Here is a 72,089-nt window from a genome sequence, read left to right as displayed (position 1 = left end):
GTCTGGAATTGGCAACAACAAACAATTCAAACTGATCACAAAAAGAAATGGGTTTGTAGACCCTAGAATTATAAACAATCTGGGAGAAAAGTGTAAAATATATTTTTGAAAAATTAAAAAAAATCAGAAACAGTGGTGAGGAGAATACTAAAAGCTAGAATTTGAGGACAGAGGTTAGAAAAGAAAATAAGAGTGAATGGGAAAATTTTTTTGCAAGCAAAAATAATATCAGTGATACAACTCCTTGACAAATCAGAGCAAAGTAAAGAAAGATAAATCAATTTAATCCAACAAAAAATTATTAAATAACCTATGTTAAAGATAAACATGATTCTAGGATCTGGGATGCAAAGAAAAAAAAATAAGAGTGTTTCCATTTTAGATTCTAATAGGTTTAGGCAGTCATCATTAATAGTATCTTGAAATACAGCATCCCAGCTTTTTCTTTGGTTGTAGTTTTCAAATAAGATAATGACTTTCAGATTCTCTCCTCTTAACTATTTTCCAGGTTTGTTGTTTCCATTAGAAGATGCCTTATATTTTCTGTTCTTTATTCAGTCATTTGATTTAAATCTAATACATCTTGTATTATGGAGTTACTGGTTTCTGTTTCGCCTGCTCTAATTTTCAGGGTACTTCTTTCCTTTGCAAAGTTTCTCAATTTCTATTCTAAGTTATTCATTCTTCTTGCAAGTCTATCTTCTGTAGCTTTCTTTTCATTTGTAATCTCTTGCTTCATTTCTTCCATGTGCCACTTCCATAAAAAATAGATAGCACTCTGTTAACATAATGAGGACACATGTTGTTAAAAGCAGGAATGGAGGAAAAGTCCTTGCCTTAAAAAGTGCTAAGGATTTCTGCTTTAGAATTATAAAATTTAGATCTGGAAGGAACATTACAAATCATCCAATTATACCCTATGATTTTTGCCAATGAAGAAATCAAAAACAAAGGAGATTAAATAACTTACTAAAAATTACAGAGTCTGTGTTGTTCAGGATTTAACCCCTAGTCTTGTCACTCAGCCCACAAATTTAAGCTGTAGAAACTAATGGTGCTCCTATCAGATCCTTTAACCTTAAAAATATCTTCATGATAGTGCTAGTAGGATTGGCATACTATTGGAAGAGACACAAGGGTCTGAGGATAACTCAAATAGGTTTGGCGTTAGAGCTGTTCTCGCCTGAAAATTATGCCATTTTCTTTTGTGCATGTCTCTTCTTTTCCAGGAAAACTCTTTTCTTTTTTTTCCCTTGAATTGAATTTTATTGAAAAAAAAATTAACAACAATCTAAATTCTCTCCTTCCCATTCCCTCTTTACAATTAGGAACAAGAAACACAAAGACCTTTTAAGTACTCTACATAATCAAGCAAAACAATTTCTTACATTTTGGTCTTGTTCAAAATTTTTCTTTTTTTATTAAAAGCTTTTTATTTTTCAAAACATATGCAGGTATAATTCATTGACATTAATCCTTACAAAGCCTTATGTTCCAATTCCCCCCCTCCCTTCTCTGACCCCCTTCTCTAGATGGCAAGTAGTTCAATATTTGTTAAACATGATAGAAATATATGTTAAATCCAATATTTAAGGGTCAGGGGAGGAGCCTCGCATAGCATAAGAGGATAACCTTTTTTTTTTTTTTTTTTTTCTTCAAGCCAGTGACTTCATCATTTGGGGTTTCAAAATTGCATTTCAATGTTAGTTATCTCAGAGGTTTTAAGGATTAATTTCTTAGTATAGTATTCCATTTATATATCTTCATTTTTAATTAAGGGGAAACTACAGCTTTTCAATGTTTTCTGACATTTTTATTAATCTGTTTGTGTTCTCTTTCATGACACTTTCCCTGGATGTTAAGTTAGAACTTTTGGTGTTAATTGAGTGGCTGATGGCAAAATTAGATCTTTTCTGGTCCCACTTGTCCAATTCATATTGCTTCATCCATATATGAGTTGTCTCACTCACCTCCCAAGTTTGAAAATATACTTTTCTTTGGTCTCATTTCTTTTGTCAAATAACCAGGAGAATGTGGGAAATGAAATGAATATCCAAATATGGATTCCAGTTCCTTTTTCTTTTGATCTAGTGTTGTTCACTATGTCCTATATGTTTCCTGAATTCACAATAGTGAATCACTCCAAAGAAGTGTAAAAGAGGACAACAAAATGGTAAAAATATTCAAATTAAAAATGAGCCAAAATCTTTAATCCTTGATCAAGTTTTCAATAAGTCACCATAAAATCTCTCCAAACAGCTCAAATATGCCTGTATTATTTTCCCTAAAAAGCCTTGTAAATTTTGACTTTAATTAAGATGCTCCTTCACCACTTTTTTTTAACAATAAAAATATGATAAAAATGATAAAGAGATATTTATAGAGTGAATAAATATAAATTTTTTATATTTTAACATCTTTTTAAAAATCATTTAAAATGTAATTTTATAGTCAGACACAGACTTTGAGGCTGCTTCTTAAAAGATTGATGGGAAGAAGGGACAGAGAAGCCAATATATAATCCCATGGCCCCTTTGGAATATTGTGTCTCAACTATTTAGTTTTACATGTTTTTAGAAACTGCAAAATACATAGCACTTATTGATAGCCGTCTGATTTCTGATGTATTAAGTAAAATGTTGTTAGAAATATGTATTGTTTTCTCTCATGATTCTTCTTTGACTTAACTCTGCAGATATTTGCTTCTGTTCTACTTAAGGTTAACTATTAATACAGAAATATTATTTAAGTGCCCTTGACCTTCTTATCTTGATTCTTATCCTGGATTTTTGATCCTTTCCTGGAATTATGGCTTGTCTGCCCACCTAATGTCATTCCCTTCCCCCATCTGCCTTTGTTTCTCTTATAAGATTGTATACTTAGGTTATGCATTCTGTTTGCAACTCCTAGTTAGCTAAAAACCCTACATAAGTTTCCTGCCTAGGTTTATCTGCACTGAATGCTTTAGACATAAGTACCATTTGGTTGGCTAGCCTGAACTCTCCATATTAAAGATTAAAAACCAATCTCTGATCTTAAAGAAGGAAAGGTACCTGTTTGTGCAAGAATGTTTGTGGCAGCCCTCTTTGTAGTGGCCAGAAACTGGAAACTGAGTTGGATGTCCATCAATTGGAGAATGGCTGAATAAATTATGGTATATGAATGTTATGGAATATTATTGTTCAGTAAGAAATGACTAGTGGCATGATTTCAGAAAGGCATGGAGAGACTTACATGAACTGATGCTAAGTGAAATGAGCAGGACCAGGAGATCATTATATACTTCAACAACAATACTATATGATGATCAATTCTGATGGACCTGGCCATCTTCAGCAATGAGATGCACCAAATCAGTTCCAATGGAGCAGTAATGAATTGAATCAGCTACACCCAGTGAAAGAATTCTGGGAGATGACTGAGAACCATTACATAGAATTCCCAATCCCTATATATTTGTCCGCCTGCATTTTTGATTTCTTTCACAGGCTCATTGTACATTATTTCAGAGTCCGATTCTTTTTGTACAGCAAAATAACTGTTTGGATATGTATACTTATATTGTATTTAATTTATACTTTAACAATAACATGTATTGGTCAATCTGCCATCTGGGATAGAGGGTGGGGGGAAGGAGGGGAAAAATTGGAACAAAAGGTATGGCAATTGTCAATGCTGTAAAATTACCCATGCATATAACTTGTAAATAAAAAGCTATAATAATAAAAAAAAGAAAAAAAACAATCTCTGTCTCAGTTTCTCAGGTATTACAATAATAATTATTCTCTTTTAACATATGCTCCCTCAAAGCTGAAACTATTTTCTTTGTGTATCCAGTAACTGGGATATAATAGATGTTTCATTAAACATTCCTGTAGCAGTTATGGATCTTGTTCATGGATCAGAAGAACTTACTTTGGAAAGGAGAGAAGGAGAGACCCTTTGGGGACACTTTATGTACTGTGTGCTTTTGGATTCTAGTCTATTAAATATAGATTGCCCTTTTATGTTTCAACAATTCAACAAACATTTATCAAGGATCTGCTATTTGAAAAGCAATGTGCTAGATGCCTATAGATACTAAACAAAGTGCCCCCTAAGTCTCAAGGTAGTTTTAAGCTATTAAACCTATCAAAGCTTAGAAATACTCTAAGCTTTTCGGAGTTTAATGTGAATTGGTGGAATACACCATATGAATGAATGATAAGAGTTTATCAAATGTATGCCAAGCATTATGGTAAGTACCAAGGGAAAAAATACAAAAGCAAGATAATTCCTGCCCTCGAGGAGCTTACATTTTAATCAGGGAGACAATACTAATAGGAGCCTATTGATTAGAGAAAGAAGTTGTTGTCTGAGAAGTCACAAAGAAGGTAAGTGGAATCATATTAATTTTTCCCCTGTGAAGTCCTTCATTTAAAATTAACATTTAAATTTTTTATGCACTTGATGATATTTTATTTTTCCAATTATGGTAAAGATCGTTTTCAACATTTATTTTTATAAGATTTTGAGTTCCAATTTTTTTTCTCTCTCTCTCTCCCTTCCCCAAGACAGCAAGCAATCTGATATGGATTATACATATATATATATATACAATCATATTAAAAACATTATCAAATGTCAAATAAGAATCAGAGGAATCAGAAGAATAAGGGGAAAGCCACAAGCAAGAAAAAACAAAACAAAACAAAGAAGTGAAAATAGCATGCTTTGATTTGCATTCATATGGCATTTTCCATCACAAATCTATTGGTATTGTATTGAATAATTGGATTGCTGAGAAGAACTAAGTTTATCATAGTTGATCATCATACAATGTTGCTATTACTGTGTACAGTATTCTCTTAAACCATATTCTTTTTCAGAGGCAATGACGGAATGCTAGTGATGCTATAATTGTAGTTCTCATTGCAGGAGGTACAAAACAGTGGGATGGATGGCAATAGGCATGTAAGAACAGAGTCAAATTTAGGGGTGGATACAAGGTTCTAGCAGGATCAGAGCCCAGTGGATTAGCTTTTCCTAGACATGAACTCTAGTGATTATGTTGAGAGATGGAAGCAACAGCAGTATGGAAGGGAGATTTTGCTAAGTACAAAGTTGAGGCATATTTGGGCAAAGTCTTTTAAGACATATGAGAAAAGAGTGAACATTTTCATCAGAGGGATTTTGGTGGAACAAAGCAGAGTTTCTTCTTGGAGAATATAGACCTGAGGTAGTCATGGAAGAGAGACTACAGAAGTTTTCAGGTATGTGGGGCAGCAAAAGAAATGGAAATGGAATTGGATAAGGAACAGAATAAAGGATCAAAAATTTCTAATTTTGGTTGAATTATGACACTGTGAAGAGAAGGAGTACGAGACAAGTCAGGAAAGGTAGTTAGAGTAAAACTATGAATGACTTTGAATGCCATGTCAATAGTTTACATTTTATTTGAAAGGTATTGGAAATCACTGAAAGTTTTTATTTCAAAGTGATCATGTGCATTGAAGATTATTTTACATGACTGATAGACTAGGAAGATGCTAACTTCCTAATTGATCTTTTTATTTTCCTCCTGAAATCTCTCTAGACAGGAATACAAAAGAATCTGAACTGGGGTGGTTGCAATGGGAGTAATAAAAAAGGGAAAATACAAAATACATTCCCTAGTTATTTAGTCTGCTAGGATTTTGAATTTATCATAACCAAATCAGAATCTTTTCTTTTCCTGAAAAATCTCTCTGTTCCCTTAACATCTTTATTTATAACACCTAACACTGATATAGTAATACTTTAAGGGTTGCAAAGTATTTTATATGTGTTATCTCATTTATATCATTGGAATCACCATCTTCCCAGTTACTCAACAAAAAGTCCAGTCAATAAATATTTATTGAGTGCTTGCTCTGTTCCAATCACTGTGATAAGGACTGAGAATAGAAATATGAAAAAGATAAGTCCTTAACCTCAAGGAGCTTTGATTTAATAGAGAATGAAAAAAAAAGGAAGCTGAAAAGGCAGTTAGTTATAGAGGGAAAAGAGTAAAGGTACTCACAGGGGAATGATGGAAGAATTCCAAAAGAGTGCATCCAGATAGAGAGTAAAGAAAAGATTGTCCCAAATAGCCTCTTTTGATGAAGGTTTGGTAAAGAATTCTTTGTTCTCCTAGGGCAGAGGGTACTGAGAATACCAGAGGTGAATTTTGTAGAATAATGAAGTTTCTGGAGGTGGGAGAGAGGGAAAGGGGATCATGGGTTGGATGTCAAGAATGAGGAAAAAGGCAAGGATGCCTCTCCAGACTATACTGTTGGATCCCTTGATATTTTTATAATGAAACAGAAATTCACTCACTTTTCACATTGGGAGTATCCTCTCTGTGACCTCTTCCTTTCATTTTCTGGTTCCTATGCAAAGCTCTATTTTAAGAAAGATGTCCTGGTGAACCATATTTTCATTCCTCAACTTGGATTAAATATTTTCATTTCTATTCTCCCTAATCTTTTTGTCTTTCCTTGTTTTTGGGTTGTCATTTCCCATTAGAATGTAAACTCCTTGAGGACAGAGACCGTCTTTTTTCTGCTTGTATTCCCAGCACTTGGTATAGTTTCTAGCACAGTGCTTTAGAAATAATTGTTTACTTGATTCTATTTTTGGTAGGTTGGAAAATTCTATTTTTGGTAGGTTGGAATCAGTTCCATTACCATTAATGAGATAATGTAAGTAAAAGTAGTCCTTTAAGTACTATGAAAATATTAGCAATTATAAATAAATAAATTAAGGAGACAGGCATATTTTTCAGGGAGAAATAAGAAGTTCACATTTGGATCTGACAAATTGGAAGTCCTGGTTGAGGAGTGAGATAAAAAAATAAGTTGGGTATGGATATATAAATATGGAAGTCATCTTCTTAGAGGTGATAACTGAAGCATTGGGAATGATGAGATTAGAGAAAGAATATACCTAGCTTTAAAAAAAAACATTCTACTTTTATCCTTGATAGAAATATCATAGAGTTATCTATTTATAAAATGCACATTTGTGATAACCAAGAGGCTCATCAGTTCATTTATGGCCAACCATAATGGAGGAGGCTGATTCTCCCTTCAAAGAAGTTCCTTATCATTCAGAAAGATGCTCCAGTCTTCCCTGCTGCTTCTAAATAATATTTAGTGATTTTTTCAAATAGATAGGTTAGCTCCTCGGGATCATTATTTTGGCTTCAGAAAATTTTCTTGAAAATCCCATTACCTAGCATGCCAACAATAGCCAACATCTACTAGTCTAGCTTCATACTTTCTCATTAATCCTTCTTTTTCATTCCTATAATATAATCCTAGTTCAGGCCCTCATTTCGTCTTCCTTCGATCATTGCAATAGCTTCTTAATAAACTTTGTCACCTTTAATCTCTCCTTCCAATTCATCCTATATGCTGCTGTTAAATTAATTTTCCTGACATACAAAATAATATCAGAAATTTATTTGGGGGCTTTAAAGTTTAAAAAGATCTTTACAAATATTTTATAATTTGATTCTCACAACAATCTTGCTAGTAAAGATTGCCTATATTATGATGCTCATTTCTCAAATAAGGAAACTGAGGAACAGAGATATTTAGTGAACTATCCGCTATCATGTATCTAGTATCAGATATGTCATTTAAATTCATGATTCCTGACATCAAATACAGCACTCTTTCTGTCATAGATCATTGCCCTTTATTTCTGGTCATTTCAATTCACCACTCAAAGCCTTCAATGACTCTCTCTCCCAAACTCTTTATCTTGGCATTTAAAGTCCTAGACAATGTAATGTTAACTTACTTTTCTAAGCTAATTTTATATAGTTTCTTTTCACATAGTATATGCTTTAATTAAACTGGATAAATTGATCTCCCTCTCCCCTGCATACTCCAAACTTTTCCTTATTTCTGTCTTTGTTTATACTATTCCAAGAATATAATCCTACATCTTTGCCTGTACAAATTTAATAACTAATTTTAAGTCCCATTTTAAAAATATAAAAATGTTCACCTATTTTTGGGATAACACTTTTTTGGTGACTGCTCCAAGAATAATAAATCCAACTACTCAAATATTGTTAACTAGAAACCAAATATATATTTTTAAACTAAACATATTTTAAAAGAATTAATGCTTTGAAAAGTCAAGATAGAATTTTGTATTCATTTCCTCCCTAACTTTAGTATATACTGGTTATATTGTAATGCAGTTGTTCTGTGGTTACTGACAATAGCTATATTCCCCAATGAGACAATTAGGGATTTATACTTGAAAAATTGCTTGTTTCTTGAATAATTAGCTATTATAATGACTTGAAATTTCAGTTTTAGTTAGTGAAGGTTATATGCTTTCTGAAAAAAATGGTATCATCAGAAATATTATCAATGTCAAATTTCCTCATTAAATTTTTTTTAGATTTTCCAATTACACAAAATAAATTAAGGAAGAAAATAGTAATAATTAATAATAATAAAGATAGGTTTATGAGATATGGCATTTGTATAGCATTTAAAGGTTTAAAAATGTTCTACAAATACTATCTCATTTTATGCTCACCTCAACTTTGGCACTTAAGTGCTATTATTATTCTCATTTTATAAATGAGTTAGCTGAGGAAATTAAGTGATTTATCCAGGTTGAGCTTTCTGGTATCTGAGGCTGGATTCCAGTTTTAATATACTAACTACTATATCAATTAACTGGAATCCTTCCTAAACTAATCATTTCAGGAGAAAAAAAAATTAGGTTATTTTCTTCTTTTGTGCCACTGAAAGTAAAAGTGAATTTTGTGGATAACTCTCTTGGCTGTTCTCAATGTTTAGTGATAAACTAAACTCCTCCTCTTTGAATATGTATTAGAAATATATTTTAAATGACTTTAGATGACTTTGGCCTCTAAAGAAAAATATTTTCTTGTTGCTTAGGAAGGTTTTGAAACTAACAAATTCTATGAGAATGTAAACTCCTTGAGGTCAAGGATAACTTCATTTTTGTTATTGTGCCTTAGGTGCCAAGCACAAGACTTGGTCCATAGCAGGCACTTCTTAAATTCTTAAAATGCTTCTTAAATTGTCAAACTGAATGCAAATTCTTCTTGACAAAAATAATCTTTTTTCTTAAATTACATTTTTAATAGGTTAAATATATTTTTATCTAACCTATATTTGGGCTTAAAATGAAAATGAATCTAAAACTTTGTTTCATATGTATTTTTATCTCAACCAAAATAAAGAAAGAGGGTGGAAAAAATAGTCACCTCTTCTTGGAATGATAACCTTTTGGTAACTGCTTTAAGGTTGAGGAATTCAGTTATTTGATAGTTGCTAACTAGAAACTCACAAGAGACTCTTAAAGATTTAGCTTAAATTTATAAATTTAGAACTAAAGCATTTGCTGAATAGAAATTCCTTGAACCAATTGTTCATCTCAAATTTTGCCACAGATAATGATTTAATTTTTGCAGTGAAGTTCATTAAAAGGTAATATTGAGCTAACCAAACTTAAGAGGTCAGTGGATTCTACTCAGAAGATTAATATCTTTACACATGGAAGGAATTAGATGATCATTATTCAGGTTTAATCTTCTACCTTATACCTAGTTTCTTTTCTGACCAGCATTTATCCTGGATCAGTGGAACAAGTTGAAGGACAAATCCTTGCACAATTCTAAATCACACAATGATTTCCTTTGAGCCTGGTTTGTTTTTATTCTTAGTGTTCCAATTGCCTGACCTCTGTCATTTCATCTCTGCATCTTAGAGTGTTCCAAGGAAAAGAAAACTTTTCTTCACTTCTAATAAAGTATGGTATCATGGGAAAAAAAAGTAATGGATTTGAAATTAGATAATACATGTTCAAATTCTAGTTCAACATTTTATTTGCTGTGTCACAGGATAGTCCTTCAAGCTTTCCATACCTCAGATTCCTCATTTGTAAAAGAGCATTAAACTTCATGGTATCTAAAGTTCTTTTCAGTTTAAAATCTATGGTCCAATAATTAGAAAGAAATAGTCTGGGCCAAATATGGAGCTCAGCTATCTGAAGGGAAAATTGAGGAAACAATCCCAATAGCTGGAACCCCAAGCCCACTTTTGTCTCCGCAAAAATTGCCTACTGTGCTTTTTAATTTTAATTCCAGTGGTGTTTATTATTCTGTGGACCACTTTGCATAAGTTTAACACAGTGGGAAATTGGGATAGCAATCTATCCTATAGTAGCTCAGTCTATCAAATTATTCAAATAATTCTCCCAACTTTTTATTTCATATCAACAATTGAGATCTGGTCCATATCAAGTTCTCAACAGAAAAAAAGGAAAGAAATCCTAACTTACTAAAAACATAGAATTTGTATCACTCTTCCTAACATTTTGTTTGATGATCTGTGGGTCACCAGATTTTTCTTTTTTTTCTGAAGATGAGGAAGTTTGTAGAAGAGACTGTTCCAGGGGTATGCTTAAGCAAATGCTACAAATCAAGCTTTAATTTATTGTCTTGCTAATTGTTTAAATTTAAGAAAGTGGCGAATAAAATATTAAAAATACAGATTAAATTTTAACTTTTATCATCTTTTTGGAGAGTCAGGTATTAAGCCCTTATAAGCCCACCTCTATGCTGTTTTAATAAAAGTGAAGGAAATATAGTGGTTTTCCTAAAAATGTTTTTACATCTTGGAGTTTTTTCTCTTCTGCTTTGCAGAGATAGATTGACCTTTCCTGGCAGGAGAGTATTTTGTTTTGTTTTTAGGAAAAGAAGCTCTAGTACTGATTTGTTATCTCATCTCAGCTGGTTTGCCACTGATACCTCATTATTCTTTTATTCTTCCTTAACACATTCACTTGTATTTGCCCTTAGCAGTTATTCTATATTTTCATTTCTCTCCTTAAGCCTTCTGCACCATGCACTTCCCCAATCCAGTCATCTTGTACTTCTCTGAAAAAAAGGAGTATCCATCATTTGAATAATCTCTACTTATTTGATACCTCAAAATCCATTAACATCAATCCCCTTTTCTTTTCTTTTGTTCCACCTTCACTTATAATTCCAGGTCTTCCAGAATTTAAGTCCATCACGTCTGTGAGGCTAGACTGACTCTCTAATAATATTTCTATTACTTCAGAAGCATAGAAATAGCTATGCTTTGCTATGCAACCTTGTTTCTGCCTCCTTTAGTAGAATTTTCATTGTGGGTTAAAGTCTAGATATTTTCTGTGGGAATGTCTCTCAAGTTTCCACATAAATCAGTAAGAAAATGATTCATTATAGTAAAAGCTTTGTTATTGTCATGTATTGAGTTTGGGCATCTGTAGACTATGGGTCCCAAAGTGCTGGGCTGATAAATGCTAAAAACTTGAAAAAGTTTTTGTTGGCTAATATTCCTTTTCAATATGTAATAGCGATCATTTTCATCAGAAATGAAGGGACATTATTCAGTGACTAGGTTTATTTTTCTAGTTAATTGATTTGGAAGCTTAGAGAACAATTATGGTATATGGAGGAAAACACTGGCTTTGGAGTCTCAAAACCTAGGTTTAAGTGCCATTTTTGTCTTCTACACCCAGATTCATTCATTCATTTATTTAGATTTTTTTTGGGGGAGGTCTAGATTTTTTTGTCTCAATTGTTACCTAGCCTTAATCACTGAATGGGTTGGGCATTAGTCAAACTGAGATTTGTAAACCTTAGCTTAAAAAAAGCCAAGTTCTTCCATTTCATCCAGGGCCATCTCCAGTTGTCTGAATTTATATGTTGTCACTGGACTCAGATGGCTCTGCAGGGGAAAGTAAGGCAGGTGCCCTTGACTAGTCCTTCCTCACTTAAATCCAATTCATTTGCATAGCATGGAGGCACCTCCCTGATGTCCTGGTCCTCTTCAAGAACGAAAGGACAAACCACCATGTATAAACAGATATCTTCAGAACAAACAGATCATCACAGAGAGAATGCATGAAGTTAAAGAGGACTAGAAAATGTTTTCCTACAAAGTGGAACTTCATCTGATTCTTGAATCCCCCCTACAATATATCCAATAAATTATTGCCAGTTTTTGTTTAAAGACCTTTAGCCCCTCTCCCCTCTTTTAACCTTTATGTCCAGTATCAATTTTACCAGTAGAAACGTGAATAGGATACAAAAGTCAAAATGGCAAACTATTTACAATATTAATAGTTTGCCATTTTGACTTTTGTATCCTATTCACATTTCTGGTTTTCAGTTTAATAACGTACTTTTACTGAAACTGTCTGATTATCCTTAACTTATAGCATCAAACAAAACTAAGAATTTTAAAAAAGACATCATTATTATGTGATTTTCCTCTTCGGAGTATCCAAGAGAAAGAAAACATCTAAATATGTTACAAAAAGTTTATTTTTTTAAAAGTTATAGAAAATTACTAATTTCATATATTAAATGAAAAAATATTTCTTCAATAAACCTATTCTACTTTTAGATTATTTGAACTGTTAGATACTCCTAAAATCAGTCAGTAAGCATTTATTAATCATGTGTTAATCATTAATATTAATAATATTACTCGTAGCTAGGCACTATGCTAAGCCTCAGGAGAAAAGATACAAGTAAAAAGAGGTTTTTTTCTCCCAAGGCGTTTATAATGAGAGAAAAATCACAAATACATAAGGTACTAAAGGTATGGGAGGATGGGAGGGGAAAGAAATGCTTACCTGGGGACATGGTGGTCAAGTTTGGAGAATCAGTGATGAGTGGTCTGGGACTCTTGTCCAAAATGGAGGACTGGAAGAACTCTTCAATGAGAGAAGGAGCCTGAAAGAATAGTTAGGAAGTACATGGTATGGTAGCTAAATCTGGAGAATCAAGGATGACTAGTCTAGACCCTTTCTTAAATAAGAGGCACTGATAAGAACTCACCAAAATGTCTCTCGCAGCTTTTCTCTAAGGATAACTAGATTAATAAATCAAATGAATGATAAAGACTTTCACGTTATCCCCATGTAGGGATGGGAAAAGTAGCCAATAAGATAATGGTGTGTATGTGTCTACTAGTTAAATAACTGGATGCAAAGCATAGTCATTAATGAATTGATGACAACTTGGAGAGACAGCTGTAGTCAAGTGATCCAGAGATTTGTGCTTGGTCTACTTAAGATTTTTATCATTGACATTTTGATGAAGATATAAATAACACATTTACCTAATTTTAGATAACATAACCCAGGAGTGGATTACTAACACACTGAAAAACAGATTCAGGATAAAAAAAAAAATAACAGTGAATTCTGGTGGGCCAAAGATGATTCTTAACATCAATAAATATAAAGGTTCAAAAATCAATTCATGAAGCATAAGTTGTCAAATTTTATATAGACAAGAGATCTGAGAGATTTAGTGGTCTTCAAGTTCAAAATGAGTCAGTTATATAATATGATAATATAAAAATGTAGTATTATCTCTGATTGAATTAAAGAATTAAGGACACTGAAAAAAATAAAGAATATCTATAAAAGGGTCATAAGAACCATGGAGTATTAGATACCATGACACATTCGGATTGGTTGAAAGAATTAGGAATATGTAGTATAAAAAACTAATTACAGTAAATGATTATAGTGGTTTTTAATTATTTGAATGATTTGTTTTTTAAAGTAAGATTATTCTGTTTGGTCCCAGGGAATAATGGATAGGCATTTCAGTTCAATGTAAGGAAAACACTACTTAACAGTTAGAGTTATTAAAACAGCTAGATGGTACCAGTGGTTAGAGCACTGGCCCTAGAATCAGGAGAACCTGAGTTCAGATCCTGTCTTAGACATTTACATAGCTGTTCCTGAGCAAGTCACTTGTTTTCAATTGCCTCAAAAAATCAACAATCTCAAAACAATTTCAGTTATCCATCAATGAATTGCCTCTGGAGATATTTAGGATTCCTTTCACTAGAGATCTTCATGAGAAATCTGGATGACCAATAGGCTATGCAGAAGTGGATAACAATTGCTGTACCTGAGAAGATAAAATTTTCACAGGGATAAATATAAAAATAACAACCTCCTATAAGAAGGCTTTTATAGAAAGAAATCAACAAGAATGGAAGAGACATGGCTCAATGACAGTTTGATTGAGAAAGATATTGGGATATTATTGGATGTCAATATGAGTATGACTGCTGATTGCTATGATAGCAAAGGAAGTCAGTACAATTTTAAGCTTCTTAAAGAGAAATATTTTGTCAAGTAGTCCCACTGCACTGTTATCTTCAGGCCACATCTAGAATGTTATGTTTGGGTGCCACATTTTAGGAAGCGCATTGGCAAAATGGAGAACATCTAGGTTGGTGAAGGGATATATTGCCATATTTTCAATGACAGTATTAAACTTGAAGAAAAGAAAATGTTAGGGCATGCTAGCTGCCTTCAATTTACTGAAGGGTTGTCATGTAAAACAAGAATTAGATTTGTTCTTTTTGGTCTCTGATACAGAACTAGGAACAATGGGTGGCAGTTTCAAAGAGACACATTTAGAGCTGATACTAGGAAAAAACCGTAACTTCCTAACATTCATTCTAATGAGTTACCCATCACATAAGGTAATCAGACAAAATCCCATTACTTGTTGGTAGGTTTTCTGAAGCATTTTTTGTTCAGGTATAGATTTGCCTAGAAGACCTCTGAAATCTCTTTCATCTCTGAGACACTGTGTATGACTCCCTGAAATTCTCACTGATGAAAAGGATCTTGTATATTCTCTAGTTCAATCAAAAGTAAAAGTAGGAATGCTTTCTACACCATTGCCTACAAGATTAGCTTTTAGCCTTCCTTTGAGAGTCTATAATGACAGGACTCTCACTACTTCCCCAGGTGGTTCATTTCATTTTAAGAGAGTTCTAATTGGTCTTCAAACAGAGCTCAAAGTTTTCAATGTCATAGTTGATAAATAATAATTGAATCTTTTTATTCAAGTCAATGATAAAAATTCTAAGGTAAACATGTCCAAATACAGAGACCACAGCTTGCCAGTAGAAAACTCTCTTCAAATGAACATTTATTAATGATATTGTTTTTATATTAATATAATTATTTAACATTAATAAAAATGTCATAAGAAATAATGAAAGGGATAATTCTAAAGAATCCCAGGAAAATTTGTAGGTGAATTACAGCACTGGACCTGGAGTTAGGAAGACTCATCGTTTTGAGTTCAAATTTAGTCTCAGATGCTTTCTAAATGTGTGACCCTGAGCAATAATACTTTTCAAAATGCATGCAAAGTAAGGCTCAATTATGTAGATTATGTTTAAATATTTTCTTATCTGAGTATTATTGAAAACCCAGAAATGTTGACTTTTAAGTGAATGGTAAACCTGACATTTACCAGTGCTCTTTCTGATGGTCACTTCATAGATGGTCACTTCTTCAAGCTCAAGTGAGATAGAAAATAGGTTCACTCATCAGTATTAAAAACAGAGATAAGAGAACTTTCAGCTGAACAATTTTCTAAATTCCTCCCTTTATGTGTGCCCTTGCTTCAATTTATCAAATACCAAGTCTGAAAGGATTTGGAAGCATCCTGGAAAACATAGTGAAAATGGACCTAGTAGATGAAAGTAGATTTAGACCTAGAATTGGGTCAGAAGGGACCTTTTGAAGTCAAGTCCAATCCTTTCCTGAAATAGGAATTGTGCTTAGCACATTTGATAACACTCTAACATCTGAAAAATCATGTCAGATGTTGTGCAAACTAAAAATGCAGCCTGAGACAAACACTTAATTCTCACTTACTGGATATAAGGTCATATTTAATCAAGGAAACTATAGCTTTGTCAGCATCTTAGTAATTTTCATTTCTTGTTATCACATTAAAGGTGTCTTTAGGCACTGACCCAGTGGGAACACACACACATATTCATTCTCTCTCTCTCTCTCTTTCTCTCTCTCTTTCTCTCTCTTTCTCTCTCTCCCGCCCCCCTCCCCTTTCCCTCTCCCTTCCCTTTTCTCCCTTCCTCCCTCCTCCTTTTCCTCTCTTTGTTAGTGTTGAGATGCAGCTTCTTATGGTAACAGGTCATACAAAAGACTCCATTGCTCCTTACAATACTCTGGTCCATTAGAATACTATTATCATTTTTTGTAGCTTTAATTCTTGTGGAGAGGGAAAGAGGTGCAGTTTCTAACTAGGAGATTTTACTTTAGCTATGTTTTGTAGTTTACAATCAATTTGATATGTTACTCTCTGCCTCTGGGTCCTTCCATTTGGAAATATAGACAGTCATCAGCTATAAAAATTCTCATCTTTTATCCCAGACTGTTCCCATAGTTTGAGGACTTAGGGAGATTTTCACAAAGCAATCAAACAGACCAGTACAGCTTTAAGCAACAGGCTTTCAGTACAATGCATTTTAACTCACATGAGGGAAGAAATTGGAATGCCTAAGAAATGGGGGCTAAGGATTGATTTTCAGAAATTCAGACAAGATGATCCTTAGAATATAGAAGGAAGAGGAAGGGAAGAGAGATGATAAACAAGGATCCTGTTAGTCAACCACAGGTTATTAAACATTTGTTGTACTTTTATTTTATTACATTCAACACATGCCAAAGAGTTTGATATTATCCTGTGACTAGTCAACCTAGAAGATGTCCTCCTGACAGTAACTATCAGAAAGAAAGTTAAAACACTTGATCACTGGCAAGTAAAAAGTAAGTTAACACATATAAAGTGTTTTAAAACCCTTATATAAATGCTAGTTATTAAGAAAGCAAATAAGACAGACAAATTCTTTGGATGATAATGAAGGCTAGGAATAGCCTTCTGGTTCTTTCATTCCTTTTGATCCTTTTGGTTATATGCAATCACTTCTTGCCATTTCAGAAATAACAACCTCATGTAAGAAGGCTTTTATAGAAAGAAATCATCAAATATATTCAGCACAAGAAGTGGATTTCCCATCAGAATACTGAGAAACATCTGGGTATTGAGAATTTGGTTTTCCACAGTGACAAGCTTCCTCGTAATTGAAGGGAAATAGTCAAAAGAAAATAGCATTTAAAGATAACGAAGAGAAGTTCTCACTGGTGGCTCAACTTCTGATTGCCTTCTATATCAGACAATTTTCCTAACGGGATTGTCTAAAGAGGTTATCGACTTACCCTCCTAATGTCTCAAACTAGCCCATAAATCATGGGAAAGAATCTACACAGAGTTTATTCCTTAAGCCAAAGAATGAGAGAGCAAGAAAAAGAGAGAAAGGTTAAAACATTAGTTATTGATTTTTTTGGAAAGCAAAATTAATAGCTGTTTCTCCTCTTCCACAGTTAAGTCCATGTCCTGACTATAACCTTTCTTTCACTTGAAAAGCCTAAGAAACACATTCAGGACCTTGGGATTACTTTTTTGATTGAACCAGTTAAATCAAAATATTATTCTTCATGGGAGGTTGACTTGGTATTTGCACTGTTGATGTGAAATTTTTCATTTCAGCTCTTCCCTCAGGGAACCCTGGCCCAGCTAGCTATCAGCTTTCCTTTGCTCTGATTTCTTGCATTTCAAAACTTAACCTGATTAGAATAGACAAACTACAGTTGCATAAGCCTCAAAGGTTTTATTGGTTTTAATATGTGGCAGAAATGAAGCAGAATTACCTCTGACCTAATACTCTTACTATCAGTGAAAGAAACAAGGAAGTTTTTCCTTCTTACAAGGATATGTCTATAGTAACAGGAAGAGAAGAGGCCTCTGGGAAAAAATATAAAACACATTTTGTTCTTTTCAGTTTTTCTTTTGTGAGTGATTTTTATTGTTGTTCCTATTGTTTGTCTCACTTCCAGAAGGTATTTGGAAATTAGTGTTTATATCATTTGGTATTAGAAATACAAACTTAAATCCCTAGTTGTATCAATAAAATTGGAACTTTTGATGAGAAAAGGTATTTATGTTGGGCATCTAAGTTATTCTTTATTGGTTTGGTATGCTTCTCAGTATTTAAACCCAATTTTGATGCCTCATTTTGGTAACCCCAGATTCTTAACAGTAGTTTACAGCTATGGCCAATGTAACTGCTTCAAGATTGGGGGCAGAACATAGATGCCATCTAAGGCTTCATATTTATTTAACACAAATATTTTCAACCTTTTTTGTGAGTCATAGATTCTTTTGGCAGTTTAGTGAAGACTATCCAACCCTTTTCGAAATATTTTTAAAATACATAGAATATATAAAGTAAAATACATAGAATTACTAATGAAACTTTAAGTATTTTGATATCCAATTACCAAAACACTTTTAAAAAGTTTACTGATTCTAGCTTAAGAACACAATGAAGTTGCAACAAATCTTTCATACTTTATTTCATTTGAGCCTTGTAATAACAGCCTTGGGTAGTAGATATGATATGTATTATAATCTCCCTTTTACAGATGAGGAAACCACAGTTAATGAAGTGAATTATGCACATGCTTACATAGTGAGTAAACATAACAGGTGGGACTTGAACTCCAGTTTTTATTTTAAATTCAATGCTATAATTAAAATATCATTTTCCCTCTCAACTATATATCTAAAATCCAAAGATCATCACAGATGTGTTTAAAACTTTTTATTAGTTAACCATCAAACACTGGATTTTTTTTCAACCACAATTACTCGTGAGGACCATTTACTAAGAATGAGCTATATTTATATAGCACTTTTAAGTATCTAAAACACTTTTTACAGTAGATTTTGTTTTGATATTGACAACAACCTATTATGTCCTTCCCTACAGATGCTCTTAAAAGTTTTTTTTTTCTTTTGCATCTCTGAACCTTTCCAAGATATCTTGGCAATTTGCTGGCTAGATTTCTCTCTTTAATACCACACTTTAAACTAAAAACACTCTGTTTCTCCCAATTGGTCATTGTTTGGTTCTGATTGACTCAGATTGAATGTATATAACAGTCATTTCTGCTTTGGCCAGAAATCTTGAGAGTCTTCCCCTCCCATATTTATTTACTTATTTATTTAATTTTTTTTTCTTTTCTGACTAAGTGAAAGAAGAGGTTCTTTGCCTCTGTGGCTACCTTGCCTTGATCAATGAATGGGTATGGCCTGAGTCCAACTGAGATCTAATGACGACCCTAACTTATTATTATTCCATTATATCCAGGGTCATCTCTAGTCCTCCTGATCTATATCTGGCCACTGGACCCAGATGGCTGTGGAGGGAAAAGGGAGGCGGGTGACCTTGCTCAGCCCTCCTTCACTTAAATCTAACTCACTTGCATATGTCCCTGATGTTATGGTCCTCTTCAAGAATGAAGGAAAAACAACAACTTTAAGATTTCCAAAACATTTTATATACTCTCTTTTGTTTTGATCTTCACAATAGCCCTGTGATGCAGGTGCTATTAATAAAGTCTTTTAGAGAGGATAAAACTGAGGCAAAATAATTTGCTTAAATATTTGAAGTGGGACTGAAACCTATCTCTGACTCATACCATTCACTCTTTCATATAGCTGCCTAATATAGTATTTTAATACAAAAATAATAGCTAACATTTATTTAGAGCTTTAAGGTTTGTAAAGTATTTATATCATCTAACTTGATTACCTCAACTATACTGTACAGTGGATGCTATTATGATCCTCATTTTATACATTTGGACTGAGGTCCAAAGAGGTTAAATGACCATCCCAGCATTGTATTTTTCAGGAAACAGTTTCTGAGTTGGAACTTGACCTTAGGGCTTCCTAACTCCAAGCCCAGTTATCTATAACTATGTCATCAGCTAGCTCCCAGAGAGGGGAGGTGATTTGCTTCACTGGAAGGAATACCACATTTTTGAAAGACACTTTGTCCCTCTAATCCCAAAACTAGAGGTACAGTCATCACACTGAGCCTTATAAGGCTCACATGGATGAGAGGGGCTTAACCTGACCAAGAAAGCTTAACGATCATAATAAAATTGACATGATTGCAAACTTCAGACCAAAAGGAAGGTCTATGATGAAAATATTGACCTTTTATGGAGCTGTGCGAGGTGGATCTGCTGCAGGTATAATATTTCCTTCAGTAGACTTTTTCAGTGTCATCTACAAAGTGAGGGTCGTGTGAAACGACAAGGTCTTGGAATCCAGCCCACGTGCTAGCAATGAAGCAATACTTTCTGTATCATCACTCTGAAGTGTTGAACACATATGGGGGTTATCTGGCAGAAGGAAATTCAAATTAATGTATGAATGTTCAAATACATCAGCTGCAAATAGGATGCACAGACTTTTAAGAACACACTAAAAACATGGCTTCATTTGATGCAGGGTCATTAAGAAAAAAGGTACAAAGAATTGAAATCTCTTTAGTAACCACCTGACTTCCCCATCTCTCTCCACCCTTAGGCTATCCAGCACACAGTCCTTGAGCCATTTATATTGACTGAACTCCTTTCTTAGTAAGAATGGGAGTACTATTCACTCTACTCTTGTTCCTTGAAAGAATGGCATAATGTAATGGATAGATCTGGAGTCAGGAAGAACCAATTTCCAGTCCTGCCTCAGATGTTTTCTAGCTGTGTGATTCTGGACAAGCCATTTAGCCACTCTGTGATTTAATATTCTCAACCATAAAATGAGGACATTGTACTTGTTATCATCTGAAGTCCTTCCCAATTCTTAATCTGTGGTATGCTACATAATAATCATTTTAAAATTGGTCCAATGCTCTTTTTCCTTCTACTTTGTCTTTATGGTGATTTTTTTTCTCCAAGGAAAGGACAAAACATCTTTCATTAAGGGACTCAATATTTGTGTATTCTTGCCTACTGTGAAAAACTATATTAATAGGTTTTTCTCTGCAAAAAAGTTATTAAAAATATTCTGTATGGTTTTTATACTTTTATCATTATTTTACTTATTATTGCCAACATGTTCATTATATCAGTATTGATCATTTTAAAATGAATTTCATCATTTCTGCATTCTCTTTAAATATGTTTCAATACTCAGCTTATTATATCTAGAATTACATAGCAATTGTGTTTTCTTTTTACTTTATTTGAGGGTCATACAATTGATTATATTGTCTTAATTCCTTGAATATTTGGGTCATAAAATTCTCATTCACCTCTGTGGCAGTTGGTGCAAAGCTAATGCTCCCTGTAGGTCTTCTACAAATGATTGTTGATAATAATAAAATACCTTTTTGTACATGCTACATTGACTTTATGTTCCATCTCCCAGAGTCATGAAACCAGGAGCTTCTCTAAAAAGGCATTACCAAAAGCATCAACAACTTAGTCTAGTGAAGCAAATACTAATTTATATAAATTTTTTTTATGGAAACATAAAATCTCATAGCTATAGGGGACTACTGAAATTATCTAGTTCAAATTGTAATTGGACAAGAATATTCTCACTAATAGCATTTTGAAGGAGACATTCAATCCTCTTTGTAAGGAAGGACTCTTTACCTCTAGAAGCAACCAATTTCACTTTGGGATAACTAATTATTTTGAAAGAAGTTTGCTTTATATAAAATAGAAGTCACCCTCTCCACAACTTCTGCCTATTATATAATTCTGTAATTATATATATATATTATTTATATGTGCACATATATATAATATATATATATAATTATATAATTCTGCACCAATCAGAATAAACTTAATCTTTCTCTTGCAAGTAAATTGTACTAGCATATGTTTGTAATTCTTGTTAACAGGAAGGCTGATCATGGTGGTTACTTGAATTCTGGAGTTCTGAACAGCAGTAGGATTACAAAAGATCCATACCAGAACCATTATGCTGAGTCTTAAGAATTGGGGAAGGGAGGGAAGAGGGATGATACCATAGGAGAAGCTACTTGCCTCAGAACAAACCTTTGAGGCCAGTCAGCAGTGGAATTGGACCCATGAAGAGCCACTACACTTCTAATCTAAGCAAGATAGGGTCAATCAGCCTCAATTCAATCCAATAAACATTTATTAAGTGCCTACTGTGTTCTGGGCCTTGTGCTAAGTGCTGAGGATAGAATTAATGAAAAGAAAAACAGTTCCTGTCGTCCTGGAGCTTACAATCTAAAGGAGGAAGACAGCATACTAAAAGAGGCAGAAAAACAAAGATATACACCAGAGGTACATTGCATGGGAGCATCTTACTTTATGGAGCTGAAATGAAACCAGCAGATACAAAATGGATCAAGCTGAGTTCAGTTTCTGCCTTCAATTATAAAGGCATTAGGAAGAGTTTGACACTCCATCCTCTAGACTTCCAATCATAAGAGAGAAGACAGTTGGAGTTGAAACCATGCAGAAAAACAAATCAAAGAAATCTCAAAAATAAAAAAGAATACTTCACATACTTAAAAAAATAATAATTTTATTGTACCCTAAAGCTTCTCTTTTCCAAACTAAAAATCCTTACTTCCTTTAGTCAATCCTCATATAGCTTGTTTATCTCCCCAGTTCTTATTATAGTGTCTGTCACATAACAAGAGTTTAATACATTGATTGACAGCCATCCAAGCTGCTTTCTGAATGTCTTCAAACTTTTTTTTTTTTTTTTTTTTTTTTTTTTGAGACAATTGGGATTAAGTGACTTGCCCAGGTTCACACAGCTAGGAAGTATTATATTTCTGAGGCCAGATTTGAAGTTCGGTCCTCCTGACTTCAGGGCTGGTGCTCTATCCACTGCACCAATTAGTTGCCCCTCCTCAAACTTTTTAATACCCTTTCTAAAATGTCATATCTGGGTTTCAGTTGGACCATGAAACTTTTATTTAATCACTTATCAATATCTAAAATTATTCTAAGGAATGATTCATTAAACCCCAGTTTTCATTCTTAAGCATTATATGAATGATCATTATTAATTTCTTTAAATGAAGACTCTGTGACCTGTTACCTATACTTCCTTCAAATTTGTTCATTTTTGTCACTGATATTATCTTACTCAGTTTCCCAGGCTAGAAACCATAAAATCTTCTTTGACTTTTCCTTTCTTGTCTACATCCAAATATTAGATATTAGCCCTTCTTCCTTAGCAATGCATTAACTTATCCCCTTTCCATTCTCATTGTTCCTATCTTAGTTCAGATATTCATCATCCACATTATAATAACTATCATATCTCTATACTCCAGGTTCCTATCTCCCCTATTACTTTTCTAAAACATCATTTTCCTTACTCATTCACCTGCTCTAAAACTATGGAGGGCTCTCCAAAATCAAGTCCAGACTCTTCAGCCTGTCATTTTAAACTAGTAATATAATTCAGAATATATCCCAAAATGCATTTTATTATCCATCTTGAGTCCATTGCCTCTGTTAGGATGTGTGAAGCATGTTTCATCATCAGGTTTCTAAACTTGTGGTTTATCATTGCACTGATCAGAGTTTTAGTCTTTTGAAGTAGATTGTTATTATTTTTGCTGCTCTGGCATTTCAGTCATATCTTGCTCTTTGTGATTCCCATTTGGGTTTTTTTTTGCAAAGATAGTGGAATGGTTGGCTGTTTCTGCCTCCAGCTCATAATACAGATGAAGAAACTGAGGAAAACAGTATTAATTGACTTGCCCAGTGTCATATACTTAATAACTTTTACTTTTGAACTCAGGAAGATGACTCCAGGCCCAGTGCTCTACCCACTACATCACCTGGCTGCCTTCATTACAATACATACATTTTCCTCTTAATTCTGCTCATTTTACTCTGCATCAGTTCATACAAGTCTTCCCAGGATTCTTTGAAGCCATTTCTTTCATCATTTTTATGGCATTCTTATATAATGGTATTCTGCTAAATTCACATACCATAATTTATTTAACAATTCCCCAATTGATCAGCATCCCTTTAGTTTCTAGTTATTTGCCAATCCAAAAGTAGCTGTTATAAATATTTCCATGCATGTGATTACTTTTCCTCTTTTGTTGGACTCTTTGGGGTATAGTATTATTGTTTGAAGTGATTAAAAGGGCAGGCATAGTTTAGTGACTTTGGAAGCATAATTACAAATTGTTTTCTAAATCACTGGGCCAAATTACAGCTTCCAAGAACATATATTTTCCCATAACTCCTTCAACATTTGTCATTTTTTGTTATCTTTACTTATCTCTCTCTCTCTCTTTCTCTTTCTCTCTCTCTCTCTCTCTCTCTCTCTCTCTCTCTCTCTCTCTCTGTGTGTGTGTGTGTGTGTGTGTGGTGGAACCTCAGCAGAAATTAATTTGCATTTCTCCAATTTTTAGTAATTTTGGTGTAATTTTCCTTTAGCTGTTGATACTTTGAATTTCTTTCTTTACAAATTCCATGTTCATATTCTTTGGCAATTGATCAATTAGGAAATGTGTCTTTGTATCATAACTTGTAGAAAGTGAGATTAACTCAATTTTTCCAGTGATGCTATAGAGCCCAAGAATGGAATCAGATAAGTTTGCCAAAGGGCAAAACTTCACAGATTGAGAATAGCATGAGGTTGAACACCTGCTGTCATCTCCTCTCTCAAAAAAGAAATTTTAGAATTCTAGAAAATGAAACATTAAAGCGATAGACAACCATGTCAGGCTGGGATGTGAGACGTGTGGAATAGAAATGAGGGAAATGGACTAGAAAAATATTAATGAATCAAGGGCCAGAGGTCACAGTAATTCAATTTAATAATTTAACACAAAAAACAAAATGAAGTTATTTCTCTATGTAAATCTTAGGGCCAGGCATATACAATGAGGAGATTCACTATATTCATTCAATAAAGACATCATATTCACAAATGGTAGCATAAAGCTTTCCTCCCATCACAGTCTGGGAAGAAAGAAGAGATGCTATGGTAAAATTTGAGATGGGGAACACTTTCTTCTGGGGAGAGGATAAGAGGGAAAGAAAGATTTATAACTTTTATCTGCTTTATTCAACAGCAAGAATGCCAGTTTGACTGAACCATAAAGCACTCTAACACTTATTAGTTGTGTGACCCTGGGCAAGTCATTTAATCCTGTTTGCCTCAATTTTCTCATCTGTAAAATGAGTTGGAGAAGGAAATGGTAAATCACTCCAGCATCTTTGCCAAGAAAACCCCAAATGGACTTATGAAGCATCATACATGACTAAAAAAACAACTAAATTTGTGTGCATGGTATCCCTCCCCAGCCAATGTAGTGTAAGATCTTTGAGAGAGAAAATCCTTCTTTTTTGGATTTGGATCCACAGTGTTTGGCATACACTAGGTATTTAATAAATGTGTATTAGTTGGTTGATTGAATGACTGATTAAAGATTGACTTAAGTCTTAAATGAAGAGAAGGATTTTAATGGGGTTAGGGATCAAAAAGAGAGCATTTCATGAATAAAGAATAATATAAGATAATGAATATAAGTGGGTGTCCTTGATAGCCTCATTAGCATGTCATTATTTCAACAGATATAATACAATTTATGGTTCAAAGTGCTACTGATAAATAATTTCCAGCTACAGAAATGTAGCTAAATAATGACCTAAACCTTTGCATTTATTACTTATTGTATACTAAAATTACATGTACAAACTTTATTTTAGCAAACTTCTTTTCCAAGTATAAGTATTTTAATTAAATATGGATTATTGTCATCCTTTGTGCTTGCATGTTAAGTAATATTTTTTATAAAGCATAATAATATATAACTTTAGTTTTGTGGATTAAAATAAATAGTTTTCATCTTTCCATATCACACCTCTAAGTTGAATAGGGTTTGCTATTTAGTTCAACCTCCTCCCCAATGCAAATATATACACATATGTGCACATGTGTGACACATACACTTTAAAATAATAGTTTTTCCCAAAGTCATTCTTAGGATAATTATTACTACCAGAGCTGTGTAGGCTTCCTACTATGAAATAATTATCAACTTTTAAAGTTAATGATTTTCATATCATGATTACAGTAATTATGAGAATATTCCTATCATAGGTGTTTTCTATAAATCTTTTTTTTTTCCCTCTCTCCTCCTCAGATAGCAGTCATTTAGATCTGTGGTCTCTAAGGGTCTTGAATCTATGCAATTGCTAAGTTGCCTTGACAACCTTAACAAAGTTGTAGGATATAAAATAAACCCATATAAAAATCATTAGCATTTCTATATATTATTATCAAATCCCAGCAAGAAGATATTACGAGAAATTCCATTTAATATAACTCTACTGGATAGAGAGTACTATTCCTGAAGTCAGGAGAACCTTAGTTTAAATTCAGCCTCAGACACTTAACACTTACTAGGTGTGTGACCCTGGGAATGGGACTTAACTCCAATTGCCTCACCAAAATAATAATGATAATAATAATAACAATAATAATAACTTCAGACAATTATTTATACATTAAGTGTGATATTATAAGCAAATTAGGGGAACATGCAAAATTTTACATGCCAGATCTATAAGGGAAGAGTTTATGACCAAACAAAAGATAGAGAGAATCATGGGAGGTAAAATGGATAATTTTGATTATATGAAATTAAAATGTTTTGCATGAACAAAACAAATACACCCAAAAAAATAAGGAAAGCAGAAAACTGGGGAGGGGGGATTTTTACAACTTTCTCCAATAAAGACCTAATTTCTCAAGTAGATAGGGAATGGAGCCAAATTTATGATAAGAAGAGCCATTTTTCAATTGACAAAGTTAAAGGATATAAACAAGTAGTTTTCAGAAGAAATCAAAACTATCAATAATCACATGAAGAATTCACTATTGGTTAGAGAAACACAAATTAAAGTACTTTTGACATCTATCAGATCAGCTAAGAGGACAGAAAAGAAAAATAATAAATGTTGGAGAGGATGTGAAAAAATAAGTACACTAACTCTTGGTAGAGTGTGAAGTGATTGAAGAACAATTTGGAACTATGCTCAAATGATTAAAAAACTGTGTATACCCTTTGACCCAGTAATACCACTATGAACTCTGTATTCTAAAAAGGTCAAAGAGAAAAGAAAAGGACTTATATATGCAAAAATATTTATACTGTTTTTTTTTTGTTGTTGTTGGCAAAGAATTAGAACTAGAAGGGATGCCCATCAATTGAAGAATAATTGAGAAAGTTGTGGTATATAGTTGTGACAGAATACAATTGTATTAAAGGAAATAATGACCAGAATGGTTTTAAAAAACCAAGGAAGAGAGCACCAGCCCTGAAGTCAGGAGGACCTGAATTCAAATCTGGTCTCATTCACATAATACTTCCTAATTGTGTGATCCTGGACAAATCACTTAACCCCAATTGCCTCAGAGAAAAAAAGGAGGAAGAAACAATTATGTAAATTGATGCAAAGTGAAATATGCAGAACCAAAGAGAACACTGTACACACTAACATCAATTTTGGAAGGATGATCAATTCCAACTTAGTAACTCAGATTAACATAATGATCCAAAAAAAAAAAAAAAATTCAAAAGGACCTATGATTAAAAAAACAAAAAGCCTTCTACTTCCAGAGAGGAATCTGATGAACTGTGGAAGCATACTTTTTTCCACTTTCTGTTTGTTCGTTTTTTCTCAAAATGGTAAATACAAATATATGTTTTAACATGACTTCACATGAACAGTTGACATATTGCTTACTTTCTCAATGGCAGAGGGCAGAGTTTAAAGAAGGGGAGATGCTTTGGAAATATTTTTTAATGAAAAAAGGAAAAAAAAAAGAAAGAGAGAGAGAGAGAGAAATGAAGCAAGACTAATTATGAATTCAAAAGATACTGTTTACATACTCACCTATGTTTGATTTAGCTAATTAGTTTCTCTAACCTGAAAGACCAAAGATGAGATTACTGAGAAGAATCCATGTCACAAGTAGAATTATTTTTCCCCTCCATAAATGCAATGTGTTGAATTTTGCCACTTATTAGTGACACAGAGTTGATATCATCTCCGTAATGGTCTATTTAGAAATTATTTATTAAATGTTAAGAAATAGGAAGGTGAATATTTTCTCTTCTACAATTCTAGGAATTAGCCCTTGAAACTTACTGAGTTATTGAACAGGATACAGGAAAAGAGTAGCAAAATACGTATTAGGAAGATTATTTTGACATTGTATGAAGGGTAGACAAGAGAAGGAAGACTGGCAAGAATTAGAAGACTTAAAAAATTAAGTGAGGGGTCAGTTAGGTGGCACAGTGGATAGAGCACCAGCCCTGAAGTCAGGAGGATCTGAGTTCAAATCTGCTCTTAGACACTTAACATTTCCTAGCTATGTGACCCTGGGCAAGTCATTTAACCTCAATTGCCTCAGCAAAAAAAAAAAAAAAAAAAGTGAGAAGTGGGAAAGATCTGACTAATGATAGTAATTGTGGGAGTGGATAAGGCAAGGTTTCTGAAAAATTGAAGGTTTTAATCCCCAGACTTTGTAAATTATGAAATATGGGCAATAACCAAGTAAATAAGGTTGATTCTAAGTTTTTAACCTGAGAGACCAAAAGGATGTTCATGCCATCAGTAGAAATAGAAGATAAGGTTCAAGATTAGGTTTAGTGAGAAGAGAGAAAACTAGGAAAAGATAAGTAGGAAAAGTAGGAAGATAGGAGGTTATGGTAAGAGCATAAAATTCCAGAGTTCTGAAATTTAGAAGTACCTTTTAAGAAACTGCAAGAATTAGTAAATTCTCAGGAATGACTATCAGTATATGGTTGAAATAGAATGAAACTAGGGGATTGGAGTTGGACAGGTTGAGAAATTGTGTGGTTGGGTTGTTAAAGTAGGTCATAGAAATGAATGTTGAAATCCCTGAGGACAGTGATAGAGGAATATGTGTGGAGGAAATGGGGAGGAGGACAGTTAAGAATGTGAGTCATTAATTAAACAACTAAGAAAGTTGTGGAAAGGAACAGGAGGTGCAGAATGAGACTTTTTTTTTTTTTTTTGATATGGCCAATATGTTAATTTATTTTATTTAACAATACTTTTCTGTTATAAAATTTCTATTTGAGGGGGCGGACAAAGGGAACAAATAATATAGATAGTATTTGTGATATTTAAAAAAAAGAAGGAAATAAGGAAAAGAATATCATACAACATAAAATACATATAAGAGAGCATAAGGCTCATGTGAAATTCAATATATCCTTAAAAAACAAATTGCCCATAAGAGAAGTTTGGAGTTTTATAAAGTTTTCTGTAATGTACTTCACATATGAAATGCTCATATTTATGAATTTTTTTAAGTTCATAAAGTTATTTTTATAAAAAAAAAGTGAACGTGTGGTTAATAGAAGACAGTAATATGGACTGGGAGAAGATAATTATAATTTTTTAACTTGGAACTCTAAAAAATGAAAGATCACTGAAAGTTATCACTAGAGGAATGCCTTGTAGATAGAAATAATGGAGAGTGAAGAGTATGCCCATCCTTCCTTTTGACCTTTGTAACCTTGTATTTCTATGAAGAGAAAAGGCTTCCAAAGGAGCATATTATAGGGGATACAGATTGTGCAAGGAAGAGGCAAATTTCCATGGGATTGAATAGATAGAAAGAATATTGGTTGAACAGTTTGAGGATTTAAGAGAACTTCTTGAGAATCCAGTGAATATTCCAATAGTCACAATAGAATGTGCTATAAAATGGATGGAATAGGATTGAATAAGGAAGGAGTCATACTCTTTCTAGATAAGAGTAAGACTAATTAGCATGGAGATAAATATTCAGGAAGAGTTTGTGTACACTTACTCCTTCCTTCCAAGTCCATGAGGCTATAAGATCAAGATTTGGATATCAGCATAAGGTGAGATAACTTAGCATGTTGTGTTTCTCTTTTTACTATTATTATTATTAAAGCTTTTTATTTTCAAAATATATGCATGGATAATGTTTCAACATCAATCCTTGCATAGCCTTGTGTTCCAAAATTCCCCCTTCTCCCCACCCCGTCCCTAGATGGCAAATAATCCAATATATATACATGTTAAAATATATATTAAATACAATATATGTAAATATATTTGTACAATTATCTTGCTGCACATAAAAAAAGATCAGATCAAAAAAGAAAGAAAATGAATAAGAAAACAAAATGCAAATGAACTGTTGTACCAAAGTTTCCTTTTTAATGTCCTGACCCAGTTTCTCCAATTGTCCTATTTAGTTATTCTGCCTTAGGTTATAACCTTTCCCTCTTAATGTTTGAGATAAAGATTTTATAGACATTCCTTCTTAATGTTTGACAAAATAAAGGTTTATCCATTTTAGATGTCATTAGAATATCAGTAACCTCCCCCACTTTTAGGTTATCCCCATCTAGGTACCTCCCCCACTATGTCATTGTTATCCTATAAAAAAGCTTGCTGTCCCTATACTCCAGGCTAGACTCTTTGAGATGGTAGTCTCGTCTAGCCCTGGGATCAACCAGGGATCTATTGGTCCCAGTATTTCTCTCCATTTAATAAACTATTGAATTGGTCTCTAATCTCTGTCTTGCTCAGTTTCTTCAGCATTACAGAACAACAACAAAAAGAGTGAAAATGCTATGCTATCCACACTCAGTTCCCAGTCCTCAGTTCCCCCAGTATAGATGGCTCTCTTCATCAGGAGATCATTCAAACTGGCCTGAATCATCTTATTGTTGAAAAGAGTCATGTCCATCAGAATTGATCATTATATTTTAATTGTTATAATAATTGATCGTTGTATATTGTTGTTAATATGTACAATGATCTCCTGGTTCTGCTCATTTCACTGAGCATCAGTTCTTCTAAGTCTCTCCAGGCCTCTCTAAAATCATCCTGCTGATTGTTTCTTACAGAACAATAATGTTCCATAACATTCATATACCATAACTTATCCAGCCATTCTCCAGTTGATGAGCATCCACTCAATTTCCAGTTTCTAGCCACTACAAAGAGGGCTGCCACAAACATTTTTGTACTTGTGGGTCCCTTTCCTTCCTTTAAAATCTCTTGGGATATAAGCCTAGTAGAAACACTGCTGGATCAAAGGGTACAGCTTGATAATTCTTTGGGTATAATTCCAAATTGCTCTCCAGAATGGTTGGATTAGCTCACAATTGCACCAACAATGTATTAGTGTCCCAGTTTTCCCACATCCTCTCCAGTCATTATCTTTTCCTGTCATTTAAGCCAATCTGAGAGATGCTTAGTAGTATCTCAAAGTTGTCTTAATTTGCATTTCTCTTATCAATAATGATTTATAGCATCTTTTCATATGACAAGAAATGGTTTCAATTTCTTCATCTGAAAATTTTCTGTTTATATATTTTGACCATGTATCAATTGGAGAAGGCTTGAATTCTTGTAAATTTGAGTCAATTCTCTCTATATTTTAGAACTTGGAACCTTTGAATGTAAAAATGTTTTCCCAATTTATTGCTTCCCTTTTAATCTTGTCTGCATTAGTTTTGTTTGTACAAAAACTTTTTAACTTAATATAATCAAAATTATCTATTTTGTGATCAATAATGACCTCCAGTTCTTCTTAGGTCACAAATTTCTTCCTCCTCCACAGATCTGAGAAGTAAACTATCCTATGTTCTTCTAATTTGTTTACAATATCATTCTTTATGTCTAGATCATAGTATATGATATATATCTTGGTATATGGAGTTAGGTGTAGGTCAATGCCTAGCTTCTGTCATAGGAGTTTCCAATTTTCCCAGCAGTTTTTGTCAAATAATGAGTTCTTATCCCCAAAACTGGGGTCTTTGGGTTTGTCAAAAAATAGATTGCTATAGTTACTATTTTGCCCTATCACCCTAACCTATTCCACTGATCAACTACTCTATTTCTTAGCCAGTAACAATTGTTTTGATGACTGCTGCTTTATAATATAGTTTTAGGTCTGGCCATGCTATGTTTTCTGAACAGAATACTCACAGAATTAATCCACACAGTGTTAAAAAATATATTGAATGTTAATATATGAGCAGTTCTCTACAATGTTTCTTCCCCAGGTGAGATTGATTCTTTGATAGGGGGAATGACCAGCTATGCTTGCAGTCTCTAAAGGTTTTGTGGTCTTCACAATAAAAGTGTAAACAACTAGCAAAAATTTAAAATAAATAAATAAAAATATAATTTGAAAAATTAAAAAACAAAAACCTCCCAAATCCAGAGAATTCTGAGAGAATTTTTCTATGAGATTCTATCCTTCAAGTACAAGTTGCCAAGTTGCAACTGAAAATGAGACATGCTTAGGTTGCAACTGGAAGGAGTAGGATGATGGGGGAAGCCTAGGGAATAAATCCTAAGAAAAGTTGGAGATACTGAATAAGCAAAGGGAAAATAAGGATTTTGTGGGGAGATTGGAGGAAGAGAGGGTGAGATTACCTCAATAATTCTTATTTTCCTGGCTCTTTCCATGTATAATCCTGTGATGAATCATATACAAATTCCCTTTTCCCACCATGTCTCTTCTTCTTTTTCCATCTATTATATTTATTTGTATACCAGACACCTTTGTGTAATGCACATACTTATTTTAGACTAAAATCTGCTGTAATTATTTGATTAATATGCACACTTTCCTCCTTCAAGATGACAGCAGGCCACTCAAACCGGTGATGTATGGAGAGTTCAAGTCTACAAACACCAATAACACTTAGATTTATTGACACTTCATTGCCTAAAACTCACTAATGCACTAGAGATCTATTTTCATCTGTCATGTCATAATAATGATTTTGTCCCTCTTTTCATTTTCTTTGGACCTTTCCAACAACAAGACTAAATAAGGAAAGAAGGGTTAGTGCAAATATTATATACAGAGCAGAAATAACTAACATTTATGTTGTATCTTAAAGTTTAAATGGGACACATTATTTCTTGTGTCCCAATATACACTGTGAGGTAAGTAATATAATGATGATCGAATCCATTTTACAAATGAGAAAATGTGTCCAGAAATGTTAAGTGACTTATGTCTGGTGATATCAGAGGCAGAATTTGAACAAAGGCTTCCCTTGCTCAGTATTATATCTACTGTACCACCAGATCATAGTGACTCACATGTAACTTTCACTTTACTTTTGTCCTCGGGAGATCCTTTATACTAAAGGATGTGGGTATTCCCTACATTGGTGCAGAAGTCAGAATGCATACATGCCTTTTAATCCTTTGAGAATCTTGCCTTTTCCTTTCCATAAATCCAATCCAACATTTACTTATCAAATATTTACTACATGTTGAACACTGGGCTATGCAGTAGGCATACAAAGACACAAATGAAATAGTCCTTATCTTCAAAGAGCTTACATTCATTTTGAAAGAATAGAGTATTTTTTACAGATATTTATTTCAAGGGAAGGCAAAATAAATAAGCATTTCAATAACCTCCTATGTTCCAGGTGCTGTGCAAAGTGTTTTTTATAAATAGTATCTCATTTTTGATCCTCACAGCAATCCTGTGAGGGGCTATCATTAGTCTCATTTTATAGTTGAGGAAAATGAGGGAAACAGATTAAGTGACGTGCCCATAGCTAGAGGCTGAGACCAGATCTGAATTCTGATCTTCCTGACACCAGGGCCAACACTTCATTATTCCACTACTTATGTTCACAACAATTCCACACAATCACTTATGATCTAAAAATTTCAACTCTAGGGGGATCCTTCTGTTTGGACCTTGTGCAAAGAAGTCTCCATGATAATAGAAAATGCCTTTGGGGATATGTCTCCTGGTTTTATGACTACATTAATTGTGATATTCAGAATATCACTGAATAAGGCCATGGCTGCCATAGAATCTTGTATAATTCTATATATGAGAGGTACTATGGTGGAGAAGAGTTTTTGAGGCTGTATTTTGGTATACTGGGCTAATTGTTTTTGTATGTGTGATCAATAACAAATGCAGTGCAATTTTATATTCATCATACTAATTATGTGACTGTGATGATGCCAGCTTCTCTGGAAAACAATCATTGCAAGCAATCAGTACTTTTCTTATGTTTACATTGAGAATAAACTCAATGCATACATATGTCTTTCTCAAAAAGATTTCATGGAAATAGTAAAATAGGCATATTAATAGATAGTAGTACTTTTTATTGCCTTTTTAAATGGAATTCTATTCATAATTTTTTATTCTTTACATTAATCTCTTTATTTTCTATAATTCACACTAGAATCCCTACCATATTACTGTTTCAATTGTAAAATAGTTAATACTACTTTTATCAAAAAGTCTATATTACAGATTATTGTTTTTCAATTGTTTCAGTTGTGTCCAACTCCTTGGGATACCATTTGGAATTTTCCTGGCAAAAATTATGAAGTAGTTTTCCATCTCCTTCTGTAGCTCATTTTACAGATAAGGAAACTGAGGCAAAAAAAAGGTCAAGTGACTTGCCCAGGATCACACAACCTATTAGGGTCTAAGGCCAGATTTGAACTTAAGAAAATGAGTCTTCCTGATTCTAAGCCCAGTGTACCACCTAACTGCCCAAATCACTGATAAAGGGATACATTTCTGCTTATTTAACCAAGAAGCTCTTTTTTGGCTTCAAAATCCATATTTTTTGTTAGTTACACATTTTAAAAATTCAGGAACATTTTTATTTTACATAACATACTTTAAAGTAATTATGATTTGTTTTTCATGAGTTTATAAAAAGACATATCTCTATTTTAATTAGAGGCAACCTATTTCTTCAGGATGATTTTTATGACATTAAAAATAAAATATGAAATTGGAAACCATAAAAAAATTCTATGCCCAGTCCATCATTAGTTTGTCCTCATCTCTATAGTATAAAAAACTTTTAAAATAAAGCATTTAGAGTATTCCAACTCTGTCTACATCTGTCTATATATGTATGTATGTGTGTGTGTATGTGTGTGCATTATTTCATTAATGCAAGGAGCTCTTGCTATGAAACTTTTCCTGCCAATGGAAATTGGTAACCAATTTACAAAAATCCTAATTGTCTCCTTCTGCTCTACCCCACATTGAGAAAAAAAAGAAACAAAATATATAGTCAATTAAAACAAAATCCTACTTAGCCACATCAAAAAATATGTCTCCATCAATTCTCTGAATCTATTACCTTTCCCTCAGGAGGTTGATATTGGCACCATTTTTGGAAGTTAGATTCTTAAAGAGTTGCCTGGAGTGTTGAAAAATTAAATGACTTGCCCAGGTTCACATAGTCAGCATATGGCATAGATAGATAAAGATATTTTCACACATAAACATAGACACATGAATGCATGTATCTATATCTATTTATACATACATACATATATATATATATATATATATATATATATATATATATATATTTGTGTATATGATTATGTAGATCTGGGTTCAAGTCCAAGTTCTAACTCTGACATATATTTATTGTGTGACCAAATCACTTAACCTCTTAACACCCCAGACAACTCTCTGAGACTTAAAATTGTACAATTAGTGCTGATCTCCATCAATAGAGAGAATTCTTCTTTGAGAGCTCCATACTGATCCCAGGCCTGGTAAATATGATTTTTGATCACTTTCCCTGATACATTTGGCTGAATTATATTTGAAACAACTTTTAACATATTTCTTCATTACTCTATCTGTCTAAAAAATCTATATTGTATATAGTGCTGAGAAAATGGACAGAAAGTTTACATGTATATATAATACAAAGTGCCTAAATCTTTGACTTTCATTTAAACGATAAAGTGCTTTGAATTATTTTTTTCAAATAGCTGCCCTGAAGATCCATTTCTTCAATAGAATTTGCTATTATGTCTTGCTCATTTAACAACTGGTTTTCTGTTGAGCAGAATTTTATGCTATTAATTACTGGACTGCCTAAGCTTTACTAATTTTTTTCCATTCTCCCATTTCCTTCTTTCCTCCCTCCCTCCCTCCTTCCTTCCCTCCTTCCTTTCTTTATTCCCTCCTTCATTCATTCCCTCCCTCCTTCATCCATTCCCTCCTTCCTTTCCTTCTTCCTTTCTTCCTTCCTTTCTTCCTCTTTCCCTTCCTTTCTCCCTTTCTTATTTACTTCTATAGCATCTGTCTCTGTATCTATCAATTTATAGACATTAATCTGGTGCTTTCCTGCTTTTAATCTATAGGTATAGATGCCACTTATAACTAATATTTACATGCTAATATGAGCAGTTTGTTTCTATAATAATTCTCCATTGTGAACGAATCCAACCATTTTGGAGAGTAGTTTGGAACTATGCTCAAAAAGTTATCAAACTGTGCATACCCTTTGATCCAGCAGTGTTACTACTGGGATTATATCCCAAAGAGATTATAAAGAAGGGAAAGGGACCTGTATGTGCACGAATGTTTGTGGCAGCCCTTTTTGTAGTGGCTAAAAACTGGAAACTGAATGGATGTCCATCAGTTGGAGAATGGCTGAAAAAATTGTGGTATATGAATATTATGGAACATTACTGTTTTGTAAGAAATGACCAACAGGATGATTTCAGAAAGGCCTGGAGAGCCTTACATGAACTGATGCTGAGTGAAATGAGCAGGACCAGGAGATCATTATATACTTCAACAACAATACTATATGATGACCAGTTCTGATGGACCAGGCCATCCTCAGCAACGAGATCAACCAAATCATTTCCAATGGAGCAGTAATGAACTGAACCAGCTATGCCCAGAAAAAGAACTCTGGGAGATGACTAAAAACCATTACATTGAATTCCCAATCCCTATATTTATGCACACCTGCATTTTTGATTTCCTTCACAAGCTAATTGTACAATATTTCAGAGTCTGATTCTTTTTGTACAGCAAAATAACGTTTTGGTCATGTATACTTATTGTGTATCTAATTTATATTTTAATGTATTTAACATCTACTGGTCATCCTGTCATCTGGGGGAGGGGGTGGGGGGGTAAGAGGTGAAAAATTGGAACAAGAGGTTTGGCAATTGTTAATGCTGTAAAGTTACCCATGCATATATCCTATAAATAAAAGGCTATTAAATTTAAAAAAAATGTTATTGGGAAATCTTTACCAAAATAAAAACAAATAAAATGCAATGTAGATAACACTAAAAAAAATATATATATATATATATAATAATTCTCCAATTCCAATGAAAATATGAATGTTTATAATTAAAAAAATATTATTATATAGAGGACAATATTTGGTATTTCTTAGAAGACTACTCTAAGTGTCTGGTTCTTATACTGTGCAACAGTAGTGTACATTAAATAATTCAATAACTAGTAGAATACATACTTAATACATACTGTCTCACAACCTTAATTAAATTGTGGCATAACTAGGATTTTTGCAAGGGGCTGATATCAAAGAACTTTTTACTCTTTCTTTCCTGTTTTTTACTATTTCTATTTCATTTTTAATAGAGAAATCATTATTGTAAAGAGAGGAGCACTTTGAAAAGACTTTGTGGATGGAAAGGTAAAAATGTCTATGATGAATAATCAAGTTGAATAAAACGTTTGGAAAAGGAGTGGGAGGGAGATAGTGAGAGAGAGAGAAAGCACATTCAATCCATTATAAAAAGGACTGCTATATTTTTGTACATGCAGATCCTTTCCCCATTTTTATGAGATCTAGAGAGTTAAAGAAGAAAATGACTCCTAAAAATTAGACTTGGGCAAGGGGAAGCCAGTGAAGTTATAAAAGCCAAGAAATAAAAAGACAAATTATAAAGAATGAAAAAATAGAAGAGAATGAGAAACATAAGAAAAACAACAAATCTTGAGACTAGATTAAAAAAAAGAAAACATAAGAATAATTGGAAGAACTAAAAGCTATGACTAAGAATAGAACTTTGACACAATAATACAAGAAATAAAGAAAAATTATCTTGAAATGATAGAACAAGAGAGTAAAGTAGAAAAAGGAATCCTACAAGGAAAACATGTAGAAACATTATTGCTAAATTGTGAAACCTTTTGACTAAAGAGAACATTTCACAAGCAATAATAACAATAATAAAAAAAATGTGCTGGAGCTCTAATTAGAATTGTATAGAATTTTTCTATAGCTACATGAAGACTGAAGGCCCTGGATCACTATATATCGACAATCAAAAGGAACAAGGGTGTGGTCAAAATTTTATATCCAGCAAAATTAGGTACTAAATAGAAAAAAATGATATTGAATATACTTTTAGCTTTCAGGATTTTGTCTCAAACAAACCTGAACTCAATAGAAATTTAATATATGATTCAACAACAAAGACTAAATTCAAGGGACTCAAAAGACAAAGTGTCTGTTTTAAATGTGGAAGTATAAATCATATGCCTAAGACTGACATTAGTAATTGGGTAATCCTAAAGAAAAATTAGGATAGAGCTGAGTATAATGTGAAATTGAAAAGTAAAACCATCTAAGAAAACTTAAAAATAGTAATTATGCTATACAAATGAATACAGAAGCAAGAATAGACACAGAATAATTAGATGGAGGAGAAAGGCTAGTAGTTCTAAAAAAAAAAAAAAAAACTACTCACATCAGAAATGGGTTAATGAGTGAAACACACACACACACACACACACACACATACACACACACACACACACACACACGGAATATTCAGGCTAGCTCTCTGGAGGCCTCAGGATCAGTCAGAGTCAGAATCAGTCAAAGTCCTTGGTCTTTAGAAGAAGTGAAGGAGGCAGGCAAGGCTCATCAAAGATAGATCCTGGATCCTGAAGTCTGGAGCCTGAAGTCTTCCCTGCTGAGCTCACTATGGCAGAGAGACTTTGACTCTCTTCCTCAGCCCTCCTTCCCTGTGATTATCTGACCACACTACATTCAGCAAGATCCAATCCTGAGGAGAGCTATCACATCACGAAATCATTTAAGTATCTTTTTATAGAACCATTATCTTGCATTGATTAGGTATTTAGCTTAAGTGCTCTGCTGTCTTAGATTCAAGTATACCTTTTCAGAGTTCCAGCCCTCTGCAATCATTCCAGCTCTACACACACACACACACACACAGAAGGGTATGGAATCCTCCAAAATCTATAAAGAATTGAGCTCTCCCCAGCTTCTCTCAGAATTAATGCTAGATAAAGGCTGAATGGATTTTGGAGTGACAAAACCCACAAATATTCAGAGTATAATAATTTTTTTTCTGATTAAGATATCTTGGAAGTACTTCAGAAAATGTTTGTCTCATTGGTCAGGGGGAAACATGGCCCAGTGAGGAAAGACCCAGCACAGGGAGACCTGCTATGGGGAGGCTTGAGTTTGCAGAATCTAGTGGGAGACTCTTAGCAGCACTGGTTACTCTGTCCTGGTTCAGAAAGTCAGCGGATCCTCAGAGAAGCTATGAGATCTTCAACCCCAGCATAGTAGGTGTGATTTGGTCAGACCCATTCAATACACTGGAAAAGCTTATAGAAATACCAATCCCAGTTTGAGCCCAATGCAGTCAGTGAGAGGTCACCATCCCCCAAGGTAATTAATGGAAAAATGCAAATAAAGGTGGCCTAGCTGTAGCAGACTAAAACTATATTATAAAGCAGTGGTCATCATTTTGATGGTACTGCTTAACAAATAGAGGAGTGGATCAGTGGAATAGATTAGGTCAAAAGGCACAATAGACAATGACTATACTGATCCAGCCTCTGGGATAAAAACTCACTGTTTGAAAAAAATTGCTGAGAAAATTGAAAAATATATGACAGAAATTAGGTATTGACAATATGTAATATCATATATCAATAGAAGGTCAAAATGAATTCATAATTTAGACATAATGGAGTGATGTTATAAACACATTAGGAGAACAAATGATAATCTACCTCTCAGATCTGTGGAGGAGGAAGGAATTTATGGCAAAAGAAAAACTAGAGAGCATTATAAAATGCAAAATGGATAATTTTGATTATATTAAATTAAAAAGGTTTTGTATAAACAAAACTAATGCAGCCAAGATTAGAAGGAAAGTAGAAAATTGGGGAAATTGTTTTTTCATCCAAGGTTTAATTTCTAAAATATATAGAGTATTAATTCAAATTTATAAGACTACAAGTCATTTTCCAATTGACAAATGGTCAAATGATATGAACAGACAATTTTCAGATGAAGAAATTAAAGCCATTTCTAATCATATAAAAATGGTCTAGAATTTCAAGGGAATTAATGAAAAAATTCTAATTAAGGTAGACTAGCTGTACTAGATCTAAACTATATTATAAAGTGGTGATCATCAAAACCATTTGATACTTGCTAAGAAAAAAAAAAGTGGATCAGGGGAATAGATTAGATTCACGAGGCACAATAATCATTGACTATAGTAATCTAATGTTTGATAAATCCAAAGCCTCCAGATTCTGGGATAAGAACTCACTACCTGGCTAAAATTTCTGGGAAAATTGGAAAATAGTATGATAGAACTTAGACATTGACCAATACCTAACACCCCATATCAAGATAAGTTTGAAATGGGTTCTTGATTTAGACATGAAGAGTGATACTGTAAGCAAATAATGAGAACAAAGGATAGTGTACCTCTCAGATCTATGGAGAAGAGAGGAATTATGGCCAAAGAAGAACTAGAGAACATTATAAACTGCAAAATGGATAATTTTGATTACATTAAATTAAAAAAAATGTATAAACAAAACCAATACAGCCAAGAACAGAACAGAAGCAGAAAACTGGGGAGGGGGATTTTACAGCCAGTGTTTCTGATAAAGGCCTCATTTCTAAAATATATAGAGTCTTGACTCAAATTTATAAGAACAGAAACCATTCCCAATTGATAAGTGGTCAAAGGATAGGAACAGACTTTTCATATAAAGAAATTAAAGCCATTTTCTAGTCATATAAAAGATGCTCTAAATCATCTAAAATTATTGATTTTATTGATTAAAGATTAAAGAAATTAAAGAAATGCATATTAAGACAACTTTCAGAGTGGCTAAGCTGAAGGAAAAGATAATGATAAATGTTGGAGAGGAGGTGAGAAAACAGGGACACTAATGCATTGTTGGTGGAGTTGTGAACTGATTCAAGTATTCTGGAGAGAAATTTGAAATTATGCCCAAAAAAGCACACCCTTTGATCCAACAGTATTTCTACTGGGTATATATCCCAAAAAGGTCATAAAAAGGAAAAGAATTTCCATATTCAAAAATGTAGCAGCCCTTTTTGTAAAGTTAAAGAACTAGAAGTTGAATGGATGTCCATCAGTTAGAGAATGGCTAAATAGTTATGGTATATGTGCGTAATGAAATATTACTCTTCTACAAGAAATGATGAGTAGGCTGATTTCAGAAAAGCCTGGAAAGACTTAGATGAATTATATTAAGTGAAGAGAGCAAAACCAAGAAATAATCATACACAGTTCATTACAAGATTATGTGGACTTGGCTCTTTGCAATAACGAGATGATTCAAGGCAACTCCAATAGACTTTTTTTTTTAAAATAATTATAACTTTTTATTTACAGAACCCATGCCTGGGTAATTTTTTACATTATCCCTTGCAGTCAGTTCTGTTCCAACTTTCCTCCTCCCTCCCTCCACCCACTCCCCCAGATGACAAACAGTCCTATACATGTTAAATATGTCACAGTATATCCTAGATACAATATATGTGTGCAGAACCGAACAGTACTCTTGTTACACAGGAAGAATTGGATTCATAAGGTAAAAATAACCCGGGAAGAAGAACCAAAATGCAAACCATTTACATTCATTTTCCAGTGTTCTTTTCTTTGGGTGTAGCCGTTTCTGTTCATCATTGATCAATTGAAACTGAGTTAGATCTTCTCTTTGTCAAAGAAATCCACTTCCATCAGAATACATCCTCATACAGTATCATTGTTGAAATATATAATAATGTGGTTCTGCTCATTTCACTTAGCATCAGTTCATGTAATTCTCTCCAAGCCTCTCTGTATTCATCCTGCTGGTCATTTCTTACAGAACAATAATATTCCATAACATTCATATACCACAATTTACCCAACCATTCTCCAATTGATGGGCATCCATTCATTTTCCAGTTTCTAGCCACTACAAACAAGGCTGCCACAAACATTTGGGTACATACAGGTCCCTTTCCCTTCTTTAGTATCTCTTTGGGGTATAAGTCCAGTGCACTGCTGGATCAAAGGGTATGCACAGTTTGATAACTTTTGGGGCGTAATTCCAGATTGCTCTCCAGAATAGTTGGATTCATTCACAACTCCACCAACAATGAATCAGTGTCCCAGTTTTCCCACATCCCCTCCAACATTCATCATTATTTTTTTCCTGTCATCTTAGTCAATCTGATAGATGTATAGTGGTATCTCAGATTTGTCTTAATTTGCATTTCTCTGATCAATAATGATTTGGAACACTCTTTCATATGAGTAACTCCAATAGACATGATAGAAAGAGCCTTCTGCATCCAGAGAAAGAACTATGAAGGCTGAATGTGGGTTAAAGCAAAGAATTTTCACCATTTTAGTTGCTGTTGTTTGCTTCCTTTTTTTTCTTTCCTGTTTTTCCCCCTTTGATCTGATTTTCCTTGCACAGCATGACAAATACTAATATATGTTTTGAAGATTTGCATGTTTAACCTTTTTTTGATTGTTCAGTGGCTATATGTGGGGAAAGGGGAAGAAAATCTGGAATACAAGGTTTTGTAAAGATGAATGTTGAAAACTATATTTGCATGTGCTGGAGAATATAAAAACTGTTTTAAAAAGTGATCTTTTTGTATTTGTTTTGCTTTATATATGTGTGTTTATGGACATAAATATATCCATGTTTAATTGTAGTCTACTTAGAGGAGGTGGTGGACAGGAAAACGGAAAAAAGAATTAAAAAGTGCACAGCAGAGAAAAAAAGAAAATCTACAAAGAAACAAAAATGGACAGTTATGAATATAATGTCTTCTGTTATTATATTTGTTTTCCTGAAATGATCATTTATTGTTACATATTTTGAATCATCTCATGTTCTATTTGGCATATCACAGTAATTTTGTTTTTGTTTTTCTGTCTTTCTTTTTCTATTTTTTCTTATTTTGTGTTTAAATAAATAAATACATTAAAAATAAATTAATTAATTGGATTTTAACTGGAAATATAGGTTATTGAAGCCATGCCTAAATGAGAACAAAATAAAATATTTAGTCTTACAAAAATCTGTTCTCCTTAGATCTGGGGTGATAAGAAAAGTGTTGTGCAGGACTTTGTGTCAAAATCAAAAATCAAAAATGTAAGGCATTTAAAAATATTCAGAGTAACTTTTTTTTAAATTTAGAACCCAGCATTCCATCTTTTGATATGTTTGCCATGTGCCTGGAATATATTCTCCCCATCAATTCTACCTCTAAGCAGCTTTAGCTTTATTCATAACTCAACTCAGTTCTGAAATTTACTGGGAAGACTTTTCTGATTACCTTTACATATTAGAGAAAAAAAAATCATTGTGTACTCATTCATGTGTTTAGACTTATACTGTATATCACTTTGTCCTTCTCTATCCCAGTAGAATTTAAGTTCTTTAATATTAGGGAATTTTTCATTTTTATCTTTGTATGTCTATACTGAGCAAAATGTCTTGTGATATATATGCTGTATTTGTTAAATGAGTGGATAGCTCTATTACAGACTACTGAGATATCTCCTCTTAATGCCATTTTTCAGATTTTCAGTATTGATTTATTTTTAGGGTAAAAAGGTATATGTGACTTCTTCCTGTTCTGTGAATGAGGACACAAGTAATTGCTCCCGCAGTTTATCATCACAGTCATAATACAGCAATATGTGGTAATCATGATAAGAAAGACATAAAGAACATGGCTATGAGATTGTGTTGAAAAAAATGTTATAACTTTTCCTTCCTGACTTATTTTAAATATGGCACCCATTTTATGGAATATCTACCCTGCAATCTTTGAGATGATAGTAAGAGCCCATGATGAATCCCTTCCTTCTCCAACCTATACTTATATCCTAAATAATCTCTCCATTCTTTCAATTCCTATAGAGTTTATAGTATGTAAATCTCATTGTCTTCTCATGTTTTATATTTCTTATGGGTTACTCTCATCTCGCCTACAAAATTGAAAGGGGGTTTTATGGTCTTCTCTTCTTCCTGTTCCTCCTGTTCCCCATACCCAGAGATCTAGGTATCTAGTATGTACTTGATAAACATTTTTGAAGGATTTTTTTTCCATTTTTTCATTTGATTCATAAATAAATAGTTAAAAACTGATTAGGAAACTAAAAACATTGGGAAAATGTCATTTTATAATTTTGTTGTATTAATACCTCCCTTTTCTTTTGTGTTTTTAAGTTTATAAAACCCTTTTAAATAAAGGGAATGTAATTTTTATTTTCCACACTGTTCCATTGATGAAAATGCTGCTTAGAAAAGACATGACTTGCTCATGAGTTTGGAAGCTGGGATTTGAACCATGATCATTCTTGATTCCAAGTTGCATACTCTTTCTCTGACAACGTACAATGCAAATGCTTTTGACTTTTAAATACCTATCTCTTAGCCTGCATGTCTGTTTTCTTAATTGGGTCAGTGCTGTGTAAAGCAAAACATGAGATGTATATTTTATATGTATGTATATTAACAGTGTATGGGAAAAAACATAAGTTTAAGGAGATCCAGGAGTCATAGTTCCAAGAAATATTAGTTGTGGGAATCTGGTTGAGTAAGGTTACCTCTCTGGGACTCAATTATTACCATCACCACCACTATCATTATTACCGTTACTAAAATTTTAGAAATGGTTTTAGGACAGATCTTTTTCCAGTTTTTATTATTTAATATTTCCTGATCTGGAGAAGATTTTGCAGATAGATAAAGTAAATAGTTTTAGTAACTGAATAAACATGTTAATAGGATTCCATAGAAAGGAAACATGGCTGCCATGAGCTCATTGAAAGCATCTAAAGAAAAGCTTCAGTTACAGACAGAATGATGAGCATAATATTTATTCTTCTTGGGTTTCCATTGCTTTTTAAATTTCTGTATATTTAGAACTTTTCATTCACTGTAGAAAAGAGATTATGAATATTTTAGATAGCAACATCTATTATAAATGATCTTAAATGTTTATGGACTAATGTAATGTTTGGATAATTTTTCTCAACATTATTGTTAGTCGCCTCACTTGTCACATCTTTTTTCATCAGGTTAAGATAGAAATGCTGCTGGGATGAGTTGGCCTCTGCTAGTATTCTTTTCTTATTTGACATTTTATAAACTGTTGCTCACGTGAATAAAATAACTATTTTTATAAAGAAATAAATATATTTAGATATTATCATAGTATATACATATATCATATAGTATACCATAGTTGAGAAGTACTGTAGCTTAGTGGATAGAGAATTGGTTTCTATATCAAGACTCACCATACAATTCCATACCATATTATACCATAGTTATGGTATAATACGGTATGATACGGTATGGTATTGTATAGTATAGAATAGTATAGTATGGCCTAGATATTGTATGGTGTGGTATACTGTGGTAATATAGCATAATATGGTAAAGTATGGTATATCCAACTTTATCACATACTATATCATTTCATATTATGTCATATATCATATTATACTATATTTGAGAGGCAATTTAAGTTAATGAGTGGAGAAGTAGCTTCTAAATCAATTATATGTGGTTTTAAATACCACTTATAACACATATTGGTTGATATTTAATTATATGCTATAATAATAAAATTATTATGCTATTAATATTATTGTAGTATACTCTACACTATAATAAGTTGCTATAATTAATAATAATGATTATAGCTTATTTGTTGTTGTTCAATCATTTCAGTCCTGACTCTTGTGACCCTTTTTGTAATTTTTTTGGAAAAGCTTCTGGAAATGATTTCTTTCTCTAGCTCATTTTGCAGAAGAACAAAGTGAGACAAACAGGGTTAAATGATTTGTCCCGTCACACTAACTGTGCGTACATGCCGGATTTTAACTCAGGTACTCCTGACTCCAGGCCCAGAACTCTATCCATGATGTTACCTAATTAATCTGACACCTCTTTTACCAAGTATTTTTTTTTCACCATGGTTCTGTAAAGTTGGTAGTATAAATACTATTATACTTATTTTACAAATGAAGAACCCAAGACACAGAGAGTTTAATTCATTTTACCATGGTCACCTCCAGGCATGAAATACTATGATTTTGTGAATCAGTGATGTATATTATGTATCTGTAGGCATAAGTACGCATGCTGCTGATTGCATATATAGAAAAGAGATAGCTGTCTAGGAATAGCTTTCCCTATCTTTTTTTCACCTGCTGTCTTTTCCTGGCTTACCTGCTGCTGCTAGCTGTTTCAGAACTCCTTCAGAAATGATCCTGAGGAAAAAAAAATTGAAGAAGAGAAACAGGTTGTGTCTGGTTCGTATTTTTCCCCTTCAACAAATCTTTCTAGCAATCTGCTGATCAGATAAGATTATTTGTGCAGCAAATACTGCAGGCCATAAACAGCTATTTTAAACAGATTGTAAACATATGGTTCTATAAACTGAGGAGGAATTACTCTACAGTCATTCCAAATTCTGACTCTATGATTCTATAATGCATAGTGGGGAACCAATAAAATGTTTTGAGAATTTATGCATAAGACAAACTAACATGGCAGCCCTGTAAAAATGAATTGGGAGAGGAAGAGATTGAAGGAAAGAACAAAGTTAAGAGCTCATTGCAGTAATCAGGATGAGTTCTAATGAAGGCCTGTACACTTTCAGTGGAAATAGAAAAATGAGTACACATTAAAAAACTAGCATTAAAAAATTGAATTAGAGTTAAACTTGAAAATGTAATATATTTACATAGAGTTTTAAATTTTGCTTTTGCTTTATGGGCATAATGTAATTTAAACCAAGAAATAAACTCTGTGACATAGTTAACATAAGTAATATCAACCTCATTTTTTAGTTGCTAAAGCTAGAGTTTGTAGAAATGAAGTTGCTAACCCATGGTCATTTAGCTAGGGACAAAGCTTAATCTTGAATTCCAGGTCTTTTCACTTGAAGTCTATTGCTCTTTCCATCATGCTGTATTTACTTTCTATCTGGATACGAGAGGTCAAAAAAAGCAAAGAATCCAAATAATACATAGGACCCAAGTAAATGATCTTGTCATTTATATGAAAAAAGTCAGAGTGCAGAATCTATCTTAGACTCTGGCAAGTGAAAGGGCTAATAGCACATTTGTGTAAAGTTGTCCAAGGAGCAACTGGAAATATATATCAATATAGAGATATATAGATATAAATGTAGCTATATAGATATATCTATAGGTAGATAGAGATATAGAGATTTAGGAAAGTTCCATAAACTATCACTGATGAATTATGAATGGATGAGACTGCAAAAGGATAGAATGTAGAGAAAGATGGAAAGAGTGCCAAAGATATCCTTGGGAAAAGGAAATATAAAATATGTGAGAGAGAGAACAGCTTGGACAATGTATTGACATGGACTTCAATTATAGAGAGTGCCATAGGTGAGGAGATGGTCAATAGCATCAAAAGTTGGAGATAAGTCAAGGAGTATAAGGATCACATTTAAATTTGATAATAAAGAAATCAGTAGTAACCTCTGAAAAGAGTAGATTTTTTTAGAATGGTGGAGAGAAAGAAAGATTGCAAGGACTTGAGGATGGAATGAAGATGGAGAAAGGAGAGACATTTAGCATAGATCAATTTTTCCAAAAAGGTTGCCGATAAAAGAGAGGGAGGGAAGGAGGGAGGAAAGGATAGAGAGAGAGAGAGAGAGAGAGAGAGAGAGAGAGAGAGAGAGCGCGCATGATTTGATCATGTTACATTTGTTGTAGTTGGTATTTAATGAATGAATATCATGGTAACAGTGACATAGGCTAGACCAGCATTTCCTCAATTGTGTCCCACATGGTTTCTATGAACCTTAGTATTTTATAATGCCTTATAGTTGGGTGGGGGGATCTGAAAATTTTAGAAGTAGTAATATTTTCCCTCCAAAATATTAAATATATAATGCTGCATGAACCATAATTATTTTTCACTTCAAACTTCCCCAACTTCCTTATATCACATGCTAAAAACTGACATTTATGTGACATAATACATAGACACAAATGCATGTGTATCTATATATAAAAATATCATCACAATTCAGCTTTATAATAGCCTTTTTTTTATTTAATAGCCTTTTATTTACAGGATATATACATGGGTAACTTTACAGCATTAACAATTGCCAAACCTCTTGTTCCAATTTTTCACCTCTTACCTCCCCCCACCCCCTCCCCTAGATGGCAGGATGACCAGTAGATGTTAAATATATTAAAATATAAATTAGATACACAATAAGTATACATGACCAAAACGTTATTTTGCTGTACAAAAAGAATCAGACTCTGAAATATTGTACAATTAGCTTGTGAAGGAAATCAAAAATGCAGGTGTGCATAAATATAGGGATTGGGAATTCAATGTAATGGTTTTTAGTCATCTCCCAGAGTTCTTTTTCTGGGCATAGCTAGTTCAGTTCATTACTGCTCCATTAGAAATGATTTGGTTGATCTCCTTGCTGAGGATGGCCTGGTCCATCAGAACTGGTCATCATATAGTATTGTTGTTGAAGTATATAATGATCTCCTGGTCCTGCTCATTTCACTCAGCATCAGTTCATGTAAGTCTCTCCAGGGCTTTCTGAAATTATCCTGTTGGTCATTTCTTACAGAACAGTAATATTCCATAATTTTCATATACCACAATTTATTCAACCATTCTCCAACTGATGGACATCCATTCAGTTTCCAGTTTTTAGCTACTACAAAAAGGGCTGCCACAAACATTCGTGCACATACAGGTCCCTTTCCCTTCTTTATAATCTCTTTGGGATATAATCCCAGTAGTAACACTGCTGGATCAAGCTTTATAATAGTCTTCAAAGTAGGGGATACAAAAATTGAAACTGAGGAGAGTCATTGTCCATGATCACATAAATAGGAAGTGTTAGAAATAGAAAAGAGACTTAGGCCTTCTGAATCTAAGTCTAGTAATCTTTCTTTGACCCCAACTATAGTAAATGAATTCAATTGGTATATTTAATTTCTTAAATTCTCCCATGGCTAAATTAATTTTAGAAATGCTGATCTGATTGAAAGAACCTGAACTGGAAGCCAAGAAATCTGGCTCTCACTACTCATGCTGCTAATTAGTTGTATGAGTGATCTTCCTCTTCATTCTTTCCATTTCTGAGGGAGGAGGATGAGGAAGGAAATGAAACTGTTAGACCACTGGCATTTGTATTTCTAGATCCTACAGTAGTTACCTAATAGATCTAGATTCTTACACAGTATTTAGAACATATTAGGTTCTTAACAAATATTTGCTGATTGATATGGTAGTGCATTTCCTACAGGGTGGGGTGATGGAAGGACAAAATAAGTTGTATGAAATTTATCTGAAAAAATAGAAAGTGCTATAAAATGAATTGGAGGATGATGAGGAGAGGAGAATAATGATGATGATGACAATGATGGTCATTGAAGGAGAACAGGATTTAAAACAAGAAGACCTTTTCTCTAACAACTATTTGCTGTAATCTGGAACCCATAAATGTCAAAATGGTCTATTTCAAAGAAATCTGGAATGAATATGAAATGATATATAATGAAATGAGCAGAACCAGAATTATAATTTATACAATAATAACAACATAAAAAACAATTTTTGAAAGACTTTAAAATTCTGATCAGTGCAATAACCAACTACAATTCTAGAGAACTGATGATGATGAACATGTTATCTACTTTCTGATGGAAAACAATGAAGCCCAAGATACAAAACAGGCATATTTCAGACACAGCCAATAAAAATAATAATAATAATAATAATAATAATAAAAGGTTACTAAACTATGTTTTAAAATACATGCTCAGAAGATAACAGAAGGGAAGAGGAAAAGAATCACAAATGACTTCATTGAAAATTACATGTTGAATTTATTATCTATGGCTATTCCAAATGTGCATTTATATTTATACTTTATGCATGGATATTAATATAAACACACATATATATGCTTATATATATACATACATATAAGCTTATATAAAAATACAGGGTGAATCAATGTTTTGGTGCAGTTTTGAGATTATGGTTTAAATTTTGAGCAGCCAGGTGACATAGTTGATAGACTGTCAGGCTTGGAGTCAGGAAGATTCATTTTCCTGAATTCAAATCGAGCCTCAGATACTTGGTAGCTATAAGGCCCTGAGCAAGTCACTTAACTCTGTCTCAGTTTCTTCATCTGTAAAATGAATGAAAGAAGGAAACAGCCAATCATTTTAGTATCTTTGCCAAGAAAACTCAAATGGAGTCATAAAGGGATAGACGTGACTAAAAACCAACTGTATAATAATGACAAATTTAAACTTTAAAACTGCTCTAAGATGTTTGGGACACCCTGTATTTAATAGAAAAGCAAGGTGATAAAGTTCTGAACTTTAATGTACTCCCTTCTTCTCCTGTTATACTATGTATATAGAAGTGTCCATTTTTTAAGTCAAAATTTAAAAAATAAAAATTAAACAACTAACCAAAAATATATACTTGCTGTGTGACCTCGGGTTAGTTAGCTCTTTTTTTCTAAGACTGTTGTCTCACCCAATAAAATGCAATGTTAATAATTACATATATATACATATATAACTTCAAACAAGAATATTGTGAAGAAAACATTAATTTCGTCTTATATTATTATATAAGAGATTCTCAGAGTTAGACTCTCCTCTCAGATTAGACTATTTCAGTAAATGATCATGTCTGAAAATTCTCTTGAAGTCAGTAGAATATGGGAAGCCCAGCATATATTAGAAGAAATATGACTCTGGGGATTCAGGAAACCTGCTATTTCTTTCTGGCCCTACCATTATCTTAAGGTGTAATTTAGGCAAGTCCCTTTACCATTCTGGACTTTAATCTCCTCAAGTGAAGATTTTTTTTTATTTTATAATTTCTGTATCCGAAACTGTTATTTCAGAAAACTATCTTTAAAGAACAATCCTTAGCTTTCAAATAAATTGGTTTGTAAGTCAATTGTTTGGAACTTAAAATGTATTTTTGCCATAAAAACCTTATTAATATTCATCAGCTATGTCTTCATGCCAGTCCACATTGTATATTGCTATAATGTATGTGTACCACACTGTTGCCCTACAAATATAAAACTTAATCATCATCTGTACCTGTGTTTCTATCTTTAAAAAATGCATTCAGCATTTCAGCTGAGGATGCCAGAAATATCTATATTTTGTCTCCTTTCCTATGTACTGTGGAACAAAACAGTTTCCTAGCTTCTTTCTTTCTTATTGTCCTGGCCCCTTAGAGATTTAATTTGGGATGTTACTGTTAGCAACAAAAAGTTGCTAAGAAAAGAGGGGTAAAAAATAACATTATTTCCTTATGCCCCACATCTTCATTCCCTCCCCCCCCCCCACACTTTTACCAAATATGAATACATGATAAAGGACTGAAATCTAGACCAAGCCTCTTGGGCATTTTGACACTATAGCAGGTGCCAAAGGAAAGAGGAAGAAAGGAGGTGGTGAAAGATGTTTGGATCCTGTCCATGAAAGTGATAATGATACCCCCAAAGAGGGTGAACATTCTTCTTATCCTTTTCCCACCCTCAGGACTTTCCCCGGAGTCTGCAGTCCACTGCAACGAGCTTAATGGTTGTTTGAGGGGGTATGTGAACAGCGGTTAAATTACATGATTAGATAAGGAAAGGAGAAATAAAGAGCAACAGAAAGGAGAACAAAGAGAAACTAAAATCAATGTGGGAGGAGGGAGAAAACTGAAATCCTTGGAGGATATGTATATTTTATCTCTGAGCTCAATAATAAAAGATAATGTCAGAATTTGAATCCAAGTGTTCTGACTCCATCATTTTCTTCCTGATGATGCCCTTTTCTCCACCCTACACCCCTTTAGTATAGTAATGATAGGCAAATTTTGCAGCAAGGGAAGGTTGGAGCATTCTAATCAGTACTGGGAAAAGGATCCCTTCCTCTTTCATGGTATAGACTATATTAGGGAAAACTCAATTAAGACCTGAAAGTGTCTGTGATTAAGGGAAAGAAAGGAGAAACTTGTTTTCTCAGTCTTCTTTCTTGTGGGCTATGAAGTCTTTTCTTACTAGGAGGGTATTGTTGGCTCAGATGGGAGAGATTGACTCCCATGACTGGAGAAGAAAGACTTAGAGCCTGATGTGAAAAGGGGCTCTAGGAGGAAAATGGATCCAATTAATCAGAGATTTAATGATTTTGTAATGATAAGATCTCTGTCACCTAATAGCTATGCATATACCTGGAGTGTATGGGGTATAAGGGTATGATTTACTCCTCTGATGTGAGAATTGCTCATTCACCTTTGGCGTCCACTTACACTCAATTCTCACCTGTGTCTCCAAGAAGCTAGAGCAGGCACAATGGACATGCCTGGGTAAAACCATCTCCACAAACTGGCTGAACCATATCTAGAATAACCTATAGGCCTCAAATCCATCAGTGAATAGGGGAATGTCAACCACAAGGAAATGAAGATTTCCCCTGTAGGATAGGCAGTTGAGAACAATTTTTTCCATCAGCGAAGAAGGTAGCTGAAGCAGATACTGTGGAGCTTAGGATTTGGTCAGACATCAGCCTCATCCACTGCATCCTGGACCATTGCCAGTCATCCTGGATTTTGGCTTGACACTAGACTTCAATGACTTTGAAAGAATGAAGCTGATGACTTTGTGTAACAGTTTCATTTAAATCCAATTCAAGCATAATATATCACCTTAGTGATATCATTGATCCTCTTTGAAAATGAAGAACAAACAACATGAATACATCCATATAATTTATTTATCTGTAAAATGGGAATATTATACTTCTATTACATTCAGCGTTGTTCTGAGGACAGTATTTTGTAAAACTCAAATCACTACATACATATGAGTTATTGTAAGAGTTATCATTCTTATCCCCATGCCATTATGAAAACTAAAATAGCCGCAGGATACAGGAGGAAAATTATGCTAGCAAATACAGTAATATCTTATTCAAAGCCAATCAATTTATTTCATTTTGTAATTAAAAAGAGGACTAATGTAAATGTCTTTGTTTGTGTACATCACATTCAAAAGCCAATAACTAAAGAAATAGAACCATTCTGTGTCTTTGGAGAGGGCTGGAGAAAGCTTTATATATCTGCACAAATTTAGATAATGTAATAAAATGAATGCATCTCACATTGGAATTATTGAGAACAGTTATTTTCAAATGCCATAGGGCAATTACCAAATTGGAAAAAAAAAAAGATCTAAAATTAGTCTGCAGCTCCACTGGAATATCAATACAGAATTTTGAAAACATAGCCTGTTTTAGCTGGAATTGGAATGTTTTAGGATAGAGGCTGCCAGAGTAGATGTTTGAAGGGAGCCCTTTCTGAATTAGAATTCTAGAGATACATACTGAATAATGAGCCTTAATTACCAGACACTAGGCTTGTGTTACCCTGTGTTTATAATAAAAAGTGATTTGGGGTTTCTGAAATACAAAGGTGTTACAAAAACTTTGATTTGATTTTCTAAGTAATCCCATGAAACTTGAAGCAATTTATTTTCTTTTGGTAACTTATTGAGCCTCTGTTTCCATGACCTGAGCTACAACACATTCAAATGGAACCAAGAAGAAAGGCTGGAAGCATCATCCCCTGTGGAGTGAGGCATCCAAGGAAAAGATATGAGAATGAGTTACAGTGAGCTCTTATCTAGAGAAATATCTGACTGAAGAGCAATAATATTGACTTTTTTCCCTGTATGACCCTGCTACCCAACATTTCAATACAGTACCTATTGATTTGACCTTTTGTTTATTTATGAATATTTATTGTTGAGAGGTAGCTGTGACAGAAAGCTATTAGCCTCAGAATCAGGAAGATTTGGGTTCAAGTTACATTGCTGTTAATTGTTATTATTATCCTTCATTTTCAAAGAGGACCAAAATGATATCACTATGTTAGAATTGAGTTACAGTGTATCTGATTGTGGCTGATCATGCCAATATGAGCTCAGAATGCTTTGGCACAGGTCGGACACAAATAATCCATATGAACATTTGGGGTGAATTCTCTATTTTTGTCTATTTCATGTTTCCTTTGTGCTAGTTCAATTCTGCTTTGTTCACAGAGCACAGTGTCTATCTCTGATGCGGGCATTCCATGCTGGGTGGTCCTGTACCAGTGTTTCTCTGTCTTAAATCAATTCTAAAGTTCTTAAGAAAGACATTGAGAGTGTCCTTGTATTGCTTTTTCTGACCACCTTCGAAGTGTTTGCCCTGTGTGAGTTCTTTTGGCAAACACATTTGGCATTCAAACATGACCCTGGGCAAAACTCTTTAATTTTTCAATTCTCTAGGCAAATTATGGGACAGTGAGTTTTTTTGGTCACTCCTGATTATCCCACTGATTAGTGTTCCCTTTCTACTCCCAATCATTGTGCATTTATTTTGTTCATATTTATCTGTTAGCATTTCATATTTCCTTAATATAATGCAGGCTTCTTGAGATTAATGACTGTATACTTTTTGTATTTATATCTAGGTATGTTCCAGAAAATATTTAATGACTTGCTCTGTGAAAAATATACACAACACACTTTTAAGTTTAATCTGCATTATTAACATTTTCTCCATACTTTCTGAAGCTTAGATAATCAATAAAACAATAAACCAAACACTGCTCTGTAACATTTGCTGCTTTCTAAGGTATAAATGCTCACATTGAAAAATTGATGATTGGCTCTCTTGAAAGGGTTCAAACTAGTTCCTATACACTTCTGTATGATTCTTAAAATTTAGTGCAATGTCGGTTAAATGTCAGTGGACATTTAACAGATGCTTCTTAGTAGGTTGATTGAAGATACTGTGCTAAAAATTGGTGATACAAAAACATAAACAATTGTCCCTCTTCACAAGAAACTTATTATCATTTTGGAAAGTGAGTCTTCTTTCCTTATTTCTGTGGGTATATGAAGCTTGTTTTAGAGGGCTTTGAGAAGTTTCCACCTTAATTTTTCTCCCATTTTCCAATAAGATCCAAAAAAGTAAATCTAACAACTTGGTTTTAAGTCCATAAATTATTCTTGGCTATTATAATCTTCATTATTATGAAACTGAAGTTTCAGAAAAATGAATAAAAGAAAAGGGAGATTGGGAATTTGAGATTATATATAACCATTGTCAGAGCTGTATCTACTCTGCAATTTTTAGTTTCAAAGAATATATTCCTTGATTGGATTGAAACCTAAGATAAAGAATTAATAAAGTAATGAATCAAATAGCAGGCAGAGAGTTGGGATTTTCAGTGGTCTTCTATAATGTCCTTCAGGAGGTCCCTGTTTGGGTGCCAAAACGTAATGTCCGGACTAGCTCTCTGGAAGATCTCTGGACCAGCCTTGGTCTTAGGTGGAGGAGTGATGAAGGTAGGAGAGCCACTAGGAGGATCTCTGTTTCTGTCTCCATCTTTGGTGCCTCCTCTCTGTCTGTGACCTTGTCTGTGTCTCCTCTGTGTCTGAGTCTGAGTCTGATATCTCCTCTCCAGTCCTCTCAACCCTTAAATAACTCAGTATGATTACATCATTACATCACACTAAGTATATACCAACTATAGTGATTACATATGCCACACTAGGTATATGTGAACTAGAGAACCATTATTTCATCAATCACACTGAGTAAACACCCTGCTGTAAGTATCCTTGCTTCAAGTAGAACATAGGTGGTCACACCCTCCCTGACTTCTGGGAAGGGGTGAGAAATTCCAAAGGAAAAATGGGGAGCCAAACCAGATATTTTTAGCAGGTTTCCTCTGGTCTGAGGGGGTCTCATACCTCACTCAGAGTTCCCCCACTATTTGTGGCCCTCTACAAGTCTTCAACTAGTATATTGTATCGCATAGCCCTTCAGACTCTATACGATGACATTAGTCATTGATAAAACCATGTTTCTTGTGGAAACTTACTTATAAGTATTTACTCTTCCACTATAAAACTTCTGCAACTCATGGAAATATAAATATAAAAATGTCTAACAGTGTTTCTGATAAATAATATTAATGTATCTGTTATGCCACATATGACTTTGGTTTTGACTTAATGGATATAAAAATTGCTATCCACTTAGACCTGTAGAAAGACGGGGAATGGGATTTGGTAAATGCCCCTTGTTCTACAATTTTTAGAGTGATAGTAAAGAATACCACCTATTTAAACTTATAGGATATGTTCTCAGTTCAATTCAGAATATTTCAAAAGTATGCTCATTTATTCATTTTCCAATGAATATTAATTAAGAATCTGCACAATGTACAGATCACTGAACAAGGCTTTAGGAGAAGTGAAAAGTTTATGAAAGGCAATGACCCTGCCCTCATGGAGCTTATAATATAATAAAAATGTACTGGTCTTTTTCATTGGTACAGCATTCTAAGGTTTCCAAAGTGTTTACCTCATAATAGCCCTTTGTTCAAATATTTCTCTCCCTATTTTACATATAAAGAAATTAATATTTAAAAGAGTAAAATTTCTTTGCTGGTAGGTAGAAGTACTAGAATTAGAATCCACATCCTTTGCTGCAAAAGTCCATTCTCTTTTCACATCTCCTTTTAAAGTAATGTTATTCAGAGAGAAAATAAGTACTAAACTACCCTATCCTTTGTTTCTAATGTGACTTTTACTATGCGAAAGGTATACTTCCATTAAAGGAACACTGAGAAGGGCATGTAATTACTAGAGTGACATGTTGGGAAAACTTGCCTCAAAACTACAGAGGCAGTTTCATTGTAGAAACAAACCTGCTCCCAGAAAAACTTTTACATGGAGGAGAAAGGGGGAAGGAGAGTGTGAGTGAGTGAATCTTACTTTCATCAGAATTGGCTCAAAGAGAAAATAACATACATACTCAATATGGGTATGGAGATCCTTCTTACCCAGTAGGAAAATAGAAGGAGAATGGATATAGGAAGGAAATGAGATAAGGGTGATAAAAGAGGTCATATTGGGAGAGGGACTAATCAATACCAAAACACAGGATGAAAGGAGAGAGAGAATAAATTGGGGGAGGGGATACAATTAGCAATAGTAATTGTAGAAAGAATTTCAGAGAGAGTTTCTCTAATGAGGCTCATTTCTGAAACATAGAAGGAACAAAGACAAATTAATTAAAAAAAAATAAGAGTCATGCCTCAGATGATAAATGTTCAAAAGATATGATCTGTGCTCAAAGGGTTTTGACCTAACAATACCACAACTGGGCACGAATATCAAAAGTGATTCAATAAAAAAGAGGAAAATGGCCTATATGCATAAAAATATTCATAACAATTCTCTGGATAAAAAATTGGAAATTGAGGAGATGCCTATCAATTGGGAATAGCTCAATAAATTGTGGTTTGTGATGGAATATTATTGTTCTGTGGATGGTGATGAATAGGATGCTCTTGGAAAAGAAAAAACCTAGAAAGTCCTTCATGAATTCAAATAAAGTAAAATGTATTGTAAACAAAGTAATAGCAATGTTCTGGGATGACCAACTATAAATGACTTTGCTATTCTCTATCTACAATCATCCATAATTACTCTGACGGATTTATGCTGAGCTAGGCATTCTCTCTCTCTGTCTCTCTCTCTCTCTCACTCTCTCGCTCTCTCTCTTTCCATTTTTCTTAAGTGTTTTTATTTTCATTGGAGGAATGAGATCTACATTTCCTTTCACAACATGGTTTTTATGGAAATGTTTTACATAAATTCACATGTGATTTCTTTATTGTCAGTGGGGACAAAAGAGAGAACCTAAAATTCAAAAATTTTAAAAACAATTGTAAAAAAATAAAATAAATGGGAAATGTTTAACATTAACAAATAAGAATAACATACAAACACAAAAAAGCAAAATAAATAAACAAGCCTACTTTAAAATATCTATAGGCGGTTGTATGGTATAGCAAGAGCATTGAGATGAATTGAGGCATATTGCAATATGTAGTATCAGAAAAGCAACAGACACAATGGAGTCCACTAAAAGGGAATCAAGCCTCAATAATTGAAATCTAGTAATGATACTAGAAAAGTGATAATTAAACATGCTGTCTTCTCCGTGGTCTTGGAAGACTATGATGGCATTGTGAAGAATCAATCACTGCATCAATTATTTTTCTTAAATGTTTTTTATTGTTACAAAGTTTTCTATTCTACTAGGTTAGGTTAGGAGATGCAGATTTTCTGAAGGACTGTTACGAAAATAAGGGCATCAATATAACCTTTTTTTCTGACCAAAAAAAAAAAAAAAAAAAACCTAAAAGAAGAACTTGAGATTCTGGGTTTAACTCTGCCACCAAATAAAAATGTGACCTTAGAATAGTAATTTAACATACTTGGGCCTCAATTCCTTCACCTGAAAAATGACAGATCAAGATGATCTCTCAAGACCCATTCCAGCTCTAAAATTCTGATTCTAATTTGGAACAGTGTTGCTATGACAATGTAGTATTCACCCAAGCAATAACCATGGTAGCAATTGTGTTTATAATTGTTGGAGGAAAAAAATCACACCTGCTTCTGAGAGGGCTTAAATTACTCACTAGCCTTTCTTTGACAAACTGAAATTTTTTCGGAACCCAGAATCCTTGCAAATTAATCCATTATTCCTATTTTCATCACCAAATGTTTATTGCATGCATATAATATGTGGAGGAGGTAGAGTTTTAGTTGGGTCTTGAAGAAGATGGCTTAGCAAATGTGATGTGGGAAGATTTTCTTGGAGCCTAGGATCATGGGGGAAGAGGCCTAAGGGAAAGATTGTGGGAAGAAAATGGAGGAACTGGAAGATGAAGAGTATGGAGGCTTAGAATACATGAGAGCCTTTTAATAATTGGTAGCAGATTTACAAAAGATCTTGAAGCTAAAAATCAGAAAACTAAAACATTGGAAATAAAAGACAGACTCTATCAGTTGGAGCAGGGGTCCTCAAACTACGGACCATGGGTCAGATGCAGCCCACTGAGGATGTTTACGTGGCCTGCCGGGTTATGGCAAAATTAGGCCCGAAGTGACGTTTGACCTAAACTCGCATTAGCCATGCACACTTCCAGCACTGGGCTGAGGTGGCGGAGACAGAGTGTGAGGCGATTCTGAGGTGAGGTGTGTTCCCAGGCCGGGGTGTGTGGCGTGGGGAAGGGAGAGAGATGCAGAAGAGGGAGAACTGACGGCCATGGCCTTGTACAGTAATGGCAGCCACCACAACAGACAGGCGCGGGGGATGTACACTGCATGCTGCACATGTCACCACTGCTGCAGGGGGAATTCACTGCAGCAGTAAAGGTCGGTTGGAAGCAGGAATGCAAAGAGCAGGAGAGTGTGGGAAACGGAGGCATCACAGTGCAGAGGCAGCTTGGAGGAAGTTGGGCATTGCAGTCTGTATGTCTTTGTATGGGCAAAGTTATTGCTGGTACATTGTTTTTGTAGCGCTGTATATATATTGGTACTTTACTAATAGCAATTTGGAATCCCTAGGAAATAATGATGTCAAGAAAAAGAAAAATTGACTCCAAGTGTAGGATATTCAAAGAACAGTGGACTTATGATTACTTTTTCATGCAGTACAAGGAACAGCTCTTGCTGTATGTCTGATATGCCAGAATATAGTGTTTGTGTTCAAAGAATATGATTTGCGTCAACACTATAAAACTAAACATAAAGATAAATATGATTGTTTGGTTGGAGAAGTGAGAAAAGATAAAATATTAAAACTGAAAAATACATTGACAATTCAGCAGAATACTTTTGTGAAGCAGAAGCAGCTAAATATTTCATCACTGTGAGCAAATTTTCAAGTTGTCAAGCTAATAGCATGCACTGGCAGACCATTCATGGAGGAAGAATTTGGTAAAGAATGCCTTCTTTCTGTTGCCAAAGAGATGTGTCCAGAGAAGGCTGATTTATTTAGTACAGTGAGTCTTTCAGGACCTACAATTACACGGAGGATTGAAGAAATGGGAAACAATCTGCATCAGCATTTGCAAAACTCCATAAAAAAAATTTCATATTTTTCCTTGGCACTCAACAAAAGCAATGATGTTTGTGATTCTGCACAACTTCTAATTTTTATTTGTGGGACAAATGATTATTTTGAAGTCATAGAAGAGCTTGCTGCACTGCAAAACATCAAAGGAACAACTACAGGAGAGGATATCTATGAAAAGGTTTGCCAAACTATGAATGGGTTGGAGCTGGACTGGGCTAAACTAGCCAGCGTGATAACTGATAGTGCTCCTAGCATGGTGGGGTCTAAGAAAGGAGTAATTGCTTACAGTAACCAAGAGATGGATAAGCATAACCATTCTCATCCAATACACTGTCTCATCCACCAACAAGCACTAATGGAGTAAATCACTGAAGTGGGACTCTGTTATGAAAATTGTGGTATCTTATGTTAACTTCATTAGAGCTAATGCACTAAATCACAGACAATTTCAAGAATTTCTGTCTGAGGTAAATGTTGAGTATGAAGATGTTCTATATCACACAGAAGTCCACTGGCTGAGTCGAGAGAGAGTTTTGAAACGTTTCTATGACTTACTTCCATAGATTACAACTTTTCTGCTTTCAAAAAACAAAGAAATACCAGAGCTCAATGATGCAGAATGGAAATGGCACATTGCCTTTCTGACATATATAACAGAGTTACTCAACAATTTCAATATGCAACTTCAAGGAAAGAGGAAGCTCATCTGTGATAGGCAATCGCATGTCAAAGCATTTGAAATAAAATTAGGCTTCCTCATCAAACAAATGAAGGAGGAAAACTTCTGCCATCTCCCCACAATTCAAAATCTGTTAGTGGAAAAACCGCTGATTGCATTCCCAAACAAAACATGTGTGGATTCACTGGAAAAATTGCAAAAGGAGTTCCAATTTAGATTTAACAGGACATACAGCTTTTCCATAACCCATTTTCTGTTGACATTGAAAATGTGGATACAATTTACCAAATGGAACTGACTGAACTGCAGAATTGTGACTCTCTGAAAAACACATTCAAGCCAAGCAGCCTTCGTAATTTCTATGCATCTCTCCTCTCTGAGACATATCCTCATCTCAGGAACCATGTGCTCAAAATGGCAACCATCTTTGGCAGCACTTATGTCTGTGAACAGACTTTTTCTAGAATGAAATATTTAAAATCTCCAACCAGATCAAGACTAACAGATGCACACTTGCATCACTTGTTACGATTATCAGTGACAAATATGGAACCAGACATTGATCATCTCATTAGCCAAAAGCAGGCCCATAGTTCCCATTGAAATACCGGTAAGTTTGTTGATTTAACTTTACTTCATTTTAAATATTCAAAATAAGATATATGCAGCGTGCATAGGAATTTGTTCATAGTTTTTGTTTTTACTATAGTCTAGCCCTCCAACAGTCTGAGGGACAGTGACCTGGCCCCCTATTTAAAAAGTTTGAGGACCTCTGATCTACGGGGTTATGAAGAGTTGGACATAATGGAACAATAAGCCAGAGTTATTATGAGGATAAAATGAGATAATATTTCCAAAGAACTTTACAAATTTTAAAGAGCTACATAAACACTATCTGCTACTATTATAACTAGTAGTTGTAGTTTTCTACAACTAGTGCTGAACTGAAATTCACCTCCAGATATTAGCTATTTGACTCTAGACAAGTTATTTAACATCTGCCTGTCAAGTTTCTTCATCTGGGGATAAGAATAACATTAATTTCTAGAGTAGTTGTGAAGATAGAATAAAATGATATTTGTAAATGCTTTACAAACCTTCTGAAATTATGTAAATGCTTGTTGCTATTATCTACACAGGTTGAAATTCTTGAAGTTGATGGTGAGATGTTATTAGAAAGAATAACTGCATTGAAGTAAAAGAAAAGTTAAGTGAGAAGTTTATGTAGAAACCATGTTAAAAGATCACAAGAATGTCTCTAGATGACTGAAAATGGATCTTAGTGACTGGGGTAGCAATTCCTAGTTCAAAATATGAGGCTCAAAGTGTAAGGCACATGTGAAAAATTCAATATAACATTCTCTTTGCCAAAGGGTACCTTTATTTACAAGAAGAAATTATAGACAAAATGAAGAGGTAAAATAGATGCCAAGAGTGGTAAATATGAAATAGATTCAAGAGAGCAATTGATTGTAAAAGGAATATTATATGAAAATATCATAAGAGATTCAGCTCGTGACATGGCACGACTCTATCACAAATCCAAAGAAGGGCTATTTATTATGTAAACTAAAAAGTTAGCAAGGAAAGGGATTTTAACAATTAATAAGGAGAAAGACAAGTTATCCAGTGGAACTCACAATTAACAGAAGAAAGGAAATTCATGAGGTGAGAATACACCATTAACTGTCAGGACAAATATACAGAATTTAACAGACTAACCCCCAAAAAGGGTTAGCAAGAGAGAGGGATAACACCATTGACTGGTGGACTAACCCTAAAAAAGTTTTAGCACCTAAAAGACTTAGCTATATCAAGGAAAAAGTGGCATGAGATAGGGAGGACAGTGGGGAAGAAGAAAGACACCATGAGATAGAACATTATGAAAGCTAAAAAGGACTTTTAATTAAGATAGCATAGGTCAGGAGCAGGTTATAGGAGAAATGTAACCTCATAACTTGGCTTTCTGATTGGATACCGTAAGGTGAGGTTTCCAAAGACCTGGGGGTGGGACTGTGACCAAACTTCATTTGAACAAAAGACCTACTTAAAAAATACAATGTTTACATTTCTAGTCACATGGAAAAATGCTCTAAATCACTATTTATTAGAGAAATGCAAATTAAAATAAATCCAAGGTACACCTCATACCTCTCAGATTGGCTAAGATGACATAAAAAGATAATGATAAATGTTGGAGAGGATGTGGGAAAATAGGGATACTAGTTATTGGTGAAGGTATGAAATAATCCAACTATTCTGGAGAATAATTTGGAACTATAGCCCAAAGGTCATCAGACTGCATACTTTTTAATCCAGCACTGTCTCTATTGAGTCTGTATCCCAAAGAGATAATAGAATAGGGAAAAGAACCCACAGGTGCAAAAATGTTGTGGTAACAGTTTTTGTAATGGCAAGGAACTGGAAGTTGAGTGGATGCCCATCAGTTGAGGAATGACTGAATAGGTTATTATTGTTCTTATAAAAAATGATGAGCAGGCTGATTTCAGAAAAGCTGGAGGAGATTTAGATGAACTGATTGATGCTAAGTAAAGTGAATAGAAATAAGAAAACATTATATATAGTAACAAGAAGATTATGTGATGATCAACTGTGATGGTCTTGGGGGCTTTTCTCAACAATGAAGCAATTTTCAAGGCAATTCCAATAGACTTCTTATGGGGAGTGCCACTTGCATGCAGAGAGAAAACTATAGGGACTGAATAAGGATCACAGCATAGTATATGTACCTTCTTTTTTGATTGCTTAGTTTTTTCTTTCTTATTTTTTTCACTTTTGATCTTTCTTGTACAAGGTGATGAATATGGAAATATATTTAGAAGAAATGCACATGTTTAATGTATATCATATTGCTTGCTGCCTTGGGGAAGAGGGAGGGGGAGAGAGAAAGAGAAAAAATTTGGACCACAAGGTTTTGTAAAGGTGAATATTGAAGACTATTTTCACATATATTTGGAAAAATAATATGCTATTAAAAAAAGATGGAACAACTAAATAGTGCAATGGATAGAGCACTAGCCCTGAAATTAAGAGTACCTGAGTTTAAATCCAGTCTCAGACACTTAACACTTCCTAGCTGTATGACCTTAGGCAAGTCACTTAACCCCAAAGGCTTACTTAAATTGATATGGTTTTATAAATGCCCTTTCCTGCTTGGCTCAGGGAGTATTATAATCTCAGTCTTTCAGGTTTTCTCTGCTAAAACCGACCTTGATCTGACCTACTCAGATCCAGATTGTAGTAGTATAGTTTATTCAGGAATCTTAGCATTTTATTGCTTTTATGTATTAACTACAGGAACTAAAAGTGTGACAAATTTTTTCTTTGCATAATTCAGGCTCAATGTTTTAAAAATATCATTAAGACTAGACACGTGAGGTAGTTTATTAGATTGATAAATTAACATTCAGTGTTGCTTTTTTAATATGAAGAACTATTTAAAAAGGGGGAATTTTTGAGAGATTAAATTCTCATAAAAAATCTTAAAAGAACTGGGTCCCAAAATTAATTGTTTTCAACTTTGGTTTAAAGAACCAACCAAACAAATTAACAAAACACATCAAACAATTGAATACTGGGCTTGAAGAGGTATTGATTCCATCTTCAGAGTGGATTCCCTAAGTAGGTAGGGTGATATTTATTTCACAGCCCAATATATGCAGAATGTTACAGATGGCTTCATCTTTCACTGGGAATTTTAGATTCAAAAAGAAATAGATTCCATTTCTTAGGCTTTTAGGTCCTGGGTATCAAGGTGTATTTATAGAAGGATCCATGGCAAAATAAAATGGAAAATTGAGTCAAAGAGAAGATTCTGGAAAAAATGGCAGAGGAGGTTGGTAAATTTCAAGGTCTCCAGCTTTTCCCCACAAATAGGACCCATTTGCATCTCAGGGCAAATGAAAAATCAAGAAGACTTGGGGCAGGACAGAGGTGCTCTTGATACAGACCAAGAAGATCTGAAGAAAGATCCCAGACTGGGAATTAACCAGTATAAAGAACAGACATCTCTGGGCTAGCTCCCCACACGCAGTGGGAACCCTTGGAGCTAACTGGATTTGGCTGCATCCTTTGCAGGAACCAGACAGCATGAGGAGTCAGGAGCTTGAGTCCAGAAACTCTGAGTGAACCTCAGCTGATCAGGAGTGCCAGGCCCAGCTGTGCTGTAGAGACTCTACCCCGTGTAAGAAGAACCAGCACAACAGATGAGTGCAAAAGCCTTGGTGCAGGTTTGCTGCTGGCTGCAGACACTTGAAAGAGGGTGGAACTTTTGGTTTGGGGTGACAGGTACAAGGGGAGAGCTAAAATAAAGCCAAAGGCACCATCCCCCCATTCCACTTAGAGGTGCTTATACTAATATCTCTTATATTAAAAAAATAAGCTGGCAAAGAAGAAAGAATCCCACCATAGAAACATATTATGGGAACAGGGGAAAAAACAACAGGGTTCATCTTCAGAGGAGGACACTGAAGTAAAAAAACACAAACAAAACAAAAAAACCCCTTTATCTCAAAGAGTAATGTGAAATGGCTCCGTGCTCAGAGAGAATTTATAGAACTCAAAAATGAATTTTAAAATCAAATGAGAAACATTGATGAAAAACTAATAATCCCCCCCAAACAAAATAAAAACCACACAAGAAAAACAAGATAATGAAAAAAATGTTAATCAACTAGAATAGGAGATACAGTTTCCAAAATGAAAATAATTCTTTGAAAATTGGCAAAAAGAAGCCAGTGAATCTATGAGAGACCAAACAATAATGAAACATTATAAAAAATGAAAAAATAGAACAAAATGTGAAAGATACGAAAAACAAAAGATCTAGAGAATAGATCAAGAAGAGAAAATATAAGAATAATTGGACTATCTGAAAATTGTGACCAAAAAAAAGAACCTTGATACAATAATGCAGGAAATAATCCAAGAAAATTGTCCTGGAGTAATTGAATGTGAGGTAAGAGTAGAAATAGAAACACACACACACACACACACACACACACACACACACACACCTCGATGGAATTCTTTGTGGAAAACACATAAGAATATTATTGCCAAATTTTGATACTTCCCAGATCAAAGAGAAAAGTTTGCAAGAAACAAGAAAAAACAATTAAAGTATGCTGTAACTACAATTAGAATTGTACAAAACTTATCAGTAGCCATAATTAAAGACCGCATGTCTTGAAATCCTATCTGCCAACAATCAAAAGAACTAAATCTATGGCCAAAAATATCATATCCAGCAAAATTATCCATAACATTGAATGAGGAAAAAATAGACATTCAATGAACTTGAAGATTTTCAGGACTTCCCATCAACCAAACCCGAATTTAGTAGAAAATTTAATATATAAGAGTTAATATCAAAGATCCATTTCAAGGAATTTAACATGGACAAATTATTTTTTTTAACATGGGAAATGCATATCATATGTTTTAAAATTGAAATCAGCAATAGGGTACCTCAAAAGAAAAATTGGGGCAGAGTTTTAGGTAAAAATAGTAATTATATTATATAAATAAGTTATAGAGGAAGAATAGACACAGAGGCATTATAGGGGGAAGGAGGGCTCCTAGTTCTGAAAACTAATGCACATTGAAAATGGATTAAATAAACCTCACTACATATATATCATGAAGGGTATAGCATCCTCCAAAATCTATAAAGAAATAAGGGGGAGACATGGGAACAGGGAAGCAAAGGGTATGGAAAAAAAACAAGGAAGGGAGCCATGGGTGGGGAGAGGTTAAGTGATAGTAAAGCAAGTTAAAGAGCAGAATTAAAGAGAAGAGTCAGCAGGAATAGGAAAGATGTATGTGTGTGAGGGCATTGTGTGTGGCTGTGTATATGTATATGTATATGTATATATATATATATACACACACATAGATATATGTATATATTATGTGTCATAAATACATTCTTTCTTAAGAAGGAAGGGAAGGAGGGATGAAAGAGTAAAAAAAGAATAAAGGAAAAAAGGTGCATAGCCAAAAACAAAAAAAAAAAATTTACAAGGAAGTAAAGATGGACACTCATGAATATAATTTCTTATACTATATATACACATACTTTCTTGAACTGGTTTTAAAAAAAAAGAAAGAAAATTGAGTCAGTCATCCAAGGAGGATAATAGATTGAATAGGTTTAGAGTTGATAAGGATTTAAAATGGCATCTAGTACCAAACTCTCCCCTGTCCCCCAAGTAACAAAGATAATTGTCACAGGACCAAGATTTATACCCACATCTTCTAGCTCCAAAGTAAGTATTCCATGTATGTTATCATGTTACCTTTCTAAATCTTCCTCAAGTTACTTTGCCTGCATTTTTTTAACGTACCCATGATTTCATTAATATAGAGACCTCCCAATGAAGATATTGTTCAATTAAGGTCACCCTGATTCTCATTCTGCAATCTGTAATCTTAGAGAGTTGTCCTGTGGAACTAAGAGGTTGTGAATTTCCCAGGTTCACATAGCCAGCAGGGGCCAGGGGTAAAATTTGAACCCAGATTTTCTTGATTATAAAAGCAGCTCTCTATTTAACCCCACCCTCCTCCAAGGCATCTTCTTTTATCCATCCTTAGCTTTTTTTTTGGGGGGGGGTTAATAAATAATTTTGATTTTAATGGCTTCTCAAATGCAGATAACAATAGGAGGTTTGTCTGGCATTGTTCTATGAAGTTCATCTTGAGAGTTTTATACTGAATTTATTAGGGAGATACTTACCCCAGGAGATTCTTAATTAGGGTGTGAGCTTTGTATTAGGACAATTATTTTGGATATATTGGAGAATGGATTGGAGAAAGACAAATTTGTTCTGTGCATTATTTGCCTCCCTCTCTCTTATGTAAGACTGAAGTCAGAGTGTAGAATCAAGATGGCAGAGATTAACTCTTGCTGGCTTTCCTCAGATCAACACTAAATCAAGCATCTGAATGGGTTTTGGAGTGACAGAATCCACAAATATTTGGAGTGTAATAATTTCCATCAGAAGATACCTGGGAAGAACTTCAGGAAAGGTCTGACTCAGAAATGCAGGGGCAACACAGTGCAGGGAGACCAGAAATGAGAGATTCCGGTCTGGGGGAATATAATGGGAGGCTCCTAGCCAAAATTCAGCAGTGTTTGCCACTCTGTTCTGGTTCAAAAGCCAGTGGATCATCAGACTGGCTGTGAGACCTCAACACAAACACAGAAAGCAGATGGTGAGCCCCTGATCCTCACCTACAGTGGGACTTGGCCGTGTCCACACAGCAGGAGAAGGAAGCCAGCAGCACTGACCCCAGGACAGCATGAAGCTGATGTTGCCTGTTGAAGAAGCTTGTTGGACAATCTCCCCTTTGCCCTAAGAACAGACTCGAGCTTTAAAAATGAGCAAAAGAAGCAAAGGACCATAGATAACTTTTGTGGAGACAGAAAACAGACCTCAAATCTTCAGGACACTAAAAGCAAAATATCTCTAGATGAAGCCTCTATGGATGATATAAGTTGGTCTCCTCCTCATAAGACTCTCTTGGAAAAATTCAAAAAGAGAAGTCAGTGGTTTTTTTTTTAAAGAATTCATGCAAGATCACAAAATTTTTGCATTGGAAGGGGATGCAGAAGCAATTTAGTCAAGCTGATAGCCTAAATGAATCTCTGCTTTAACACCCCTGTCAAATTGCACAACAAACTTTCCTTAAAGATCTTTAAGGAGCAAGAACCCATCATTTCTCCTGGAACCCGTTCTACAATTTGGACAGCTCTAATTTTTAAGACATTTCCTCCCCCTACTTCCACATCATTAAGGATGAATGGGGAAAAAATTATATAATTCCTGTGATTGCTTTTTCCAGAAGTAATCTGTTTTCTGGGTTCATTTCTTGCAATTTCTAAAGATCCTAAAAAAATGCATGTTTATTGAAATTGTTGATGTGCCTATCCTGTTTCAGGCACTATGGGAAATGCAAGCTGAAGTGTATGACCCTATTTTTCCTTTCAAGAGGCTTATAGTATGATTGTGAGCATAAGACTGATGTGTTTAGAAAAGAGAGAAAGTATATCACAAATAAATCATAGAAATTCTCATATGTATAATATATGCCAAGATCTGCACTAAGTATCTTTAAGGCACTTACATTCTAAAGAGGAGACTACATAGATATATAAATATATAATGCATTTACACTGTGAACCAAAGGTATCCCCCCACCCTGGCCCAAAAAGGAACCTGAAATGAAACTGTCTAATATACCAATTAAATGCAATAATTGTCTGAAAAAAGGTTTATAGAGGAGAGAAGATCCTCCATTGGAGCAGAAGGAGAGAGTTCTTCGTTATTTGGATGAGGAAATATTGTTTCTAGAAGCTTTTGAGTAGGGAGCTATAGGGAGGATGGGGGTGGAGATAGGTTGGGGGGGTACCCTTAAGGAAGACGATATCTGTAGCTATCCTAAGCCATGGAGTAAATGTTTGGAAAGTCCCAAGTGTGCAGCTGCTGCTCAAGGTCATTTTTGAGTTGTTTAATGCTGATTTAGCCTCTACAGGCATCTCCAAGTTCATTTAGAGTTCACACTTTGCAAAGAATCACTGGTGTGTCAAGTAGCCCATAGCCTCAGAAATCCTTGTAACTGACTGGTTGTTGTATAATTCTATTGTCCTGCTTCCCTTTGAAGAAGGGAAACTCCAATATATATAACAAGTTATTATACTCATTACAGAGCCCCAGTCCACAAAACATATATTCACATAATCTATAAACACACATAGAAAGTATACATACACATAGAATACACAGATTGGTAGAAGGTAACTTAAAGAGGGAGACTCATTTCTAGGGAAACAAGGAAAGACATCTTATAAAAGGTGATAGCATTAAGCTGAATGTTTTTTATTTTACTTTATTCTAAATTTGAAGACAAAACAAGAATATTTCCATACAAATATCAGAAAATTGATTATTATACAGTTTGCTTTTAAAAAAGACAATAAATCCAACATGTTTCAAAGTTGTCCTCTGTTTCCTTCTGAACTTCCTTAAATTTCTCCTGTGAGAAAAAAAAAGCTTCAATGACCCACTTTTTTTTTTATATAATAGCCTTTTATTTTCAAAATATATGAAAAGATAGTTTTTAACATCCACCTTTTACCAAATCTTGTGCTTTGCCCAATCCCCTAGATAGTACGGAATCTAATATAGGTCAAATTTGTACAATTCTTCTACACATATTTCTACATTTATCATGTTGTGCAAGAAAAATCACATCAAAAAGGGAAAAAAAAACAAGAAAACAAAAACAAACAAACAATAAAAAAGTGAAAATACTATGTTGTGATCCACACTCAGTCCCCACAGTCCTTCCTCTCTCTGGATGCAGATGACTCTTTCCATTATAAGTCTATTTAAATTGGCCTGAATCACCTTAATGTTGAAAGGAGCCTCTTCTCTTTCTTTTATTGGGGATGTAAACTTCCCTTTGTCCTTAAAATCCCACATTATATTTGAAAAACAGAATTCTCATACTATAATTATAGTCAAACAAAATAAATTTACCTATTGACTATATCTAAAAATGTACATCTCATTCTACATCTGGGTGGATGGGTAGCATGCTTTAGTATTAATTCTCTGGTGTCATTGTTAGTTCTGGCATTGATTGGGATTCTTTACTATTTTCAAGTTATTTTTATTTACAATGTTGTTACTATTCACTAAGTTGTCCTCTTGGTGCTGTTAAAGGAGATAGGTCAAGTGTGCTCCACTAGATCACAGAGAAGGGACATCTGAAAGGGCTTGGATTGTTTGCTCTAGGCATGAGTGAAAGTGAAGATTTCTAGAGAAGAAAGAGGAATATTTGGATAATTGGAGAAAAGGGAGCTTTACAAGCAGAAGAAACTTCAGTCTTCTCTTCTAAATTTGTTGATGCTCCCTTATCTTTTTCTCTATAATCAACCTGCTTTTTCTTCCCCACAGCATTGCTGACCCTATGAGGAATTACTGCTCAGTGCCTTGTGCATCAGAAAGAGTGGGTGGAAATACTGGCAGACTCTTAAAAACTGAACAAGAAGCTAACTTTTGAAAAAATCTCCACGTAAATTAAAATGATCATTAGTGTCTCCTGACAACTCTTTGCTAGAGGGTTAGATGAGATCAGCAACTTGTGAGTACATTTGATGTGGTCCTACTGCAGACTCGATTAGATCAAAGCTTCCTGCCTTCCAATGTCCAGTTTTAATTTCATATTGGTACCAGAGGGGATGAGAAAGGATATGGAAGCACAAATGTTTCTTGCTTATAACTGGGGCATTCAAGACTCCAAATAGGCAGGGGTTGATGACCATAGTAGGATCTGTAGAGATTTTTAATTAGCACCTTCTCCAAAAAGTTACTTTTTTTTCAAACAAAATCTATGCTTTTCTTTTCATCTTCTATTTGCCTTAGAAAAGGTGATGGTGTTTTTTTTTTCTTTATGCATTTATTCTTTGCTTCCCAGTTACTTTTTATTTTGCTTACCTTTACCAGTAATGAATGTTAAATAGAGAATATTAGAACACTCAAAATAAATTCATGAAATCAAATATTTGTTCAACTGAAAATGTGGGTGTTTGTAAAAGAAATTTTTAAATAAGAGATTAATAAGGCAGAAGGATGTTTTAGTGAGCTTTGCTTGTTTCAGTTGTTTTAAATGGGGAATGTGTTGCCAAGGAAATAGAGTGAATTGTCAGAAAAAAGCTTTCATCTTGCATTGGGAACTTTGGTCCTTATCCATAATTATTCTTTCAAAGCCATGAGTTTGGTGGAGCTTACTCACAACTTACCTTATTTATTAAAGGTTTTTTGTTTCAGACATTTATGTTCTTTCCATATTATTTTAAGTGATTTTGAATGCAGTAAAACATATAATCACAAATTATGTTTCCTTTGATTTATACCTTTTAGGGACCATTTAATGATCATTCTACAAATGCATACAATTCTTGGAATTAGGTTCGCAGAAACTTTTCATCAGTATCTTTGCAGGTACCTAGTGCACTTATGTCCTTTTTGTTGTTTGTACTTCATTCTCAGACAGGACCATGACATCAGAAAGTTGATGCCATGATATGCAAGCAAATTGAATTTAAATGAGGGAGGGTTGTGTAAGGTCATTTAAAATAAAATTAGATTATATAGAATATTTGGGAATCTATCTGCCAAGACAAAGACAAACTATATGAACACAATTACAAAACACTTATCACACAAAATTAGATCTGAACATTTGAAAAAAGACTAAATGTTCATGGGTAGGCCAAGCTAATATAATAAAAATGACAATTCTTCCCAAATTAATCTATTTATTCAGTGCCATACCAATCAAACTACCAAAAATTACTTTATAGAACTAAGAAAAATAATGGCAGAATTCATCTGGA

Source organism: Sarcophilus harrisii, chromosome 3, assembly GCF_902635505.1.
Source record: "Sarcophilus harrisii chromosome 3, mSarHar1.11, whole genome shotgun sequence".
In the NCBI taxonomy this organism is placed as follows: domain Eukaryota; kingdom Metazoa; phylum Chordata; class Mammalia; order Dasyuromorphia; family Dasyuridae; genus Sarcophilus; species Sarcophilus harrisii.
The sequence above is the reverse complement of the archived record's forward strand: the minus strand, read 5'-3'. Positions refer to the sequence as shown.